This window comes from Equus asinus, chromosome 13 (genome assembly GCF_041296235.1).
Source record: "Equus asinus isolate D_3611 breed Donkey chromosome 13, EquAss-T2T_v2, whole genome shotgun sequence".
NCBI lineage: Eukaryota > Metazoa > Chordata > Mammalia > Perissodactyla > Equidae > Equus > Equus asinus.
The window spans coordinates 36,491,567-36,560,956 of record NC_091802.1 but is presented as its reverse complement, the minus strand read 5'-3'; the positions used below and the strand labels follow the sequence as shown (position 1 = coordinate 36,560,956).

Here is a 69,390-nt window from a genome sequence, read left to right as displayed (position 1 = left end):
CAAGCCAAAGGCGACTTCCTGTTTCCACCAACGGGCCCCAGGGGAGATCAAAGGCAAGGGCCGTGAGTTCAGGGAAGAGGAATTGAAGATGGCCAGTCTGCCACTGTGTAATGGAAGGGTTGAAATTTATGTGGACAGCTGGCGCACGGGGAGGACACAGGGGACAGAGGCCGAATTCCCAGGGCCCTCGGCCAGGGTCTGGCTGTGCTTATGCTGTCATGACCCCTCCTCCAGGAAGCCCAGGTCATCTCTCCATCTCTCCATCCCTGAATCCTGACCTCGTGGCGGAGGCTGGCCCGCTCCTCCTCTGGCCCCCCCACAGGGTTTTCCTGGTTCCTCTCCCAGCAAGCGGCTCCCTTCGGAGCATGGGCCGCAGCAAGACAAGAGACGAGGAGCCGCGGTGCCCTGGGCACTCCCCTCGCGGCGGGCCCGCCCCCACCTCTGCGCGGCGGGCTGGGCGGAGGGACCGGCGCCCCGCGCGGGGCTCAGGCGCGGCGGCGGCTGTCACTCACGCACTCACGCGGGAGGAATGCAGACGGCAGGGCTGCCCTGTGGTCACGTCTCCGCCCCACCGACGGAGGTAGGCGCCCAGGTACCCAGCCTGTGGGCCTTGGGAGCCCGCCAAGCTGCTGATGAAAGGCGCTGCAGATTAACCCTTTCTTGGCCGCACCCGCTCGCTGCCGGCGGCTGCCGGGTGGTCGCCGACCGCGGGGGGCGAGAGGCTCCAGCGGAGGCTGGGCGCGCCGGCTAATGAGTGGGCGGCCTCCGCCTCCGGGCGCTGGTGGGAGTCCCCCCGGTGGCCTCAGGCTCCTTTGGTTCCAGGGCTGACACAGCTAAGACACCGGACCCCCAGTAACAGATGATAACTCCTCCCCCACAGAGATTCTCCACTGGGTGCATGCCTGCCAACCTCCCATGCTCATGTGCCCTCTCTAGAAAGTCTTTGTAGCTCAAGAGCACAGGACAGTGAGTCCAGAAGTTCATGTATTCATCCCACACACACATCTGAAGAGCTGAGAGGGTCAGCTCAGCTGCTGGACTCAGGGAGAGTGGACTCTAAGTCTCAGTTTCTCCAATCTGTGGAGTTACAGGGTCGGGAATTCAAAATGTGGGGTTATTTATTTGCATCTGTTTTAGTAGCAACCTACATTTCTCCCCCAAGCGGACTCTCAGGCAGATGACTAGAATATAAATCAAAGTGGAGAGTTTCTGGTTGGAGAAGGGGGTGAGGTCCCCTTTTCCCTCCACCCCATCTCATGAGAACACCTAGGGAGGGTTCCTGAGAACAGTCTGGAAAACCCTGAGATCCAGGTATGGTAGGAGATGCTTTCCCTGACAGCTTTCTCTTCCTTTTGTCTGCTTCTACGGGGTGATGGAGATGTACCTCTGTTCTGTGGGCAACCAGGCACTGGCTCTGTGTCCAGGGCCCGCTGTGGGTCTGGGGGCTCTGTCCTGTGCTCTCCACGGAGGGCCCTGCGTCCCACCTTGTGATTATCATTCAGGGGCAGTGTCCTGGGGCCTGCGCTCCCTCTCTGTACCCAGCATGTTGCTGGACTCAGTGCCTACCCACCAACCCTGTGTGTCTCCTAGACTCTCTTTCTGTTTTGCTAAGAGTTCCAAGAATCCAGGGGCGCACAGATTATCTGGTAGGCAGGGTGAGGACCGCGAAGCTCTCACAGTTCCCATCTCTCCCTGCTCCCCTCTGCTCCACCCCTAACTGCAAGTGAATCTTCCGGAGGTCAAAGCACTCTGTTGACCCTCACTGAATTGGGCCATGGCCTGGGAGCTCCCAGATCTCTCCCCCATCTTATCCAGCCTCCCTGGGGAGCCTCCTCCCCACCTATGAGGGGCTGGGAGCTCGAAAGGGGCAGGAAGTCAGAGGGCCAGTAGGAGGCTGTGCCAGGTGGGGGCAGGAAGCCAGGAGGCCCGGTGCCCAGCTCTAACTTCCCCCCGCCCACCCACTCACTTCCCAGTGGTCTCCGTGAGCCTCACCACCCTGGGGAAGCCATGCCACCCTGAAGCTGGGTTTCTGGGAGGGGCAAGAGAACACAGGCTTTGGCTATAGTAGGAGAAGCAGAGAGTGGACATCAGGAAGGACTACACGGCCAACCCACATGTCCAAATATAACTCATCTCCCTCAAGGACTGGGCCTTGTGTGTGCCTTATCCAGCTCAAAGGCGTCACCAGCTCCAAGACAGCGTGACTAGAATTTGGAAGTCATCCTTCGTGTCAACTCCCTACACCGTCCAACTGGCCACCAAGCCCCATCCTTTCTGCAGCATGAGTGGTTTGAAAGTACCTGCTTTTCTTTATACTCGGATTGCTCCAGACTCAACTGAGGGCTTTTTAAGCCAGTCCCTGAGACTACTGCAACAAAGACTGGTTCCCCTGGCTCCAGGGGAGCACACCCCTGACACCCCCTCCCCCGTCCTTCCTCTGTGCTGCACTGAGAGGCAGTTCAGAACACAGGTTGGAACATGCCACTCTCATGCTCAAAAACCTTTGATGGCTCCCCATTGCCAGCAGGATAAAGCCCTAACGTTGCCTGGCATTTACAGCCTGCCCTGATCTCGTGCCAGCCTGGGCCCCCACTACACGCTTCACCCCCTTCCACTCCAGCCACATCCAGTGGCTTGTTTTGCCCGAGTCCTGCTGAGCGCTTTCATGACGACCACCTTGGCTCACAGACAGGCTTGTTCCCGGCCCTTACGGTGTTGTGAGGGAGAAAGATTAATCACATAATCCCATAAATAAATACATCCTTACAATCTGTGTTAAGTTCAGAGTGTCTTTAGGAACTCGAGGAGAAGTTATAATGGGGTGTGACAGGTTTGGACTGGGGACTCAGAAGGCGTCCGGGCAGAAGAGGCAATTCAGGGCACTGGATTCGAGTTACCTTTTGCTTTACCCTCTGATGCTTGGGGAGTTTATCTTCGATTTTTTGTCAGGACGAACTTCCCCATCTGCACACCCAGATCTCTTAGCATCCCTGCCTCGCTTGTATGTCATTCTGTCTTGAACTGGAATCTGTCTCATGTGGTGGCCCCTGGGCTGTGAGCAACCGAGGGAAGGGTGTGCCGCTCCTTCACGCTTAGATCACCATCATTCAGCACACAGTAGGTATGGAACGTAGTAGGCCTTTATGAAAGTGTTAATATTTTTGAAGTGAGCATGGGGAGACTTCTGCAATGAACACAGGTGGAAGTAGACCTTAAAATGGGAGATATTCAGTGAGGTTTGGCACAGAAGCGAGGGATAGGAGAGATGGTCTTAGTTGTCCCCTCTCTCTAAAACTCTGTCCTCTCTCTGTCTAAATGACTCCCAACAGATACTTCCCAACCTGCCTCAGAATCCTCCCAGTTCTGGCCTAGGAATCAGCATTCCATCTGGCCCAGCTCCCTTCCCCCGAGTCCCCGACCCCGGACTGATCCACATGTGGATAGAGAGGGACTGGGGAGATTGCTGGGGATGGGGCTCTCTCCCTGCTGGGGGACTGGGGACTGGCGTTAGAAGCCATGGGTGTTATCAGCTCCGAATCTGGGCTCCCTTCACCATCCCCCCATGGTCCCCACCACCCAGGAGCACCCCCTGCACCTCCCCTGCGGGCTGCTCTGCTGGCCTGACTGCAGGTCTAGGGAGGAAGGTGCCCTTCAATCCCTTGGTTGCATCCCCACCACTAAATGCTGAGCAGGCCCCCCCTCCCCCGCCGCCCAGCTCGTGGGGGGCAGAGCACAGAAGGAGAGAACGGGTCAGCCTGGCGGCTTTGAGGACGGGATGGAGGAGGAGGGCCATTGGTCTGGGAATGACCCTAATCTAGAGGCTGCATTTCCACACACACTGCCCTCCCCCTACTTCAGCCTTTTCCAGATCACAGGGCAGCAGGCAATTCCCCAGGTTTTCCAGTTCTCTCCAGCTTCCCTGGGGACTTTCCCATTAGTGGAGCATTTTGGATCTGAGCAAGGAGTAGGGTGGGACTGTTGAACCCATGAAGGTGCCAGGCTGCCCCATCAATTCCCAGCCCAGTCGCCTTGAGCCAGGTTCTTGGTGTATGTTCCCCCTTCATGAATCTTCCAGTCTGATGGAGAGGGCCTAACCTCTGCCTCAGGGAGCCCCCAATCTGAAGGTGGAGACCCAACCTCTCTTGTGAGGATAATCCCAGGGTGCTGAAGGTCACAGGATGAAACCAGGACATAGATGCGTAGCCCGTCCATGGGGGTCAGGAGCTAAGGCGCCCCAGCAGGCTGTCCGGATCGGGCCTGTGCCCTCACTTCACGCCTTTGCTTGGAGGAGCTGTGTCTGGTAGTCTCACTGCTCTCTCTAGCTGCAGACACCAGGTGAGTGGTGGTGTTGGCAGTACAGGTGGCAGCTGGCAGGTGGGGAGAGCGGGGGAGGAGGAATGTGCCCCAAGCCCGGGCAGGATGCCACCGGACAGTCTCAGGAACCCCACCCTCTCCTTGTGACCTGCTCACCCCATTGCTTGCCTGCCCCGCTCCGTCCTGGTCTCCATGCCAGGGTCACAGCCAGGTCCTGGGTTCCAGGTAGCCATTCCCTGGAGGAAACCTGGCCGCTAGACACAAAGGACATCTTGTGGGGCATTACTCATTGCCACAACTGTCATTTTAGGAACACTGACCCTGGGCTGGCTTATTTAGTCCTCACAGCTAAATACTGTGTTACTCCCATTTTGCAGGTAGGGAAACCAAGGCTCAGGGCGATAAGGTCACTGATATGATTTACTTTGTGCAGCCTGACCCGGAGAAGCCGTGGACGGGGGATCCTGAGGGGCAGAGGAGGAGGCCATCTGGTGGATCCACCACTCCCTGAGGTTGAGACAGGGGCAGGGCTTCAATCAAAGGGTCCTTCTCAGTCCAGGAAGGAATTGTGCCCTACAGAGAAGGATGAGACATGGGCTGGGAGTGGGGACAGAGGCACAGCCGGCCAGCAAGCACCCCAGAGCCAGCACCCCACAGGGTGCCAGGGACCCTGCACAGGAACAAGCTCTGCCCATCTCCTCGCTCACCCTTCCTGAAGCTGAGGGAGCATGTGGGGAAATGGGGGCTCCCCAGAGCCCCTGTTCTCAGCAGAGAGCTCCCCCTATGCCCCATGTGGCAGCCCAGGTGTCCCTCTTTTGAAGGCCCACAGCAAGCGTCCCTGAGACCCCCATAGGCTTTATGGTTCTCTCTTTGGTGATGCCTCAGAAGACGCACAAGAGCCCAGACCAGCGAGTCCGGGGAAGGCTACCCAGCTTTGCTCTCCCATCTGACTGCTCCCTTCCCGCTCTCTGCTCCCTCCCCACCGGCTTCCCTCCCAAACACTCAGTCATTCATTCCCCAGACCACCTACAAACCACCCATTTGCCTGGACCACACAGCTCCTCTGCCCAGCTCAGCTCTCAGGGATAATGGCCACCCCACCCCCACCCTTCCAGGACCCACCCCCAAGCCTAATTACCACCTTGGCACCTCCGGGGCAAGGGGGGGCACTGACCTCCGTTTATGCTTGGAAATCTCATGGGCACAGGAGGTCTGTTTTCTTCTGGACATCAAGGGGCAGGAGCAAATTAGAGACCCTCAACGGAGCCCCCCTCCAGTCCCTCCCACCCACCACCCAGTCTCTGGGCCCAGGCTACTGGGGCAGGGCAGGAAGGCAAGACGGTGAGACCCCTGTTTGCCCCTCCGTTCTCCTGGGCACAGTGAGGGGATGGAGGAAGGAGCGGACTCAGACTGCCCTTAGGTGCAGGGACAGGCAGGACTCCCCAGAAAGGGCCCCAGACCAGGAGTCAGAAGCCTAGAGTGTAGTTCCACTGCCCAACTCCTCACACTCTCCCCTGCCTGTTGGGGCCTCCGTCTCCTGCTGCGGAAAAGGGAAAGACAGAGCTGATCTCCAAGGTTCCTAAGCGCTCTCCTGGCTTGTGGCCTTGAACCCCGGGGAGGTGACAGAGAGGAGCTGACTGAGGGTCTCTGTCCTCCTGAGGGACCCCCTAGCAAAGAAGCAGGGAGAACCAGAGCAGATGGAGGAGGGCAGGCGGTCAGGATGGGGAGACAGTGGGGCAGGCCTGACACCTGTCAACACAGGGTGGGAGGCGGGATTGGGTGCCATTCCAGGTAAGGAGTGAAGTCAGGAAGTCCCTCACAGGCTCCTGGGGCTGGGGTTCTCTGCTCCCAGACCCTCGTAGCAAGGTGGTGGTGAGGAAGGGCCTTCCTGAAGTGGCTTGTGATCCTGGAGGGGGCCCTCTGCCTTTCTCTCTGACCCAAGTCCTAGAGGCTGCCCCATGAGAGCAGCCACCAGTTTACTTCCAATGGCCAGCATGGGCCCTGGTGCAGAGAAGGCGCCCAATAAATGGGATGAATGAAGAAGGACAAAACAGCAGAGAGGGGAAGGGGGGAGGAGATGGAGGCAAACCAGACGTGTGAGCTTACCTGTGGCTCCAGGGGTTGGAGTTGGCAGGGAGAGGGAAGAGCAGTGGGTGGGGGTGGTGTTGGTGGGTTCACCCTCACCAGGCAGAGCTGAGCCAGGCCTAGGCCCCGGGGCCAGGGCCACCAGGGCTGGGCCAGGGCGGATGAGGTGGTCTCTGTGGGGTCCCTCTCAGGATCCCTCCTTCCCCCATAATTATTTCTGATTAGCTTCACCACAACAGCCAGGCTGGAAAGAGAGGGGTGTTTGGGACATGGGGGAGGGGACAAGGTGGAGCAGAGCACTCAGGACAAGCCAGGGCCCCCAGCTGAGCTCCCTCACCGCAGCTCAACATACACACACACACACACACACACACTCTGATCTGGAAAATTCCAATGGAGCCCCATCTACACAGGCCTGAGAACTGCAGTGATCCAGGGAAATTAGGCCTTTTAGACAACTCAACCATATGTATTAACTCAAAATGCCCCCTCCGAAGTTCCCGGGAGGGGGGTTGGGCACAGCTTCTAGGCAGAGGGGAGCAGGGGGCAGAATAAGCACTTGAGGTCAGAGGGGAGCCTTAGCAGGCATGTCCACAGGCACAACTCAAGGCCCAGCCTGGAGAAGGCCCGGAGCCCACTAGCCAGTCCTCAGAAAATTCTTCCTGGCATCTGGCTGCCCTTTCTGCCTGGTCTGAGCTAAGCTGACGGAGCTGCAGACAGATTCACGTCGTCCATGGCCCTCACCCACCCCGTCTTCTTGCGACAATCCCTGCTGGGACCTTCTCTGGAGGCCACTGGCTGGGGTCCCCTCTTCTCTAACCTGGGGGCAGGACCCTCCCTGCCACTTCCCCAGCAGGAGCTACAGCCCAGGTCCCTGACTTGCCCCAGACCAGCTTTCCGACAGGGCCCCTGGTGGAAGGGGAGGCAGCATGGGGACCATCCCTGCTTCCCTGACTGTTCTGGGGTAGAGAGCTGGAGCTAGGCCCTTGTGGACTCAGGGAGAGAGGAAAGGAGGGACAGGCCTGCTCCCTCTGGAGCCCCATCTTCCCAGAAACTATTATGTAATCAATAGTAGTATTAGCTAATAATTAAAAAAACAAACAAAACATCTTACTCTAGCTCTGAGCATCAGCCTTCCCCACTTTCCATTCTTTCACTGGCCCCCTGCCTTTTAGGGAGACCCGACCCCCACCCTCAGAGAGCTCCCCCGTCTGGCGGGGACAGCACTGTCTCAGCACCTCCCCTCGGCAGCCCCTGGTCTGAAGAGCGCCCACCCCTGCCCTCAGGGAGCCTTTAGTCTGATGGGGAGACAGCAGACAAACAGAATGGGCACTCCTGGCCGGTCTCCTCCCTGAGTCCCCGCGTCCCCACAAGGGACACGGGCTTTTAGAGGTGCGAGGGAGCGCAGGCGGCGGCGGCGGCGTGAGGAGGGCGCGCAGGCCTCCCGGAGGAGCGGCTCCCTGGTGGCGAGGGGCTGCCTGGAGGAGGCGGCGGGCCGGGCCGGGCGCGCGGAGGAGGCCGCCCCGGCGGCGCTCCCACGACCCGGGCACGGCCGTCTGGGCGCCGTCTCCGGTCTCGGGGCCTGCGGTCGGGGCACCGCGGGGCCGTGTTTGAGCCGGTCAGCTCCCCGCGGAAATTACAGGGGCGCTCGGCGCTGCGGTCGCGCCCCCCGGGGCAGCGCCCGCTGGTTGGAGGCGTTTAAATTGAAAGCAGCTTTGGGGAGAGGGGGCGGGCGCGGGCCGCCGAGCACGGGGAGGGGGCGGCCGGGCACAGCGACCCCATTGTTTGCGCCCGCCGAGGGGCGGGACCCGGCGGTGAGCGCGGCGCCCCCTCCCCGCGCTCGGCCCGCGCCGCTCCCGCCTGTTCCCACGCTGCGGCCGACCCCTCGCCCCTTCTCCACCTGGCTCCCGCCTCCCCTCCTCTGGGAGCGCACGCGCACTCGCTTCCTCCAGGAGGCCCTCCCAGACTAACAAGCACTGATGCTCGGGGCGTCCCTGAGTCACGGGAGGTCAGGAGACCTGGGTTGAGTCCTCTAACAGGCTCCGGGACCTTGGGCAAATCTCTCTGGGCCCCAGTGTCCTCTATAAAGATGTAGATACTTAACCTTCTCTGCCTGCCTCTCTCAGTTATTTTAAAGATGATTTGAGCCAATGTATGGAGAAGCGTTATGAAAACTGTAAAGCACTGCAAACATCTGAGGAATAATAAATACCAAGAATAACTCTCCCACCCCTCCTACTCCTCCCTGGGCGGGTTCTTTTGTACACAGGTGTACTTGTGCTGGAAATCTAGCCTGCTGGGGATGGGGTGGGGGAGGAGTTAAGTGGCCAACAAAGTGGAGAGGGGAAACCACGGTGGACTTCTTGGAGGAGGGGAATGTGGAACAGGACTAGCAAGGAGTGAAGGGAGCAATATTGGAAAAAGGAGAGAGATGTCTCTGCTGCTTGGGGGAAGGGCAGGAGAAGGAGAAGCAGGAGCCAAGCAGGAGGAGGGGCTCCTGCCTGGGTGCTGCAGCTGGAGAAGTGGCTTGGGGAGAGGGTTGTCTGCCCAGTTGGTGGGTGGCATGTCTCCCAGAAAGGCAGATTGGTGGCAGATCCTGGTGCAGCACGGGTGGTGGGTGGGGGCCATGCCTGCTGTCCCTGGGGAGTGTGGGGCTCCCCTTTGCCCCTTCCTCGTTCCTTTCCTGCGGGCGTTGGGCACCTGGACGCTGGTCCCTGGGCTCGGGGCGCCAGGTGCAGGGAAGCTGGAGCTGTTGTCTCCTTTGCTTCCAGTGGCAGTGGAAACTTGTTTGCCAGACTTGGTGCCCAGGGACATGCGTTCTTGCTCCACACCTGGCAGAGCCACATGTTTCTGCTCTGCTTTCTGGAGGTCCCTAGTGGGCAGCCTGGTATGGGGGCAAAGCCCATGGTACCAGCTCCTTGTTATGGGCCCTGACACATACACACTTGTTGGCAGGACAGAGAGCTGAACCTGGCCAGAGAGAAGAGGAATCTGTAAGGGTTCCCGGAAGAGGAGGCTGAGGAGCACCCTGGAAAGCATGGAAAGAGAGGGTGAGGCCAAGGGGGTAGGGAGGGCAGAGGGGCCGGGCCAGGTGTTTCCACCCGAGGAGTGGGCTGTCAGATGAGACCCTCCCTGGGCCTGCCCCATCTCTGATACGCTCTGGGCCCCAACCCCTTCTCCAGGGCAGAGCATCTCAAAGGCTTACAACAGAGAGCGCTTTGATCTGCAAGTGGGATGAGATCTGCAAGTGGGCTGAGGGGCACAGACTCGGCGGGGGCGCGAAGGGGCTCGTGGGCTCTGCCTGTCGTCTCTTACCTCCTCCCCTGGCTAGAGCAGGTGCTGAACTGACCCACCCAGGGTAGCTCACTCACCCCCCTGGCATGTCCTGTGCCTGTGCCAGCTGGGCACAGGGCAGGGATGCCATGGGAAAAGAATGAGGGAGCCCAGCAAGGGGTGGGTGGCTGCCCAGAGTAACCTGACCAGGTGGGGCTGGGCCACCCCTGTCCTGAGAGCTGGCCAGGCTCAAGGAAGCTCCCTGACCTCCAGGCCTTGGGCCCCCTGGACACCACTTCTCCCAGGGGCAGGGCCCAGGTTTCCCTTGGGGGCGAGGATGACAGAGTCCTGGGGAGACAGTCCTCCCGTAGGTCACATCCTTTCCTTTGGAAGATCTCAAAGCGTTTAGCCTGACCGACTTCTTCCTCGGCCTTCTCCCTGGGAGCTGGAGGAGGAGGTAGCCCAGTCATCTTACTGGGGGAGGGTGACCCAAGACCGGAGAGCCCCAAGGCTTCCAGGACACCACATTCTGCATTAGTAGCCAAATGCTAAGAGGATTCCACTCCCCACCCAGGCCAAGGGCTCCGCCAGAAACCCAGGTGTCTCTTCTGTCCCCTTTCCTCATCCCCTCCAGCCCTCCCATCGCCTCACCCCCACCTCCTTAGAGCCCACACTGGCTTCTGCGCACACTGCACACCCCTCAGACCATGAGCAAGCCTTTCTCAAGCCCACCTCTTGCAGGAAGCCCACCAGGCTGAGCAGGGATGGAGAAGGGGGTAGCCAGACACCCGCAGGCCTTCGTCTCCAGCCCCTGCAGTGGGCCAGGCCTGAAAGAGGTAGTGTCCTGTTTTTTCCCTGCCCACGCCCCCCAGCCCCAGGATCCTGGAGGTCAGGCCTTTGAGCAGTGGGGAGAGGGTACTGAATCTGAGGCCTCTGTGGGCCCTGGGCCCCAGCTGCCAGGCTCAGCTTGGGGTTGGGGGTGACTCTCCTGGTTCAAACACTTCCATGGGGACTGGGATGGAACTTTTGGGAGAGGGAGTGGGACTCACCCACCGGGGTCATCCCTGTCATCAAAATGCCCACAGGTAGGCGCCATGGGCAGCAACTCTCACAGAGGAGTCCTTGCTCTCAGGAACTCAGCTTTGATGCTTCCAGAAAGGGCAGGCTGGAGGAGGGGACCAGAAGGCGAGTTGCCCCACGTGACCTCTGAGTCTCCTCCAGGATCCGTTCCTGGATCTGTGATCCTGTGATCCTAAGAATCTAAGAGCTTGAGATGTGGTGGTCCTGACAGATTAGGGGTGTAATAACCACCATCATCGTGATAGCGCCAGGCACTGCTAGCAAGCTGTTCAAGCTCCGTCCCACTTCCAGCTCTACGGTGCAGAACTGAGGCGCAGAGAGGGTCAGTTCGCTTGTCCCCTGAGAGCCTTGGGACAGGGAGCCCAGCCCAGCTCTCTGGGACCTCAGAGCCTGCTCCCTTGGCTGCTTCTCTGCCACTCTTGTGCCCCTGAAGCCCCTGTTCTCTTTAGGGTCTGAGATTTGGTGAATCCCCAGGTCCAACACCAAGTCCTGACACAGCATCTTCTGTGGGGAAGGAGCAGGTGGGAGGGGTGCATCCTGGCAGAGGAGCGATGAAGACAGCAGTTATTTGTTGTCTTCTGGGTCCCAGTAAGCTTCCTGGAAGAGGAGGATGGGCAAGAGAAGGCAGAAGAGCAGGAGAGGGGAAGAGGGTATTTCAAGGTGGTTAGGAGGATGGCCATTCCAGACAGCAGCATGGGCACCTGGAGGGAAATGACCTTGTCTGAGATGAGAGGATGGGAGGGACCCAGAGCGGGCAGGACGGAGGAAAGGAGTCTTGTCTGGCTGCATTCCCCTCCTCCCCCAGCTCGTGGGCTCGGGGTCTGAGGACTCAGACCCCAAGGGGCAATTGGACTGTGCCCCACGCCCTCTGAGAAAGCCTCCTGTTTCTCGCCCCCTCCTGCAGCTGCTCAGTCCTCTGCCCCAGGCCTGAGGCCACTTTCAGCCACTCTCAGGCCGAACCCCTAAGGGAAGGGCCCCGCTGATCTCCCCCAGGTCTGATTAACAGCAAACAGCTGGTGGCGAACATCTGCTGTCTCCTAGGGGAGGCCTGTCCTCGTTCCCCCAAAGGTGTGGATCCTGCAGGCATCTTCCATGCCCACTAAGGAGACAGGGCTACCTTCTCAGGCATCCAAGGAGGCTGGACAGAGGGAAGAGAGAAAATAAACATTTATCGAGCGCTAGCCTTTGGGCAGGTGGGAACATCCTCATTTTGCAGAAGGAGAAACTGAGGCACAGGCCAGTGCAGGCACTTGCCCAAAGAGGTAAAAGACTGTGTGCCAGTTGTTCTGGCCCCAAATCTGGCTCTTTTCTGGCTTCAAGGTGCTAGGGGTCTGTGCCCAGCAGGTGCATCTGCCCCCACCTCCAACCCCCACCCTTCCCGCGCCCTGCCCCTGGCCCGTGGGTTTGCCCATGAAGGAGCCCAAAACTCCAGAAAGGAGCTGTGGTGTTGACCGGGTCCCTCTCAAGAGGCAGGGCAGATGGCAAGGTTGCCAGGCACCCTGAGCAAACCCGGCGCAGGCCCTTCCACGCCTTGCAGGTACAGCAGCCTTGCTGCTGGCTGGCTAGGAGTCAGCGCTGACCTTCATGAGGGCCTACGATGTATCAGGTACTGGGCTAAGCACTTTAGCACATAACATGTTTAATCCTCATAACAGCCCTATGAGATAGGTCCTGTTACTCTCCCCATTTTACAGATGAGGAAAGTGAAGCTCAGAAAGGTGAAGTAACTTACCCAAGATCACACAGCTGTCAGCAGTAGAGGCGAGATTTGTATCCAGAATCCTCTCTCTTAGGCTCTATACGACTCCCTTGGTGATACAATTGCTGGGTGTGTGACACTCCATCTCCCCTAAGTGGGGTCCAGGTGGATTGGAAGAGCAAACCTTCTCTTGTCTACCCTCTGGCCTCCTCTCACCTCCCTGAGAAGGATTGGCTTGGGGCTCTGCCTCTAAGAGGTGAGGCCATCCCTCCCAGCCCGGGGCGTCGGGACGGCGCAGGGAAATTGGACAAGTCATGAATCCAGTTTCCTTTCTGCTCACTCCTGTCACAATTTGGAGTTCCAGCTCCCTCCAGGGTCAGAAGGAAATGACTTGTGGGGTGCCTGGTGTTCGGAAAGTGGATAAGGGTGCAGGCCCACATCCTGCTACTGGCTTGCTGTGGGACTCTGGGTAAATTACTTAACTTCTCTGTGCCTAAGTGATGGCATCTATAAAACGAGGAAACAAGAGTACCAGGCTCGTAGGGCTAAGGAGAGCATTGAGTTGGGAAGAGTCTGCAGCGTCTGGAAGAGTGCCTGGCACACAGTAAATGCTGTCATTCTTATTATTAGCTGGAGAATCAAGAAAGGGCTGTTTAAAAAGGGAGCTCAGGAAACATGGGAAGTCTATAAAAAGGACGTGGTTGATTTGGGGGGGTGTCTAGATTTCCTAATTTTTGAGGGCCCAGGGTTCCTGAGAGGGAAGGAAAGGGTGGATGGTTTCCAGGTGACATTCCTCTGCTCCCACCCCCATCCCCAGGAGGATAAAATTCCTCACAGGTTTCTGTGCTTTCATGTGGAGCCTGCCAAGCCCTGGCCAGCATTCCTCTGCCCCTCCTGTCTGTTGGGGGCTGGTGGAGGGGGTCATTAGCCCCTTTTACAGCTGTGTAAAGTGTGAGGGTAGACGCCTGTACCTGAGGTCCCAGCTGGGACCTGCTTGAAGCAGGTGGCCTGCCCCCCAGCAGAGGGGCTATGAGGCTTGAGACAGGGGGAGGAACCCCATGGGCGGGCGTTTGGGTCTGCCTTACCCCCCACACCTCATCTTCAATGCATGCTGATGCCTGTCGTGGGGATGCGTCAGGCACCAGGCAGGTGTGGGTCTGGTCATTTCCCCTGCCACCATCCCTGTCCTGAGAGCCCCTGAAGACAGCGTTCCACGTGGACACCATGGGACGTGCAGTGTTGCCCCAGGGGAATGAACCTCCGTTCTTCCCTGCCCCTGAAGCGCCCAGGCAAGTAGGGGGTGGGCAGGACCTCGAGAAGCATCCAACCCAACTGGTCAGAGCTGGGGAACCAGAGGAGATGGAGGAGAAGGGGAAGTAGGGCAGGCTTCCTGGAGGAGAGGGTAGGAAAGATCAGGGCCTGGAAAAGGAGGATCAGGGCTGGAACTATGCGGCTGCATGTGGGGGATATGGGGACCTGGTCTTTTAACCCTCTGCCCCAGTGCACACGTGTTCTTCTGCACCCATCCACCCATCCATCCACCCACCCATCCATCCATCCATCCATCCACTGACCCATTTTATGTTTACATGTCTGAACAGGACGAGCAGCGGCCTTTTCCCCATTAGCTGGAGCTGTCCCAGCACAGATGGGCTCAGTGACAGGTAGGGAGCGTCCCTTCACTCAAGTTTTGTCAGCAGCTCTTGCAGGAAGGAGCCCTGCACAGGGCGGGGGCTCCCGTAAGTGTCCTCCATGACATCCTTCCCACTCTGGAGGACTGCGAGGTCCTCCGCCTCCAGTTCTGCCCTCTGAGAGCCTGGAGCTCGTGGCCTTCTCCCTCAAATCAGCCAATTTACCCATTTCTCCTGTCTCCTTCCCTGCCATCTCCAACTCACACCCCCTCCCTGCGCAGGTGCGGTCCCACCATGGCCCACGTGGACTTTCTCATCCCTCTCCCCAGCGTCCCTACCTCCAGTCTGGCCTCTTTGCTGCAACCAGGGCTACTTCTGAAGGACCTTGCTGTAAGTGTGGACTTTCCGTTCCTCAGAAGCCTTCCATGGCTCCCCATTGCCTGCAGAAAAACAACCAAACTCCTCCATCTGCCTTTCGAGGCCCTCTCCGGGTGGGCCCCAGGCTCTCACTCACTTTTACAGATGACATTTGCTCCACCTGCAGCTCTTGCCAACCACCTTTCTTGGAAAACCCCAACTACTACTTCCAGTCTAGGCTGAGAAACTGCCTCCTTGAGGAAGGCTCTGGCTGGCGCCCGCACCAAAGCAACAACTGAGTTGCTGAGGCGCTTTCCTTAAGGGTGGGGCCACATCTTCTCGTTTGTATCCCCAGCACCTGGGGGAGTGAGTGAATGAATCCCCATCCTTCTGCTCTGAGAACTTCCCATCTTCCCATCACTGCTGTCAGAATCTCTCCCTTCCTCTGAGGGCATCTCAGTGCCTCCCCATCCTGAACGCCTTCCCTGGGAAGCCTCTCTCTTCTCTGAAGCCCCACAGTGGGTCCTTCTTCTCATCCGTGTGTCCAGGGCCCGCTCCCATCGACCGGCAGGCTTCTCAAGGGCGGGAACTGAGTCTTCCTTCATGATGCTGGATTGTTATTACTGTTGCTATAACCTCTGATGCTTTAAAAAAAAAACTTTCACCCACACCCCATTCAAGATTAATTCAGCAGACACTTAGGGACCGAGCTTCTGCGGCCAGCACGTGCCGGGCCCTGTTCTAGCCTGGGGGGTGGGGGTGGGGGCGGGGGGGCGCTGCAGGGCCCAGAGAGTCCTGTGAGGGAGGCAGACATAAGTAAACCCACTGAGGTCAGGCCGCCATGGCCTCTGTCCCCACTTTAGAGCTGTCACTGAGCCTAGGGAGGTTGAGTCTCCTGCTGGGCCACCCAGCCAGGGAGTAGGGGGCCGGGCTAGCCCCCTGGCTACCCTTTTTCCCTTGTGACCTAGAAGGAATCCTTTTACCCAGCCCAGGCCCGCCCAACTCAGATGGGTGCCCTGTAAAGCAATACATCTACAGTATAGAATTTCTTTTTAAAGTGATAGCAAATGTCGCTTCTTATTTTATGTGGAATCTTGTTGATTGGGAATCCAGGAGGTGTCCCAACTAGGTGTGAGCCATTTCTATTTCTGACGTGAAAAGATGTTTCAAGGGCAACTTATTACTTTCTGGATAAAACCAAAGTCGGGGCCACTCTTGGTCCCCCACCTGCTTCCTCTGTTGCATCTCTCCTAAGCGGGGAGGGTCAGGCTTCGTCTCTCAGGGCCTTTTTCCCACCCTGGCAGCTCCTGTGATTAGGGGTTGGGTCCTTGGTACTCCTGTGTTCCCTCTCAGAGCAGAGACGGGCTCCATCCCCATGAGCAGTGAACCCCACACCCTACCCAGGAGTCTGACCCCAATCCCTCTGGCTCTGGCCACTACCATCTCCCTGTGCTCTGGCCCCAGAGGGAGCACGTCTCCAATGGGGAAACCTCTGCCCCTAGACCCTCGCTCCATCCCCGAGATCCTGCCTTCCTTGCTGTAGAGCGGGCTCCCAGCCCCCACCAGGCTCACCTGCTTGGCTCCTGTCCCGGGGGAAACAGAGATAGTTATCCCTGGGGGTACGGGTCTCAATGGGGGCATTGTTCCCACGGGGTCCAGAGCAGGATCAGGGAGGGACAGGGCAGAGACTGGGAATGTCCCAGGTGTCACACAGGCCAGCTTTGTCCTCCTCCTCCTTCCTTGCCTGGCCCCCTCCCTCTCGCCCCCACCTAGACCACAGACCCTCCCTGGGCCCCCTCCACAGGCTCCTCCTCAGCCCCGGGGCATTGCAGCTGTTGCCCAGGTGGGGTTCAGGATGGCCGCGGGCAGTTCTGCGGGAGCAAGGTGGCCCCCTACATGACAGTGCTCTTGGCACTGGGCCTCTGCCCCAGCCCTGCCTGATCAACTTGTCTGGCCGTGGCACCCCTGTCCAGGAGCACCCTGTCTGGTCCCTGCCCTAGGCCCACCCCCTCCTCTCCACAGGCCCTGCCAACCCAGCCCAACCTCAGCTGCCCCACGGAGACTTCCCGGCAGAACCACACCAACGGGCCCAGGACACAGAATAGGAGGATGTAACAATCAGCTCCCAAGAGCTGACCCCGGAGCCAGGACTCCTGGACTCAGGGCCCAGCTCTGCCAGTAGCTGTGTGAGCTGTGTGAGTCATTGCAACCTGGAGGCTTCCTTCTCTACAGTCCCATCTAGAAAGTGACAGCATTGGACCACCTTCTCTAAGTTCCAGTTGGCCTTGTGGGGCTGCCTCTGAGACATAGAGCTGACCTGGGGAGAAAAGAGCCCACCCCCGACCCAGACGTCTGGTCTCCTTAACCTCCAGCCCGAGCTTTGTCCCCAAAGCATGAGTGACAGTCAAAGAAAGCTCATGGGAATCCACACTGCTGCAGGCGAAACTGATCTCCAGCCCCGGATCCAGTTTCTCCTCTCGGCTGGCCCCCAGGCCTCCCTCACACCTGCTCTGGTCTCCTTTGTACGTTAGGCCAGGAGGCTGGCCGTCTTTCATCCACCTCCTGCCCCATTCATGCCATAAGCCTGGGGCGCCGCCTCCCGCCTCCTGGCTGGGGCTCGAGTGCAGTAGGCTGGCCAGGCGGCACCCCGGAGCCCAGCTTTCCTCCCCCTTTCTCTCATCTGGAAAGATCACAGGGAAGGGAGATTAGGAAGGGCCAGAGGGCAGGAAAGAGGCACTGTGTCCTGTCGGAGGCAGTGAGGAGTTCTCAACACTGGGGTTTTTTTTTTCTGCTAAAAAAGGCATAAATTCAGGAGGGCTTCTTGGAGGAGGGGCAATTTCTCACATGGATGTAGCACAGGTTTAAGCCCAGCAGTGCCCGTGAGCAGGTCCTGCCCTTCCTGTCGGACTGGTCAGAGCCGTTCATTGATTTATTCGGCAAATACTTATTGCTGTTGACTCTGTACGAGGCACCGTTTTAGGTGTTGGGAATATAGCTGTAAACCAAACCAAGCCCCTGCGTTCTCGAGTTTCTGTTCCTGAGTGGGCTTGAGGGAGACAGACACAACAGGTAGATAAGATGTTATTTGGTTATAACTGCTTAGGAGAAAAATTAAAATGGATCATGGAACAGGGAGTGACACGGGGAGATTGAGATAAGGAGCTCAGCAGGCCTCTCTGAGGAGGTGACATTTGAGCAGAGGGCTGGGGGGACAGCTGGGGGAAGATGTCGCAGGCAGAGGGAACAGTCAGTGCAAAGGCCCTGAGATGGAGAGAGCTTGTCATGTTAGAGAATAGCAAGGAGCCTGCCATGGCTGGAGTGGAGTGAATGGAGGGGAGGGTGGTAGGAGATGAGTCTGGAATCAGATCACCTAGGGCCTTGTAGACTGTGGCAATGACTTTGGATTTTATTCAGAGTGAGGTGGGGTAAAGAAAACAGCCAGGGTGCCTCACCTTTGGGGCCCCTGGAAGGCTCTAGAAATCCCCTCTTCCTTACTGCCGTCCAGGTTTGGGGGAAGTTAAGAGCTAATCTGAGAGTCAGACAGACCTAGGCTGATTCATCCGTACCCCCATCTATCCATCTACTTGACAGATCTTTCTTGTGCACCTACTGTGCACTTGGTGCTGCCACTCACTAGCGGGCTGACCTTGAACAAATAGCTTATTTTGCTTATCTGTCAAGTGGACCAGCAATAATTCTTTCTTTCTTCAGAGGCTTGAGAGGACTAAGCAAGATAAAGGGCTTAAATCGCTTAGCACAGCGCCGGGCACGTGATGAGGGCTTCAGACACGAGCCCCAACCCTCTCTGACCTGCCCAAGGGGGTCACCCTACTCTGGGGAGCTCTCAGGGGAAGTTCTCAGAGCTTCCATGTTCCTCTCCCTTCCCAAACTGCCCAGCCCTGCTCCCTGCCCCCTGCCGTCTCCCCTCTGCCTCCTGCCCTATGTGTGGTGTCAAAGTTCAGCAGGACCTTCACTCTGGGCCTCATGGTCTACTTTTCCTCTTGTCAGCCTGCCTCTCTCTGCCCCGGCCCGTGGCCACCCACCCACTGGCCCCCTCTCTGGAAAGGAGTTGTGCTGTCTTGTGTTGGGCCCCCAGCTGGGGACTCAAAGTCCAGAAACAGAAACTTAATTTCCAGGGAGCAAAACCTGGAAAAGGCCTAGGCTTTGAAGCCCTTCGGAGTAAGACGGTGTTGAGTAAACCCTGGCCCAGCACATCCTCGCTGTCGCTCCCTGCAAGTCATTTCTTGGCTCTGGGCCTCAGTTTCTTTATCTGTAAAAGGGAACAATACCACCTGCAGGTGCAGGGCTGTTGGTGGATTGGCGATCACACACAGAACGCTCCTGCATGAAGAACACACTCGCGAGTTGCTGTTAGCAGTGGAGGAGTCGGGACGCACATCCCGGCACTGAAGCCTGGGGGTGTGAATCTCAGGAGTCTGTTCAAATGTGCGTGGACTTTTGCGGGGGGTGAGGATCTGCAGCTTTCATCAGATTCTCCAAGGGGTCCTGAGCCAAAAAGATGAGGATGGGAGGATGACATGGCCCCAAACTTAAAGAGTTGAAGAAGTCAAGACTAGAATTTGTTGGTTCCGTTTTAAAAAATTCAGTTATTCGGATGTGTTTTTGGTGCCAACTCTGTGCCAAGCCCTGTGGGGGAGTCAAAGATCCACAGGGACCCCCCTTCCCACCAAGGTGCTCCCTTTGGCAGTGGAGATAAGCCCCATGAGGGCAGTGCACTTTACAGTTTACAGAGCTGTGAGTAATCATCAATGATCCTTTCCACTCCCCTGTGGGAGAGGCAGTGCTGGGGGGCCATCTTACAGATGACAAAATCGAGACTCAGAGATGCTAAGTGACTGGCCCAAAGTCACACAGCTGATAAACCAGGACTGAGAGCCCTGCCTTCAAGCCTCCCTCCTGGCATGTCCCCCGGCTCCCAGGAGTGGCAAGCTGCTTCCCTGGCACAGGGGCGCAGGGGGCTCCCTCTCCTTTCATATTGGCTGGTTCCTCCTCCTTCCCTTCTCCCGGCCTCAGACGCTTGATGCAGCCTGCCCACTGCCCTCTGCCATGGGAATCGGCAGGGCCCTGGCCATGCCAAGGGTGCCCTTCGGTTGGGAGTTACCTGCCTGTATTTTCTCTTCCCACTGTTGAGGGATGCACTCTGGACCTGTTGGAAGAGGCAAGATGGCTTTAGATTCAAAGGTGCTGAGGAGGGGGTGGCTTGTGCTTGAGGTAGAAAGGGTGGGGTTGTGAGAGATGGGGGGACACCTGCTGACGGACCCTCCCTCCCCACACAGCTTCAACCACCCCCCCCCCCAACACAGGCTTTTTGATGCTGCTGAGGATAAGCCAGGCCTCAGCCCACGCGAAACTCTTCACACACACCTCCAGCTCCAGGCGGTCCCCAAGACCTCGTCAGGGGCTGGCCCCGTGCCTAGGTCCCAGCCCAGGGTGCCGGGCAGCAGCGAGGGGTGGGAGGTCCAGCGTGTTCCAGTATTTATTTGTTTATTTGAAGGCCCAGCATTTACACATACCGGCTCTGATTAACCCCCCCCCCCCCGCCCCCCGGGGCCGGGAGGAGGGGGACGCTGCTGCCTGGGCCTTTGATGTACAGGAGAAGAGATGGGGAGATGGGGAGATGGTGCTGGGAGTTGCTGCTTCTGCTGCTGCTGTGGGGTGTGTGCGCCTCGGGGAGCCCTGGTGATGTCACCTCAGGAGGCTGAGGATGGCAGCCACGGTGGCCCGGCCCAGGGGTAACTAGAAGGGGTTGGAAGTGGGAAAGAGTAGGGGGATCCTTCCTGGGCCGGACCCTTGGCCCACAGCTGGGCTGCCCTCACCAGGGCCATGGCCATTGCATTGGGTTTGGGAGCAGTATGCTCTCCTAGGGAGAAGGGGAGGAGGGTGGAGGTGGAGGGAGGCCAGGAGGCAGGAGCCGCCACGCCCTGTGGGAGAACAATCCCATTCAGTACCTCCCACCCTCAAGACCCACCAGGATGGGCTCTGTAAGTGGGTCCTCCTGTCTCTTCCATATGTCTAGGGTTCCCAAGAGGATGTGCGCTGAGTGATGAGGGGCGCTTTCTCTAAGAATGAATGAATGAATGAACATAATGACACAGATGCAAAGAAAGACAGGAGCATGCCTAGCGTCTCACCCATATTTACCCCTGAGTGTCTTCTATGGGCTAGGCTCTGTTCTAGGGGTGCACAAATGAGTAAGATACAGGAACCCCAGCTGTAAGGGAGGAGTGCAGGTGTCGGGGGTGGGGGGGAGTGAGAGCCGGAGAGATGGTCAGCCATTCTTTTTAGCTCTTTCACTGGAAATAATTTCAAACTTGGAAAAAGTTTACAAAATGAAAACAGTGCAAAGAGTGTATACATTTCACTCGGACTAACCTACTGTTAATATTTTATCCCATTTGCTTTAGCAGTCCCTCTCTTTCTCTCTCTATATACAAATGTATATATTTTTCCCTGAACAATTTGAGGGTAAGCTACATATATCATGGTCCTTTACCCCTAGATGATTCAGTGTGTATTTCCTAAGAATAGGGATATGCTGTTCCTTAACCAGAGTCTAGTCATCCACTTCATAAATTTGCATGGATACAATATTTTATCCGATCCAGCATCCATATATCCGTGTTCCATTTTTTTTGTTTTAAGACTTTGTTTTTTTCCTTTTTCTCCCCAAAGCTCCCCAGGACATAGTTGCGTATTTTTAGTCGTGAGTCCTTCCAGTTGTGGCATGTGGAATGCCACCTCCGCATGGCCTGATGAGCGGTGCCATGTTCGCACCCAGGATTCAACCGTATTCCAATTTTGATTGGACCTAATTCAGTTGCCCTAATAACGTCCTTTCTAGGACTTTTCCCCCTACCATTCACAGGAGCCCAGCAGGTCACGGCACTGCGGGGAGGGAGATGAGTAGTGACAGAGCCATCCGGAGACACAGGCCAGAAGAGTGAGCAGCGGAGTGGATGGAGATGAGCACGTGTGCGTGGGGGCTGGTCCCAGGAGTCCCCAGCAGATCCAGATGTCTTGGCTCCACACTCTGCAGCCCTGATGAGGGCAAGAGGGCGGCCCAGGCCTGCACCCCTCAGTCCTCGAGGGATGAGGTGCCTGCACTCTCTCAGGGACCCCATTTTGAAAACACTTTAAGGCCAGATCCCCAGGTCTCAGGAGCTTCTGAGCGGGCTCCTGAGCACCCGGGGAAGCTTCCTCTTGCCCTGGCCTCTGAGGGCCGGCAACACAGAAAACAGAAAACCCCTGAATTTCAAGGTTTACACAGCCAGCATCCCATAAATGTCACCTGCCACCCTCCCCAGCACACACTTGGAGGGCGGAGGTTACAGTGGAACACGACATCACTTCTTCCGGAGGCTCCAGTGGGTAAGTCCCAGGCTCTGGCAGGGTCAAGGGTGGCCGGTGGGAAAGTCTTGTCCCCTTCCCAGGGAGCCTCTGGGATTTTTGGGTGGAGTCTCTACCCAGAGCTTCCCTGGACAGCTAAAATACTCCTCCCTCTGAGGCCCCTTCTGGAAACAACCCCTCCATCTCTCTGAGGGGCCCTGGCCCCTTCCTCACACTCTTGATCTGGCTGGAGCGGGGCCTTCTAGGGCAGAGCTTCTGCCCGTCTCCTTCCCTGCATGTCCCCACACCTAGAGCAGTGCTCAGCACCTAGTAGGTAGCAATAAATATTTGTGGGACAAACAGACAGTTCTTCTTTCTATTCTGGAGACCAAATTAGCAGTTATATTTTATGGTTCTAAGGCTCCCCCAACAAACCACTGGGTTGCTAATCCTGGGGGTCTATGGGCTTTGCATAGTAGTGGGTGGGAGCACACTCTCTCCATCCATTGGCTAAATCCAGTTATCTCCATGCACCACCTATTGGAAGACACAAAAGGAGCTAGAGAGAGAAAGCACAGTGAGGCAGACAGGGGTCCCAGGAAGACAGAGATCACCTGGTCTTTACCCCTGCTGAAGGCCCAATGGGTGGGGCTTCATGGTTCAACATCAGGAAGGACTTCTCAATATATTTTGGTGTATATTTTCATTGTTGACCTGTCCAGAGGGAGGGGGATGCCAGAAATGACTTCTCGACCCTCCTACATGGCCCTTTGGGGCCTCCCAGGCCCATCCAGGGCTCTGCCCACCAGGCGTGGGTGGCTGGACTGTGGATGGTTGGCTCAAGCCTGAATCCTTGGACTGCACCAACCAGGCCAAAGGTGCCCCACACACTGCCTGGCCTGGGATAGTGTCCAGACTTGGTCCCCAGGGTCCTCCCACCCCTGCTGGACAGCGGCCTCTCCCAGTGACTCAGCCTTGACGTCATGGGGCGAGCGGAAAGGCCGAGGGCGTGGGAGGTGGTAGCTCCCTCCCTCCTGTCCTCACCTCCCTGGGCTCAGTCCCTACAGCCTCCTTCTCTTCCATCGTCCCTATCCTCTCTAACCTTCTTGTGAGTTTCCCATGAACCCATGCGCCCAGAGCTGTTGCCCTTGCCCATGGAGACACGCTCTGTGTGTGCCTAGGTGTGCCAGGCCACTATGGCTCACGGGATAGAAGCAGCACAGTATGAGAGAGCTCCTGGTCTGGATCCTATGACCCCTCTCCTCACCCTAGCAACTCTGCCCTATTAGAGGATGGTGGGGCACCAGCTCCTTTCTTAGGTGGCTGGGGCATTCTTGTTCACACTTGGGCCTCTCTGTGTCCCCAGGCCTTGGATCTGCTTGTCTACCCGCTGCCCTTCAGGTCCTCCCTTAGGTGTATGATATCAGCTTTCTGGTTTCCCCCAGATTGGAGACAGTGCCTGGGACTCACACCGTTCCCCCTGCAGCCAGTGCATTCGGGCCTCTCACTCTGTCCCGCCTGCACCCCACCCAGCTGGCCCCTTCTCCCCGCCACTTCAAAGCCCAGAGCCAGCAGGAGCTAATTACATGCCCCCCGCCCCCCTCGCTCGTTAAGTGTTATTAGTCCCAGTTTACAGATGAGGAAACTGAGACTGGAGAGGTAGAGGACGTCACCTCCTCCATCCCCACCCTGGCCTCTGAGCCAGGACTGGCACAAGGTCTTGGGACCTTGCCAAGACTCCCCTTCCTCAGAGAAGCCAGGGCCCAGTGCCCAGTCCAGCTCCCACTTCCCGCCTTCCCCAGCCCCTCTCTCCTTCCCTCGAAGCCAGCTGTGGGTTTGGGCAGACAGCTGTGGAGCCCCTGGGATGGGGTGGGCAGGGAGCCTGTCTGAAATCACACAAAAGCAAAATGCAAATGAGCCCCCCAATTATTATAGAGTCAGGGCGGTGGCGCTTTAGGTAATAGGACTCGGGGAGTGGGGGGACCCCCACCCTCCTGCTCATCAGTTGTTAGAGGCCCCCGCTAGGGAAGAGTTGGTGATGCTGTCACCCTGCGTGGAGCTGGGCTGGGTGGGGTTGGGTGGGATGAGGTGGGGTGGGGTCGGAGGAGGGTGCTGACACTGGGAGGACTTAGGAGCGCATGGAGCTGATGCTGTCAGCTCACGGCCTTGCCCTCAGGGACAAGAGCCATGCTCTGCATCTCAGCCCCTCTTGGGCAAGGCAGAGGCTTCCCTCTGTGGGCTGGGAGCACAGCCAGCTCCTTGACCCTGTTTGACTCAACTGGGGCCTACCCGGCCATCAGATCTTTGAGACACATCCCAAAGAAGGGGGACAAGGGCCTCTTCTTTACAGACAGGGAAACTGAGGCCCAGAGAAGGGAGTGATTTGTCTGACTGGAGTCACACAGCACAGAGGGCGAAGAGGAGAAAATGAAGAATATAGCCAATGAAATTAGGGCTCTTGAGGGAAAAGTGAAAGCTGGGAGTGAGGCGTGGATGAGACGTGTGGGGGCTGTAAGGGGAAAGGCATTGCTCACAAAACTATAACTTTCCCCAGGGCTGGGATCTTATGGTAAATTTCTTCCTTGGCTCCTATGGGTAGATGGCCTGCTGGGCCCAGGGCAGAAGAGAAATAGTTATTTACTCACTAGTTGAGTTTTTCAGTGCTAATGACTCAGTGAATGCTCAGGGGTTTAAATCGCAGCAAGAGAGACGGAGGGCAGACTTCAGGAAGAACTTTGCACTTTTGTGGATGAAGGCCTCTGAGTTGAGTGCCCAGTGAATACAGGAGCAGACATCCTGCCCTGGCTGGTAGCCTAGATCCTTGTCTGGGATGGAGGGGCATCTCTGGCATCCACTGCATAGGCTTCCCCCCTCCACACTGTCCTCAGCATGGAATGAATGGCCCATAGACTTTGTCATGATGAGAAGATCCCACATCCAGGAAACCTGGAGACAACGTCATGGAAGCTTGGACCAGGTTGGAGGCTGCCCCTTGCTGAGCCTTTGCCCCTGCGGCTGTGAGGGTCTCCACTGAGGTCTTGTGGGGGCGCTGTGGGGAGAGGCAGAGTCAGGAAGCAGAGGGAACCAGAATCGAAGATTCTTCCCTTCTGTCCCCACCCTGTCACTTTAACAGGCCTTTCAAGCACAACATCTGTCTCTTCAGGGTCCTTTTGGCCTGGCGACTCCTTGTTGGTGGCCAGGGCCCAATGAAATGACTTGGAGAGGGGAGAGGGAAGAAGGCAGGGAACCTGGCTCTGTGGGGCTCAGTGTGGTATCACTGCCCTTCTCTGAGCCTTAGTCTCCTCTGCTTTCGAATGAAGGGCTTGGGCACAAACAGTGGCTTTTAGAGCAGTAAAGGATTCCACGTTGTTGAAACCTCCACAGAAGGACAGTCTGGGAGACAGAGCTAAGCAGACTTCCCGCGGGTGAATCAAGGGTGGGTTCCACGGTGGGCCTGCTCTCTGCCGACACTCATGGTTCCAGACTCTGTGTCCCCTCCCCTGGGGACAGCCTCTCCTTCCTCAGCCCTCAGCAGCAGCAGAAGCTCAAGCTTTCCCTGGGATGTGGCTCCTGTGCCTTATACTACTGTCAGTGGGCTGCTGCCCACCTCCCCTTCAAGAATGGAAGACCCTCTAGGCAGGGATCAGCTTCTCCAAGACTGACTGGCCTGCTCAGGTGAAAATGTGGCAGAAGCTGAGTCTCATGAAGCCTGGGCTGCTACAAGTCTCTGGGCTGTCCCCATCCTGGAGTAATTTGGAGAATACCCCTGCCCCCACCCCCTCCCAGAAGGCTCAGCTTCTTCTATTTGGTCTGGTGGACAGAGCTCTGGCCTTGGTCCCCATGTCAACCTACGTGCTACAAGCCTTTGATGAGGGCTGTCCCCTCCCTGGGCCTCAGTTTCACCAGATCATCTCCAAAGTCTCTTCCAGTTTGAACATTACATCAAATCCATGCTCAGAAACTCATTTGGTCCCACCGACTAACTTATCCTTCCTTTGCTTATTTGCATCTATTTGCATAAATCTGCATGGAGCATCTAACAGTCTCTATGTTTTTCTGTTGAGCTCCCTTTGCTTTGATTTTATTTTTTTTTAAAGATTGGCACCTGAGCTAACAACTGTTGCCAATCTTTTTTTTTTTCTGCTTTATCTCCCCAAACCCCCCGTACATAGTTGTATATCTTAGTTGTGGGTCCTTCTAGTTGTGGCATTGCTTTGATTTTTTTGTCTCATCTCTCCCCTATGAACAAGGAGTGGGTGCAATGGCCAGAGACCACATCCTGTCTCTGAGACCCCGTCACCTGGCACCGGGCCTGTCACACAGTGTGTGCCCTGTAAATGCTTGTTGAAATGAAATGGGTGAGAAGAAGAGCTGGGTGGGTACTTGGTGGGAAGGGGAGGGCAGAAGGGGATGGGTGGGGAGGGGCTCACTGGGGGTGGGGGAATGGTAGGTAGTATCAGGGAGGGAGGTGAGTCAATGTCTTCATCTACAGATTCGTCAAGATGGTGAAATGGGGTCCCACAGTGATGTGACAGCTGCCCAAGCCAGTTCAGACTTGAACCCTTGACTTCTAGGCTGATGCTGGAGAGGTTTGGAGGTAGGATGGGAGGGAGGGGGCTGGGGGGGGGGCTCTCCCCTTCCTATGTCACCTTCCCTGAGACTGAAAGAGAAGCTGAGCTCAGTTCTCCAGTTACAAGGAGCCAGACAGCTGTGGGAAGGGGCAGACCCTCTGGATGGTGAGGGGGGTCCCAGGCTTTGCAGCGGCCTGTGAGACACTCAGAATCCAGTTGGAAAGGTCAAAGAGCAGCATGCTGTGGTCTTGACATTCCTTTGGGATCCGTGATGGGTTCTGAAGAGGGTGAAATCTTGTGCCCTAGGCGTCTCGGAGAATCAGGGGAAGCTGGTGAGATCAGCCTGGTGTGGTGGCAGGGACAGGGCCCTAGGACTGCTCAGAATGTCCCGGTCCTGTGACCCTGGAGGGGGTCCAGGAATCACACAGAGAGGGGCACCCAGAGCCAGCATGCCCCCCACAGCTGGCATTCCAGGCAGTCTGCCCTGCGCATGCCATTCTCACCAGTCACTCAGGGCAGCACCTGGTGGAGGGCGAGGGGATTCCTTTAGTCCCCTGCCCCCTTGGAGGGGATTAGAGTGTTTACGCCCAGTGGAGGCCAAAGAGGGAAAGCTAAGGGGCAGGCTTCAAAACTGGGGGTGTGGGTCTGGAAAGATGCTGGGACGCATTCTTCAAGGGGTGAGGCCAGGCCCCGCCAGCCTCTCCATCCTACCACTCCTCCCTGCCCCATTTCATGGGCCCTGCATATGCAGCTCTTCTCTGAGCCACTCAGAGGGGATGGTGGGGAGCCCTTTTGTCCAGGCCCCATGCTCTTACCCAGGACTCTTTTGCTTTGACCACCAGGGCCCTCTGGATGGAGCTGCTCCTCAGGGGAGACCAATCAATCCCTGAGCTCATCGAATTCACAGCATTTGAACTCAGCTTACAGGGAGCCCTCCAGAGTGATGGCTGACAGTAATCAGTCCAATGGGGGAGCCAAGGTACCAATATACTCAGGATATAGATACAGGTAAAGACAGCAGAGTATAGACGAAGTGAATATTGAAGGGCTATGTCACAGAGGAAGGGTAAATAGAATTTGGGTAGGGGAGTCTTGGCAGACTGCATGGAAGAGTCTAGAAGCTAAGGAGGGAGGAGAGAGGGATGTTGTCTTGGAAGGAGGAAGGGCTTAGGGAAGGGGAGAGTGCCAGCGGACGACAACCCTGAGCTGAGGAGCATGAAAGCTGAGGGAGGACATCACAAGACTCCAAGGAGCTGCTCAGAGGAGAGCCCAGAGCCTAGGAGAGAAGAAGAGGAGGGCGAGTGGGAAGCCAGGAAGATGGTGCCTCAGTCCCCTGAGAGGCTGAGGGGGCGGAGGGAGGACGCTGAGTCCTCACAGGGCAGAGGGAAGGATGGAAGCGATGCAGGGGCCCAGAGGCAGGCCTGGCCCGGAGCCCTGACCGCACTCCCCCTCCTCTGTGCCCATCCTGGCCCACCCTGGCTTTGCCCAAGGCCAGCCGTATCCTGGCCCCCAGCTCTCCCCAGGCAGAGCCAGCCCCGAGCTGGTGCCCGGAGAGCAGGGTGCCGCAGCAGCTGTGAGGGTTCAGCATGGAGCCTCAGTGGGGGTTGATGGGAGACTGCCAGGCGCCGCTTAATAGGATTTTAATTATACAGCTCCAGCAAGAATTTTTTCCCCCCTGGGCTTGGGCCCTCACAGATACCTCCATCTCCACCTCAGCATCTTCCCAGCCCTGGCAGCAGCTCTCTCAGGCCCTCGCTGCCCGCCCCCACCCACTGTGGGGGACTCTGGCCTATCTCCTGGGGGCCCGAGGAGGGCCTGGCATCTGCCCCCAGCAATCGTGGGGAGGACACTGGCTCCTGGGGAGGGACCTGCTGTGGGGAGCTCCTCTGAAGTCTGCATCCAGGGCTGTGCGTGGCCAGAACTGACTTTGGTGCTGGGCAGAGAGGGTGTGCCCACCCTTCCACGCACTGTGGACTCAGTGCTCGTTTTTCCGGGGTGACTGTGCCCCATGCCAGGCCCTTCCACGATAGGTGTCTCATGTGATGCTTACGACAACTCTAGGAGGCAGGCAGGGCAGATAGAATGATAATCTCCATTTTATGGATGAGGAAACTGAGGCCCCAAGAGTTTAAGTGACTTGCCCAGGGACAGGATGAGTAAGGAGTCTGGACTCCAAGCTGGACTCCACGTTCTGGCTGTGGCCCTGAGCTGACATTCCCTTCCACTCTACATCCCAGCCAGAAGGAGCTACATGCAGGTCCTCTGTTTAGAAAGCTCTCCTCGCTTCTCCCCCATCTATCTCCTACTTACCCTTCAGGCATGAGAGGTTCCCTCCCTCCAAGTCTGGGTCAGGGTCCCTGCTTTTGTGTTCTCACAGCTCCCACATTTTGCCACCATAACCCCATGGCACCATAGCGGACTGCCTGGTGGTCTGTCTGGCTTGCCATTAATCTAGAAGTCCCTTGATTCATCAAGACAAACCTTCCTAATGCCCGCTGGTCCAGCCCCGAGAGCCTCCCCATCCAGCTGTGCTCCTGAAATGACCTGGGACCTCTCCTGCCGCTGGCCGGCTCCCACCTCCCACCACCCCCAGCCTCTCCTCAGGCCAAAGGTGGCCACCAGCGTGGCAAGGTCACCAAATGGACTTTTCTAGTGACAGCACTTCGTCTGAGTGAGACTTTTTTGTTTTGGTCCTTATGATATTTTTAACACCTACTTTTTTGTTTGAGAATAACTTTAGATGTACAGAAAAGTTGCAAAGATAGAGCAGAGAGTTCTCGAGTGCCCCTCACTCAGTTTCCCCCATTGTCAACAACCTACATCACTGGGGGAGCTGTTCCAGCTCAGGACCAAACAGCAGTACATTACTCTTAACTAAACTCAATACTTTATTCAGATTTCATCATTTATTGCGTTTTTTAATTCCACCAGTAGTAGATGAATACATTCTTGTGTGAGTTTCAACAGCATAAGAAATTAAGCAGTAAAATGAGGGTCTCCCTCACGCCCTTCCTCCGGGACCCCCCGCCCCTCGTTGCACGTACACCTTCCTCCTGCCCCCTTTCCCCAGACAGCGGGTCTTGAGCGCCGCTGGTCGGCAAGTCCGCTCACCCTCATGCTCTGAGTGGAGTGGGGACAGTTGTTCTTGCCTCCCCCTCTCCCCTGCGGAGAATGCTCTGCTCCTCAATTCCTGCCCATCCCTCTAAGCTCTGCTCCAGCCATGCTCTTTCTGGGCAGCTTCGAGGATCTCTCAGCCCCCTCTCTCTCACTGTCCACCCCACATCTTTGTTTCCCTCCCCTTGAGCCGCAAACGGTTGGGGGTGATGACAGTGCTGCCCTGTGGCTCCCTGTGCAGCTCCTGGAACGCAGGAGGGACCTGGTAACGAGGCTGTGGATGATGAAGTGAACCAGGGCTTCAGGGAAGTCACCTGGATGTCACCGGCAGTGGGCAGTGGCCCCAATACTGTGGTGGAGCAGGTAGGAAGGTACAGAAGAGCCAGTGTCTGCCCTTAGGGGACCCCCAGCCTGTGCAGGAGACACCCACATATCCTGGTCTGGCTCTTGGATGACTGTGGCCCACAGGGCTCAGGCCAGGCCCACCTGTCTGTGCCAAGAGAGTGCTCAAGGCTGGCGGGGCGGGGGGCCAGTTTCTGGACAAAGCCTCTGCACCCCCACACATCCCCATGCCGGGTGCAGCTTCTGTTCTTTTCTGCTGGAGGCAAGGGGATGGCCAAGATACGCCTTGGCCTCAACTCACTCCAGCCAGAGGAGGAGGCTGTATTGTAGCCTTTTCTGTCTCATCCATACCTCGGTCCACAGCAAGCCCTAGAGGGCAACTTGAAGTTATTTCTTCAGCCTACCTGCCCCCATCAAAGTGTCTTCTGCCTCCCTCCCAGCCTCCCGGCAGGCTGCTGCCACCCACCAGTATCACAGAGAATTTATCCTGTCCCCCTTCCCTGCCTATGCCAGGCGGCCTCACCCCACACTGTCCCCCAAGGCCCTGGGCGTGGAGCTGGGCCTAGAAGGCGGTCAATGCCTGTGCTGGCAGCCTGTGCGCCTGTGGAGCTGCTGCCTGCCTCCACCAATCCCAGGAAAGGAAGAAAATTCTGGTGAAGAAAATGGTAGCTCTCATTCCCAGTGTCTGTCCCTTCGAGGGTTGATGGTTGATGGTTGATGGTCAAGCCTTCCCCTGCAGCCTCGTGGCCTCCCCCTGGCTGCCTGGGCCTTCAAGTCAGAGAAGACAGGGCAGGAAACAGGAGGGGTCCTGGGGGTGAGGAGTGATGGAGGGGAAGTTGCCAAGGAGGAAAGGACAGTGGGGGTGTGCCTCAGGGTGTGTGCTCATGTTTACAGGGTGAGGAGGGGCGTACCCCCTAGGCCACCCTGGACAGGGTCTGCAGCAGGACGCCAAGGCCCTGGGGGACCCGGGTCTCCCGCCCTGAGGGGCCCAAGCCCCAGAGAAGCTGTGGAGCTGGCCAGCCTGGGGGGCAGGGGATTGCAGCATCGGCGGCCGGCTGCTGTGGCATGAGATGAAAGGCCAGGAGTGGGCTGTTGGCAGACGGACAGGCGGGGCCGGTGGAAGGGTGGGGTGGGGGAGGGAAGATAACCATCTGCGAGGGCTGCCAGGTGTAGACACGGTGGAGTGTGGAGGACGCGGGCGGAGTATTAGCCCTTGGGATCAGGCAAAGAGCATGGAGTTGGAAGGGTTCCCTGTGAGGTCATCTTGTGCAGCCTGATGTCTCCAGGCGCTCGGCCCCAGCCTGCCTGGGGAGGGCTTCTAGGGTTGGGTGCTCTTCCCTGGCCCCAGCCTGTCCTCCACCTTGTGCCCGTCCTGAGCAGTGCTCCCAAAAATTTAGCTCAGATCCTTCTCTTTGCACTTACGGGCTCTGCCCGCCATGGGCAGGGTCGGCCAGCCCTGGCATCTGGTTAGCCACTTGCTAACTGCCGGAGCACATCAAACAGCCCAGGACTGGGTGGATCTTGGTCATCTCTTGTCCTTGATTCTGAATTTCTCTTACTTTGGCTGTACGAGTTTTTGTCCGTGTCCTCCCACCCACCCTTGGAGAGAAGGTTCTAGAGACCGTGGAGAGAAGGAGGAACTTTCTTTCTTCCTAAATACCTCTCCTCAGCATTCTATGCCCATACCCACTTCTCTGTCCAGGCTTCCACATTTTCTCACCCAGAAATTACTCCAACAGTCCCCCCTAAAATTCCCCCTGACTCCTCACTCCCATCTAATCCATTCCCCAGAGCTTCCAGGAGATCTTGCTAATGTGGGAATCTAACCCTGTCCCTTCTCTGTTCACCCCCGTCCATCAGTGCTGCCCTCATAGCCAGCCAGAGGGCCCCCTGCTCCAGGCCCCTCAAAACAGAAACACAGCCCTGACACTGCATTTGTCAAAGAACCTGGGGATGCCTAGGTCGTGGGGGATCTTGCGCTGAGCGCTGCGTGGCCCGTCCCACAACTTTAAACATCTGCTCTTGTGATTAACGCTGATCAGGCCCCGGGGAAACTTCTCGCTCTAAGTTCTTGAAACAAAAAGCAACTGCGTCTGTGTGCTGTCAGAGTGTGCCTTTGCCAGTGACAGAGATGGACATGGGACAAGTGCTTGGGTGAAATAAAAATAAATGGATATGTTTGTTAAATCCTTCCTTCCAGATAACATACATGCAAAAGGTTGTTTTTTTAAAATATTCAAGAATAATGCAATGGATTCTCACATAATGAAATTTCCTGGTAATGTCAAGCATCTGTGTTCTTGCTTCTCTCTGAGTTCCAGAAGTACATGCAAATTAGTGTAGCATTCAAAATAGATGTACATTGCAGGTGAGAAACATTTTACTCTACTAAATTTAGAATTGAGAGCATATAGCTCTTAATTCGTATAAATGTAGGTCTGGATGTAACATAATGAAATTCGATAATGAATCTTTATTTTGGCAATTTGATGGGCACTGAATGTTGGGATTACAAAGCATTATATTTTATAAAAATATCTCATGTTTAATTCTATTGACAAAATTTTAAGTTAGAAATTTAGATTTACTTCAATAATTTTATTTACTATTTTTATATTCATTAGCTATAATTTATGTTTTGCCTTTTGATTTTAGTAGTTACATTAGAATATTTTAGTCACCTAAATATTCAGCCTTTTAAAAATCAAGACTTTATGCAAAAAATAATTTTTTTTTGGCGAGGAAGATTGGCTCTAAGCTAACATCTGTGCCGATCTTCCTCTATTTTGTATGCAGGATGCCACCAGAGCATGGCTTGACTAGCGGTGTGTAGGTCCATGCCCAGAATCCAGGCCTGCAAACCCTGGGCCACCCTGGGGGCCACCGAACTTAACCACTAGGCCATCAGGCTGGCCCCTATGCAAATTCTTTGATTTTGTTGTTATGAAGGCTTATTGTCAAGGAAGGCAAGAAGAACATTATTTTACTTAGCAATTTGTTATCTCCACATGTGGGCCTCTGTCGATACTCTTGTCCTGGGGCCCACACATTTTAGGGGTGGCCAGCTTCATTGCTCCCCATTTCCTGCTGGACTCCTAGGCATGGCCCACAGATGCCTGCACGGCCCAGCCCCTGCCTGCTTCTCCAGTCCCGTCTGCTGCGTGTCTTCACGCAGCCCTGGGCCCTGGGGGTTCCCAGAGCATGCTGTGCCTGCCCCGTGCCTGAGACGACCTCTCCTTCCCTCGCCATCGTTTGAGGGCCAAAGACCAGCTCATACTTCTAGTGTCCGCCTGCACGTGCCCTCCCCTGGCCCCAGCAGGCAGATGGGCGCCCTCTGGATGCCCCACTCTGTTCGAAAGGCGCCTCTTAGAGCAGTTCTTCCACACAGGGTGAGGCTTGCAGGCTACCCTCCGTGGATCAGGACCTTCTTATGAGCAGGGATGGGCGGGGGCTCTGGGTGTAGCCGGGGCCTCAGTGGAAAGGGGCAGAGGCTCTGTGTGGTGAGCAGGGCTCATTCTGACCCTCAGTGCTGGGACCATGGAGGCTTTGATGCCTCTGAAGTCTGTAGAACTTGCGCCCTAAAGAAACTAAAAATTCTGGGGAAAACTAGGTGAGACCCTAGTCTTCCCTCAGGTCTAAACACCTGCATAGGCCCCGGAGAGCCAAGGCCCGTCTGTGAGGCAGTCGGCAGCAACTCCATTGCCCTCCCTTCCAGCCACCCTGGAGGAGCCAGGATGCTGGGAGGCAGCCAGAGTGGGGAGTAGGTCGAGATGGCCGGGAAGAGGCAGGGACCAGCAGAGGAGGCCGGCTGATACCTTCATCATCGTCTCTGGCTCCCTGGAGGAGGATTCTCTTATTAGCAGGAGTGGGCAGGTGCAGTATGAGGGGAGCCCTGCCCCCTCTCTCCTCAGAGGACCGCTTCACACACATTGGAACCCCAGTATTCACTGAGCCCCCACCACATGTCAGGCACTGTGCTGATGTGCTGCCCCTCACTTTCCCTAGAGAACCAAACAGCCTGTCCATCGGGGTGGCATTAGAGACCATCTAGTCCAATCCTCCCACTTGACAGAGGAGGAAACTGAGCTCAGAGAAGGCATGAGTGAGAGGCAGAGCCCGGGCTGGAGTTTGGGTCTCCTAACTCCTTGTCCGGAGGGTTCTCTCACTATCCCGGGGACCTCCAGGACAAGGACGTTCTCTGCCCAGAGCTGGTGGAGCCCACAGCAGTGAGGGCACATCTCAAGTCCCCGGCATGGTAGCAGGCCTTACAGGAGAACTTCCTGATGCTGCCGTCCTCTGCGCGTGCCCCCACTACCGCTGGCATCGTCCAAAAGGCAGAGCAGCAAAGGAACTGGAAGTGGCTCAGTTCGGCCTCAGTTTCCCCTTTCTCCAATGGACTGGAGAGCCTGGGCTCCCTGGGCCTTACCTCCCACTGGCCCGGCCATCTCCTTTCTGGGTCCCTGGGTCCCTATCCAGCCTTCAGTTCCCCTAAGGCCCAGCCCCCTGGGATCCTGCTTCCTTTAACCCAAAGGCCAGGAGACTGAGACAATCCCCAGGACTAGGAAGTGACAGGCCGGTCTCTTGTCTCACCCTGTTTATTTTTTTCATCATCATCATTGCCATCGACATCCCCATAATGACAGATAACATTTGAGTGCTTGCTCTGTGCTAGTGGCTCTGCTCACAAGAAAGTACTATTATCTGCTCCATTTTGCAGCTGGAAAAACTGAGGTCAGAGAGGCTAAGTGAGGCCCAAAGCCGCCCTATTAGAAAGTGTCAGAAGGGGGCTGACTCTGCGGTCTGTGAGAAGGGCACAGAGTGGAGCAGTTCCCCCCTATCTCCAGTGCCCCTGAGCCACGGCCACCCCTCCTTCTGCTTCTCCTGGAACATCCAAGAAGCCTACCCTGACTCCTACCCCCATGTCCTGCTCGCACCCCAAGCCTGCAGCTTGGTCAACCAGAGAGCTGTCGGGAGCTGGGTGTGTGTGCAGACCTGCCAGGGAGGGAGCTGGGTCTCCTCCTCTCTGCCTCTGCCCTCTCGCCCATCCTGCCTGTGGCTGGGCCCGCAGGGGGCTCCAGGTGTGCCATGGATGGACAGAAGCTCTGCTGACAGTCCCTGTCCATTCAGCCAACAGACATGGACTTGAGCTCCTCTTATGCGTCCCACACCACACTGGGCACTGGGCAGACAGGTCCAGGCATGGACTCCACCCTCCTGGAGCTCACTGTCCAGTAGGGGTGATGGAGAAGAAATCAGTTACCTCCATTTGTTCCACAGATGATGACCCCTGGGTGCCAGGTGCTAGTCTAGGCACTGTGGAGACAGCAATGGACAGAACAGCCCCAAATCCCTGCCCTCAAGGAGCTCACATTCTGGAAGAGGGAGACAGAAAGCAAGTGACATAGCCTGAGAAGGGGATGTGTGCTGTGGAGAAAAATAATGCAGGGAGGGACCAGGGAATGTGGCTGCAATTACATCTCAAACCCAACTGGTGCTGTGATAGTTAGGGGCTCCAGGAGAGTCGAGAAGGGACCTCAGATCCCTCCTTCAGCCGTGCCTGCTCCCTTGGAGGGAGATGAGAGCAGAACTGGGGAATTTGGAGCACCTGAGTCTCAGGCCAGTGGTCCCTAAACATCGTGGCAGATGTTTGTTTCAAGCACTCCATCCCCAAGAGGCTCAGAGTCTCGTGGCAAAGCAGAGAAGACATGAAACAACAGGTGGCATGATGGCAGGGAATGCTAAAGGCGGGACCACCGAGCAAGGGATCACAGGAAAGCCCCAGGAGGCAGCAGGAGTTGAACCAGGCGGGGTTGTGTTTGCTAGATTAAGCTGCAATGACGACAGCTCATCTGTGATGAAATGAAATGGGTCAGCTTAGAAGGCAGTGAGTTCTCATCACTGGAACCTCAAAGGGAGGCTGGACAACCACTTGTGAAGGGGACTCACGGACTGGATTGGGGGATAGTACTGATGTCTTCTAAGGTTACTGGGGTCCTGTGAAGTTGGGGAAGCCACTAAAGAACTGGAGGGAGGAATGGCAGGGTGAAGCACTTGGGTTTTAGCTTAGAGGGCAATGGGGAGCCATGTAGGGTGTCAGAACAGCAGAGAAACACAGGGAAGGCTGAGTCTCGGGAAGACAAATCAGACAGCATTATGCTGGACTGGATTGGAACAAGGAGGGAGGTGGAGGAGAGGAGACCAGCTACTGTACTAACCAAATGCATCAACGGGTGTGCGCATGTGAACACACGTATAACGCATGTGCAAGCAGAAATCTCCAATGACTAGACAACCATCAGTTGAGAGAGCACAGAATGGTCTTGAAGCAGAGGCTGACCTGGACGCTCTCTTGGCCTCATTTCCAAAGTTGCAGGCACATGCATGAGTGTATACGGCTGTGTACGCACACTTGGGTACACAAAAGTCCACATGTAGTTCAGCACTCTTTATTCATTGATGGGGCTCTGTCCGGTTAGCGGGAATGCACACTGCATTGGTGCTGGGATTGGGGTGGCTTTGTGGGTCTCTGTTTGGGGGTGTAGCTGGGGAACAAACAGTAAAGATGAGCATGCCCCTGGGAGAGTCTGTGAGGAGTTCAGGGGTTCTGCTGTCACGTGTGTGTATGTGGGTACGCGTGTGTAGGGGGAAGGACTAGGGAGGGCCGCATGCTGTATGAATCTTTGAGAGTGAAATTTGCTCATGCAGCCTCGGGTAGAGGACTGACTTGTGTGGCTCCAGGTGAGAGTCAGATTTCCATCCAGTCTGGGGAGATCTGTCTTGAGGTTTGCTAGGAGCCAGGCGCTTTCCTGCACACCAGCCCACTGAGCCATCCTACCACCCTGCATGGTATGTATTATTGTTTCCATTTCAGCAGGTAAGGAAGCCCAGGAGCCGAGAGCCTTGCCCAGCGTCCCAGTACTATCCAAAGCAGAACCAGACCCCAGGTTTTCTGACTCTGAGCTGGGCGCTCTGACCTCAAGGGCCACCTCCAGCATCTGGAGAGGTGTCACCAGAACACGCTTGCAGGGGACAGTGATTCCTTCAAGCATCCCTCCCGGGCACCCTTACACCATTGGGAGCCCAGGTGAACATCCACCTGCCTAAATTCTCTGCCCCCATCCCTGCCCTCACCCTGACCCCCTCCTGCCACCAGCAGGCTCATCTGTTCCCCACCCCGGCCCCCTCTCCCCTGCAGCAACCTGGGTGCAGCGTGCCTGGGTTCCAGCTTGCCTGTGTGTTATCCATATATTTTCACCCCCAGCTGGGTGCTCAGTTATTGTTCTGGCGCAGGAGGGCGAGGGGGCGGCTTGTGGGCGTAGTGACGCCGGGCTGTCTGCTCAGTTCTCCGCTTGTTATTACCTCTCCTCCAGGCTCCCATTAGCCCGCCTGCCCCAGAGGGCTGCGCAAGCTCCCTGCTCCTCGGCACCTTTGTTCCTTAATTATCACTGGGGAGCTCTGCTCACCTGCCTGCCACTTTCTAAGAAGCTGTCTGGCCCCCTTCCCCGCCCTGCACCCCCAGGACATAAGCCCCTACACCCCCTGGGGTGGGGGCTGGTGTCTAGGCAGCTTGCCCCAGGCTTGGTAAGCTCCAATCCCTGGCCCCTTGTAGAAACCCTTTCTTTTTGTCCCTGCCACCTCCTCTGAGAACCCTGCCCTGATTGATGCTGTCTTGGATCTCAGCATTGGAAGGGACTTTAAACTATCACGTGGTTCAACACTGCCTCCCCACTCACTGCCTGGACTGGGCCACCTCCAGAAGGGACTCAATGAATAGTCAGTGAGAAGATGATTAACTTCTGCGGCCTCTACTTGAATGTCTCTGCATTGGGCAGCTCCCTCCCTCTCAAGGCAGCCCGTGGCACCTGGAGATGGCTGGGACTGTTAGAAAACCACTCAGCCACATCTCTCTCAGGAGCTCTCTGATTTTCATGGCCTGAAATGGAGTGTTTCTGAGCCCCAGGCTCAGCCCTGTCTTTCCTGCTGGGGGCTCACTGATGCCCCCCTCAGGCAGGGCGCCTCCCAGCACAAGGTTCTGTCGGGGGAGGGGAGGGCGGGGGGGGGGGGGGCAGCCTTTAGTACTCCCCTTGGACTTAGGGACTCAGCCGTGCCCCGGCCCACCACCAGCCCCTGGCTTTCCTCCGTCTCAGGCCTCTGGCTGCTGTTCTTGAGCAGGAAGGCGAGGGGGAGGAGGCAGGGTGAGAACCCTTAGGCCAAACAAGCTCCGACAGCTTGCTGCGCACCGAGGCCAAGGCTGCGGGAGGGAAGGCCTCAGGGAGCTGGGGCAGGAGACAGGAATCTCCCCTCCCCAGCCAGCCCGCCACCCTGCCTGCTGACCCTTGCACAACTCCCTGCCTCAGTGCACTGTGGGTACAAGGGGGTCAGAGGCCGGGCTTCTGGACGAAGGAGCCACGAGCGAGCTGACCCACACGGGCACCCATGGCCGCTTCGTGTCAGGACAGTGCCTGTCCTAGGCTCCTGGGCACAGTGTGTCTCTCCCTGACCTGGTCCACTGGGGGGTTTCCTTTTGATCTTCATGTTTATGGGGCGTTTGAGGGTTTTTTTGGTGAGGAAGAATGGCCCTGAGCTAACATCTGTGCCAGTCTTCCTCTGTTTCACGAGGGATGCCTCTACAGTGTGGCCTGACCAGCAGTGCTAGGTCCATGCCCGGGATCCGAACCCACGAACCCTGGGCCGCCAAAGCAGAGTACGTGAACTTTACTGCTACGCCACTGGGCAGACCCCTTCATCTTTGTGTTCTTTAAGTGCGTCTCCATCTTCTCATCTTCTCTCAGACTGGGGGCTCCGTGAGGGCAGGGTCACGCCTCCATCAATTTGGGCACACCGGAAGGGTGGAGATTGGAGCCCAGTCACGGCCTGGTCTTGGCTCTGAGCATCTTGCGTCCCAGGAGTGCTACACTGACGCCGGGAAGGCGCCTGGTGCGTGTCGGAGGGCCCTCTGGACGGACACCAGCTGGGGGTGGAGGACTCAGGCTGGGAGGCCACCTCCAGCCACCAGGCCGTGATCTCAGCTGGGCCGCCCTGTGCCGCTCTCCGGATCTGACTCAGTCTGTTCCCAACGCTGCTGGGCGTCCATCCCCAGGGCAGCCCCCAGGAGGTCCGCCAGATTCCACCCGCCCCACCCAGATGGAGTCCCCCCACCCCCGCCCCTCGCTGGAGCAGCCAGGGGCTCCTGCAGGGTTTGAGGGGAGGGCAGAGGGCAAAGGTCACCTGCTGGTCCACTTGCTCCACCACCTCAATCCCTTCCTTCTTCCCTTAATTTCTCCAGACCTGAGATTTCTGTCTAGGTGTCGATGTGACCCTGGTCAGGGGTTACCCTCCTCACAGAGCCCCTGACACAGAGACACCCCTACACCAGGCTGGGGACAAAGGGACCCCCAAAGGGAAAACAAGGCAGTTCTTCCACAATAGTCATTTCCTTGGGGGTCTCCCAAAGTCTCCCCAGAATCCTTCTCAACGTGAGACAGTAAATGAAGGCAGGTCTTCTGGAATGTTCCCTGGAGCCTGTGTCCAGATGTGCAGAGGAGTCTGGGGACCAGGGGGCATCAAGATCCTAGAAGAGAAGGATGAGAAAGGACCCTGGCTGATCTCAGTACTCACTCCCTCAGCCGAAGGGACCTTTATGAATATAAATCAGAGCGTGTCCTTCCTCTGTTCCAAACCCTCCAAAGCCTCTCATCTCACTCAAAATAACATGGAAACTCTACAAGGCCCTACACCATCTGGACCCTGCCCACCTCTCTAGCCTCATCTTCTCCTTCTCTTGCTGTTTCTCACACACTCTTGCCTCCTTGCTGTTTCTCACACACACACCAGGCCTGCCTCTGCCTCAGGGCCTTTGCACGGGCCATTCCATCTAACTAGAATGCTCTTCCCTACACTTTCCATTATTTTGGTCATTCAGAGCTCAAGAGACCTCTTCCTAGAGGCTGTCCTAGATGACCCAATCTAAAAGAGTGACCCTAGGTCTCCTGGCATCCCTGCCCACCCACCCACCCACCGTCTTCACAGCTCTGCTTTATTCTTCCTCGCAGCACTAACCTCCTGAAACGAGTTTCTCTTTAATTACTTGGTTATTATCGGCCTCCCCTATTAGAATGCAAGCTCTCTGAGGACATGGCTGTATCCTTAGGGCCCAGCACAAGGCCTGGTGCTCAAGAGATATCTGTTGAATAAACGGATGACCTGGGGAGGGGGAGAGACATGCGCAGGTAACCCAAGGGCTGGCGGGGCTGGGACAAGCAAGGACAGGGGAGCAGCCCTGGTAGGGATGTAGAGGAAGGAGCTGGTCCTTGGGTTCCCGGGCCTCAAAGGGCACGCCAAGGGCTGATGGAGGAGGGGGAGGGATGCCTTCCTAGGATGCTCCCCGCCCAGGCCCCACTCTGAGGGCCAGCGCGGAGGCCAAGGAAGGAGGTACCACAGGCCCCATTCTCTGGGTGCCCTCAGTCTCAAAGGGACAGGAAAGAGTGCCTGGAAAGTCCTGGAGGTCAGGTCTCTACGCTGAGCTCAGAGCCGGGGCTGTTTCTCCTTGGCCACTGCGCCAGGCTCAGCCTGTTCCAAAGCCAGTCCACATCCTTCCTGCGACTTCAGGTTCTGTCAACATCCTCCTGCTCCTGGGCAGGGAGGCTCAAAAGCCCAGCGTCACCGCTGGCTGCTCCCTCTCACTTACCCTGGCCCTCCAGACTTCTCCCTATGCTGACCGGTGACGAGTGTCCCGTCTGGTCCCTGTCCCCTCCATCCCATGAGCAGCTGGAAAATCAACCTGCTGAGGCAGCTTCACCTCCACTGGCCCCAAACGCTCCCAGCCCCTAAAGCAAACTCCACCAAGGGGTGGGTGGGGGTGGGGAGGGAAAGAGGGTCCTGCCTAACTCTGACCCCTGTCGTCTTTGGGGGACACTGGGTTGTGCTGGCAGGTGCATGGACTCTGGAGTTAGGCAGACTTCGGTTTTCTCACTTTCTCCTCAATTCTGTGATCTTGGAGAATTTACTTAACTTCTCCAAGTCTCAGTTTCCCCATCTATCAAATGGAGATAACAATGCACGTCTCACCGGGATGCTTGGGGATTAAGTGGGAAAACCTAATAAGCACCTAGCTAGAATCTGGAATACAGTCAATGCTAAATAAATGGGAGGCCCATCCCTTCCCTTTCAACCTTCACTCCCCTGCTCGAGAACCTGCTCTGGCTCCCTGTTTCCTATCGTGTCTGATCTACATTCCTGTCTTTGGCTCTCAAGGGTCTCCAGCATCTGGCCTGACCTTCTCAACCCAGTCTTCACTCCCAAGATTTCCCACACACAATCTCTCTCTACTTTGGTGCCCCCAGTGAGCACACCACGGTCACTCCTCTGCTGTGCCCTCTGTCCACACTGCCTTTCTTGTCCCTTCTGCCCATCCTACTTGTCCTTCAAGGCCCCTTCCTCCAAGAAGACTGCCTGAACCACTCCTGCCCTGATCGTTCTCTCTCCTCCAAAACCCTGCTATTCACTTAGGCTGGATGAGAGCTGCGGGGTCGGAGTGGCTGGATGTCCGTGTCTGTGGATGACACCGGTCCACCCATGCTGGCAACCTTCTAGGTTAGCAACCCTTCCTGGACCTCTCCGGAGCTTGCTACAGAGCTAAATATACAGCAAGTGCTCTATCAATATCTGTCTTTTGATTCGTCACGAAGCAATAAATAAAGGAAGTGAGTATAAGGCAAACCGAGGCCCTGGGGGGATTCTGGAAAGGGTGGAGGTGCTGAGTCTCCCACCTGGGGCGGGAACCAAGCTCGGTGCTTTATGCGTTCTCTCTTCTTTCTCACCACCCTGGGAGGTAGTATTAGGCCCATTTTACAGATGGGAAGACTGAGGTTCAAAGAGATTTAGTGACTTGACCAGGGTCACTTGGCCAGAAATTGGCAGGGGCAGAACTTGATGTGAGGCTGAGGGGCTGTTTCCTGGGGGGAGGGGCATTCCAGAGGGGGAGCAGCCTGTTCACAGGCTCGGGGGGCCGGGGGTGGGGGGGGGGGAGGCCAAAGGTGGAGTATGTAGAGGGAGACGGTGGGCAGACAGACTGGAGGGGACGAGGGGTACATGGGGGAAGGAGCTGGATGGCCCATTTGAAGAGGACGGGGAAGGGTCTGGAACCATCTTTGTGACAGGCTAGAGAAAGATACAGCAAAACCCCCCTGGGGAACTGGTTGCGGCTTCAGAATTTTCCTTACCAGAAAGTGCCACAGTTAATCCCCTGAGTCCAGATCAGCTAGTGCTCAGCCTCCTGTCCCCAGGGCTTAGGGACAGAGGGACAGAGAAGCTGGTGTCTCTGCCCCCTCCCTGCAGAGACAGGGATGTCAGAGAGGCTGAGTGGCGTCATCTGTGACCTCTGGTTTCTCAACCATCTTCCCAAAAGCAGATTCTTCAGAGTCACTTGTCCAAGTGACTTGCCCAAAGCCCTCATATCACAGACCTGTGGCTGTCACCCCAGCACTTGTCCCTGGTGTGGCCTCTGCAGAGCCTTACCTGCCCCCAGCTCTCATTGGGGTGCCAGTCTCGACTTGGCACAGAGACCCTCACAATTCCCCAGCCCCTCAGTGGCCAAGCCCTCCCCGCGGGCAGCCAGGCCCAGCTGGAATAACAGCTCCCTCCCTCCCTCCCACTAGCACTGGGCTATTTACAGCTCACCAGGGCCTTCACACCCATGAGCTCACTGGAGCCTCCCCCACCCACCCTGGGAACCCAGCAGGGCAGGCACCATTAGCCCCACTTTGCAGATGGAGAAACTGAGGCTAAATGATTTCTCTGTGAGCTCCCCAAAGCAAAGCCTGGCCTCTTGACTCCTTAGCCTGAGGCTCTTCCCAATTCCTCCAGGGGCGTGGCTCAAACACCCAGAAATTTGAAGTGGAGGAGTTTTGGCCCAGGGAGGGCTCTGGCGCGGTAGACAGTCCCAGGAGCTGCAAGGAGCCCCCAAGGCAGGGGGCCAGGAGGGCAGGAGGGGAGGGAAGTCTTCACGGCCTCAGCCACTGGCTGCTAAAAGCCTGGCAGAGGCATCTGCAGGGTGGACTCAGGGGGCTGCAGGCTGGGCAAGCTGGCTGGGCGTGTGGTTGGGGCGTTGGCCCCCAGGCCAGGGCAGGGGAAGGGGATGGTCCCCAGCCTCAGAACTCCCTCCTGGACAACCAGACATGGGGGTGCTGTATGCTGGCTGTAGCCGGAGGGATACCAGGTAGACACCAGAGGGGACTTCCTATGCAGAGGGGAGTTCCTCTGCCAGGAGAACAGAGTCCAGCTCAAGCCCTCCCTGGTCACCTCACACAAGGATTATGCCACCTTGGCCTTCCCACCTCTTCTCGCCTCCTGGACTCGTTCCATCCCTGGGTCCTGCCAGCTGTTCACCCTCCAGGACACACTCTCCCTCCCAGCCTGTCCCAAGTCCCCACAGTCCCTGCCAGAAGCCTCTGATTCTTCCTCTGACTTGGAACGTGACTCTTCTCCCGGCCCAGGGAGCCACAGTTTGAATTCTCCTGGTCTTTGTCTCAGTGCCTGTGTATTGGAGGGTCCTGACTCTCCCTGAGACTGGAGGGCTCCCGGGGACAGCAAGTGAGTCTCCCCATCCAGCTGTGCAGCCTCCTTCCTCTGGCTCCGCCTCCTTCAGCCTGGGCAGCCTCTGCCCATAGGGGGCGCCCAAACAGTGCTGCTGAGGCGGGGCATCCTTGCTACTGCTTGCGCTGGACCAGGGATGAACCTGGAGCCGTGGATCTGGGTGAGATGTCAGATGCACGTCCAAAGCCCCAGCTTACCTTTCAATTGACCTTGTGACTGGAGGCAGGGGAGAACTCTTAGATGAGGAGAGAGCCTCTCATTTGGGGTAGGAGATGGGGCCTGGACGGTCACCTCTAAAGACTCGCTGACCTTCCAGGCTCAGGGAGGGTGAATGGCTCGAGGTGCTCACACAGCCCACAGTGGACCTAGATGTCTTCCTTGGCCCTGCTCTGGAATCCTGGGCTAGTGGGCAGAGGCCCCAAGCAAGCAACCCCGATTTCCTTCCCCAAGTCTCTCGGAAAGAGTGGTGAGTCAGTTGTGGCCATGAACTCATCCAAGGCAGTAAAAATAGGAAAACAAACAGGCTTCTCCTCCAGGCGGGAGGAGAGGGGCAGGGTGAGGGGAAATGGGTTTTTCCCTCGCTGGGCAGAAAGGGCCGCCATCTTTTGAAGTCCTCAAGAGTGAGGCAGGCGTCCTGCGGCCCCTAGAAACTCAGCCACATCAAAGCCACCCAAAGAAGGTTGTTTGAGGGGCATGCTGTCTCACACACAGTCACAGTCACACAAGGTGACACAACCGAGTCCCTGAGGGACACACAGTGACACACACTGCTGAGGGCACAACACCTAGCTACACACACAACATGCAATGCCAGTAACCCACCAGGAAGTTGCATAGATGCCCACAATAACAGTCAGACCCGCCGGCACACTCAGAGACAACATCGCAGAGTCCCACAGAGTCACACGCATCCATGACAGCTGTCTCCACCCAGAGGTGCACACAGATCACGCAGAGCCACACACAGCCACAAAGATGGCCACATGCTCTCTCAAAACCAGTGCACTCTCCACACCCAGCCACTCTCAAAACCAGCCTCCGTGAGCCACGCACGACATCGCACAGGCAACTCCCATTTCTACGCACACAGTGGCACAAACACACAGCCACACGGACAGTCACATGCAGCCCACACCACGCACAGAGCCACACCCAAGCCACAAAGAGTCACACATACAGAGTTTCAGTTACACACTCGTCACATGCTCACAAAAGCAACATCTCCACTTTACGCGCGCCGTCACGGAGACCCATTCTGTTCATGGAACCTCTGGGGCTGAGACCTGATGGGAGTTGGCCCCTTGGGTGGGAATGGGGAGCTGTCTGATTCACGGCTGCCTTCTTCACCCCCTCCCTCCTCTCGGCTGCACCTCCCTGGCCATCCTCTGTTCTGAGCGCCCACTGTTTGGCGTTCTCCAGGCTTCGCTGAGTCCCCACACCTCTTGCCACTGAGGGGAGGGGCATGTAGCCTTGGAGATGACTGAGTCCAACCAACATTAAGGATCATCCATTTATTCAACACGCCATCATTCGGTCCCATGTGCCCAGTGCTGGTGCCAATGCTGGTGCTGGTGCTGGTGAATAGAGAGGTAATTCCAAATCAGACCAAAATTTTCCGCCAGTGTAATGGCTATTTTGGAATGTGTGCCTGCATGACCCTCCATGGCTCCAGCCCCAAACACCAACTCGCTCCCCTGCCTTGGCCTTGAGGAGACCCCGGCAGGCCCGAGACTCCTCATCTCGCTGTTTTGAGCGGCCGTTTCCAGGAGGGTGACTGGTTCTTGTGTAACTGAAACGACCTCTGAAGGAGGCCTGGGGACCAGACTCAGGAAGACCTCCAAGTGAACTGCCCTCCCCTTCTCCGGGGGAGTGAGCCCTGACAGGCAGCCGTGCTGGAAAACACCCTGTACCAGGGTCCAGAGAGCTGGGCTTTCGTCCAGTTCCAGTATGTCATCCTGGGCCGTCTTGTCCCCTCTCAGGCTCAGCTTCTCCCCGAGGGCAAGGGAGCTGGGCCAAATCAGTGTCTCATGGCAGTAGAAGGGGCCAGCTTATTAATATGCAGATTTCCAGGCCCACTCCAGACCTTCTTGAGCCCAGAATTTGAGACCCAGGGGCTCTGGGGACCCCTGAGGTGCCTTCCATTTCTAAAAAGGACTATGAAACTTTGAGGAGCAGCAGTGCTAGAGGCTGAGGGCTGCTCCCGAGGTGGCCGAGGGCCTTTCCTAGCCCGGGGTGTCTGGCATGCAGGAGCCACCGCCACCTTCCAGGAGGTGCCACGTCATCTGGCTGGTTTAAAGGCTTGGGCCAGCAAAGGGCTTGTGGTTAGGGCAGGTGACAGCCAAATCAGAACGTTTGGGCCCTGTTCTTGGCTGAGGCGAGGCTTTCAGGGCAGGCCACGCTGATGGGGACTCTTGCACCTTTTCTGGGGTTAATGATGCCCAGGTTCGAACCTTAGGTGTTGGGGGCTTGCCTAAGAGGAGGACAGGCAGAGCAAGGTAGGAAAAGTCCACGGGACAGTCTCAAGAACCTAGGGACTCTGAATGGGAGTCCTGTCTATTTTGAACCCAGTTTTCCTCCGTTGAGTCTATCTGCTTCCTGGTTTCTACTCAGCTCCTTTCCTGATGCTCACGGAAAAGACTCACGTGCTGTCAGAATTGGGACATTAGTGGGCACCTACCCCATTTCTCTAGCCCATGACACAGCCCCTCAACCACATATGTCATCAAAAAAGCTGCATTATTAGCTTTCCGTGTGCTGGGCACTCTGCTAGTCACACAAGGTGCGTCATTTGGTCCTCACAACAATTTTATGTGGTAAGGACTATTAACTCCATTTTACAGATGAGAAAAATGAGGCTCAGAAATTCTAAGCCACCTCGCCTAGCAGCAGAACTGGGATTCAAACTTACTGGCATCCGCTCCAGAGCTCAGGCTCCCAACCACATCTTAGAACATCCCTTGCCTCGGCTGGAGCGCCTCAGTGACCGGGACTCCCAAACACTTATTGAGGACAGATTGTGTACACACACACACGGTGAGGAAGTGAAGCTCAAAGAGAGGTGAACCTGCCCCCCCAGAATGCTTATTCCAGCAGAGGAAACAAGAGTGAAAAACCCCTCTGTACGAGGCAGAAGGAGTTGGTGCCTGAGATGGGTGGAGAATGTGCTGCTTTGGAAAACTCTATTAAAAATGTCTTCCTTCTATTGAACCTAAATCTATATTCCTCTGACTTCCATTTGGTTCTCGGCATTCTGGCCTCAAAAGTCGCACAGAATTAGTCTGAAGCCCTTCACGCTTTTGCAGACAATTCCCACAGCCTACTTCCCATGGGGCCGGTTACCTTAGTTCTCTCCATGTCTCCATGTCCTGACTCCTGTCTCTGTATTACCCCCTACAGAGATCCAGGCTTCACCCCCACACATGGCCAGAGACCCCCCAGGCCGGTGCGACAGCCAGTGTTGACAGTCCCTCTCTCCTTCTTCACCCATTCAAAGACAGATGTGCTGCTCGGGAAAAACTCAGAGAATCTCCGAGTCCAGAGGCTGGGGTTCCAATGCCAGCTTTGCCACTTAACTGGTTGTGCAATGTTGGGCAAGGCCCTGAGCTGCTCCGAGCATCGGTTTCATCTGTGAAATGGGGACAGCAATACTTGCCCCACCTGACCGGGAGGTGAGGATCAGCTGAGGTCCTCCGTGAGAAGGTATTCCACGTGTTGCTGCGGGGCAGACCCTCACAAGTGGCCCTGTACCAAGGAGGAGCTGAGAGTGACTTCAGGATGCTGGAGAATGAAAGCCGCCCTGAGCACCTCGGTATGCAGGGTGCAGTGCCAGATGCTGTGAGGATGAGGAGCTGAGGAAGGCAGGGTCTCTGCCCTGCAGGAGCTTTCTGTCCTGGGAGTGACACCTCCAGCCACTACTGGGTCCTCTGGAAACAAAAGCTTTTTAATCAAGTGGGCTCTGGTACCCTCCAGGTAGATTAAGTGATGGGGATAGGCATATCCTTGTGATGAGCCAAAGGAACCAACAGAAAGAGGGAGGGAAGCTAACATATGTGAAACATCTACTAGGCACCAGTTACTTGGAGTAATTTACTGAATCTTAACCCCCTGTGATGTTGGGGTTATTATGCCCATTTCACAGATGAGGAAACTGAGGCACAGCGAAGTTTTATTCACCCAAGTCAGTAAGGTGTGGAGGCAGGATTAGAATGCAGATCTGCCTGGCTCCCAAGCTGATGTGCTTTCCATTGTACCTGGCTGCGCCACAGAAAGGGCCAGGATCTAGGGAGATGCTACCATTTAGGCCTTTCATTCCAGAGGAGCAGCAGGAGGGGAGGGAGGGAGAAGGGGCCCTTTGGCAGGAGCCTACCTCTGGAATGTCACCCTATGGCCTCCAGTATCAGTCCTGTCCTGAGATTTCTCATAAATGTACGCAGAGGTCACCATTTCACTCATTCTCTTTCATTCATTCAGTGCCTGCATACTGAGCACTTATGGTGTGCCTGGCCTGTGCTGGACACCACCTTCACCGAGGCATAAAGGCCCCATCCCTGCCCTCGTGCAGCCAACCCATCTGAGCATCTGAGAGGGGCAATGCAGCTGAGCACGTGGTCCAGGTGGTTGCAGTCCCGGACAAGGAAGTCAGGGGAGGATGTCTTAGAATCCACGAACTGTCAAGTGAGAGAAGCAAGAATCCTGTGTACAGTACGATTCCATTCATGTTAAGGTGATAAACAGGTGAAAGTAAGCAGATACAGGTGATGAAACTGGAAGGAAAAGCAGGGAGGTGATTAACACAAAAACTGGGATGCTTAGGTGGAGGAGAGGATCATGATCAAGGAGGGTCACTCAGCGGGGTTCCTGGGGGACTGGCAGAGTCCTATTTCTTGACCTAGGTATCTAGTTTATAAATATTCCTTAACTGTGTGTATCTTAATTCACTGTACTTTATATGTTTTTGTTCACAATTTTAATACACAGAAATTGCCAAAGTCACTATTGGGTGGGACCGAGGCTGATTTCTCACAGTGCCCCACACAGAACTGTACTAGCAGGTGCTTAAAAAGAGAGTAGTGATAGCACAACTAGAATATACAACTATGTACCCGGGGGCTTTGGGGAGAAGAAAAAAAAAAAGATTGGCAACAGACGTTAGCTCAGGTGCCAATCTTTAAAAAAAAAAGAGAGAGGGGCCGTCCCCATGGCCGAGTGGTTAAGTTCCTGCGCTCCACTGCAGGCGGCCCAGTGTTTCATCGGTTCGAATCCTGGGTGCAGACATGGCACTGCTCATCGAGCCACGCTGAGGTGGCGTCCCACATGCCACAGCTGGAAGGACCCACAACTAAGAATATACAACTATGTACTGGGGGGCTTTGGGGAGAAAAAGGAAAAAAAATAAAATCTTTAAAAAAAAAAAGAGAGAGAGAGTACTGAATTGCAGAGAGTTTTGAAGGAGCCGGAAGTGAGATGCACAGTCCAGCCAGACAGGAGGTCTAGAGACAAGAGCTCACTTACTTGCTGAAGTTCTTGAGGACCGAGAGGATGAAAGGTATCTTTCCCACAACTATCTGGATGCCTGAGGATCAGCAGTTCCCCAAATGGAGCCCCAGACTCTGGAATCAACATCCCCTTCTCTCAGCCCAGCACCAAGCCGTAGAGTAGTGTAATGAGCACTGAGTCAGACGGCCTGGATTGGAAATCCAGCTCTGTACACACTTAGCCAGGCTTTCCCTGGCAAGGCACTTCATGACATGGGCCTCAGTGTCTTCATCTGTAAAATGGGGCTAATAAAGCACCTACTTCACAAGTTACTTTGAGGCCCCAGTGAAGCAGTAGATGTGAAAATGCTTTAGGGAATGCCATATGTGTTGTCTAATTATAAATATCTTATCACCCAGGTATTCTTCCTGCCTTCTCCCCTCCTGCCACCATTTTGCAAGGAGGCCCCAGAATAAAGCTGTACTCTGATTTAGAAAGTCCCCAATCCCAGCCCCCTCCAGGTCCTTGGGTTGGTGATTTTCTGAGGCTGAGCTTCAGGGTGATTCCAAAAGCAAGTTCCCCAAGTTGGAGGAAGCCCAGCTGGGGAGGTGGCATTCCAGGCGGCAAGTCAGAGGGTGAGTCAGGGCTAGGGCGGCCCTCCCCCTCCCCTGGCTCTTGGCTCAGGGCCCGGACCTGGTTACTCTCATTTGCATACATCTGCATATATGCAAGTTTCACCTGTGCATCCTGGCAGGGTGTAAGAGAAAGACACCTGTGCAGGAGCGCGAGGGAAACCAGAGTGGCTGACTGCATGCTGGAGCATCCAAACCTCAAATCTTGGGCCATGGTCCATCTGCCCATCAAATGCCTGAATCTCTGAACCAAACACATGGCTTCTTCCCCAGGGCTCCTCCAGTTGCCCAGGCCAGGAACTTCAGAGTCATTCTTGTCTCTACCCTCTTCCAGTACAGTCACCAAGCCCTGCAGAGTTGTCTTTGAGCCACTCTTCTCATGCTTCCCCTCCTTTCCATTGCCTCTGCCACCAACCCGCTGGGCCCTCCCTCCTCTCTTCACACACGACCTATTTGCAACAGCCTCCTAACTGGGCTCTCTGCCACCTGACTCTTCCCTTCCCAGACCACTTTGGTACCCAAGATGCTCCTAGGAAGCCTCTCAGCAACCCCTCTGCCCCTCACCCATGGGCCCCATTCTGAGCTCTTGGTGGGCGTTCCAGGCCCTCCACAGTGTGGAACTCCTGACTCTCAGTCTCAGCTCTTTCCTCACTTTCTTACCTTCCAACCAAGTGGGTGTAGATGATACACACACTTTTTCTGTGCCTCAGTCTCCTCATCTGTAAACTGGGGCATAGTAATAGGACTCCCTTGCAGGGTTGTTTGAAGATTTCAATGAGGAAATGCATGTGAAGCATAGTATACAAGCCCACAATAAATATCGGCCATTATTGATATTATTACTTACACACATCTTACCACCATTCCATAGAGGGCATTCCTCTCCTGGGGTCCTCTCTGCCTGCTCAGCACTTCCTCTTGCCCTTGCAGAGTGGTACTTCGCCAGGTAACACAACTCCATGGAGTTAAGAGGACAAACTGGCCTGAGTTCCAATTCTAGCTTTTAGCAAGTTACTCACTCTTGCTGTGCCTCAATTTCCTCATCTGTAAAGTGGGGATAATATGATACTTCATAGAATTCGTGTGATAAACGAAATAACGCAAGTAAGAGCTCAGCATAGTGCCTGCAACACAGAAAACAATAATTGTAGCTATTATTACCATTATTATTGTGTTACCCAAGACACAGGGCCTCAGATCACGGCTGCTCCTCTTGCCCTCCGAAAGCTCTAGAAGGTTCATTAAGGTGTTTCCAGGAACAGTGCCTCCATCTGGATCCTCCTGTGCCTCAGACAGCCAAAGAACCACTATCCGCGCCCCTCCTTTCCTGTGGACAGCAACTGAGGCAGCCAGCGTTCCTTTGGGTTGGCTGGCGCTTGGGAGTGGGGCTGAGCTTGCCCCTCCTACTAGTTCTGAGGCACGTTCCACCCAGAATTTGGGCTGGGGAGGACTTGTCTCCCCCCAGAGTTTGGGAGCCGTGCCTCAGCCAAGGTCCAGCCTGGATAGGTGTGGGTCAGCTCACAAGTGGAGAGGGGTCGTTAGGGGAGGGGAGGGGCACACTGGTCTGAGAAGATGGAAATGGGCAAGAGCGCAGCTCAGGTGGCCATGACTAGCGCCCAGCACCCACCCCACCCCGAAAGTCCCAACCCTTCTCCCTTACTGTCCACTTCCGTGTCCTCCAGACTTTTCCAAGGCATCCGTTGACGAACTTCCAGTGTGTGATCCTTTCCCAGCGCGAATTAATAAGGGTGATTGGCGGCGGAGGGTATATGTGGGCGGGAGGAGGTGCGCGAGCCGCCGCCCCCTCCTCAAACAGAAGGAGTGGGCCTGGGCCGCTCCTCTCGGCCTAGCGTCCCCGCCCCTCCTTGCTGAGCCGGGTGGGGGAGGGTTTGGAAGAAAGGGGAAGAGTGGGGGTGGGACTGAGCTGTCTCTCATCCCCCACTCCAATCTCCCCTTCCCCCACACCAGGCCTGACGCTCTGAAGCCCAGAGCCCAACGCGGTGGTACGCAGAGGGAAAGACTACGGGTTTTATTTTTGTGTTTTGTGGGGGAGGGGGGGTTTGTAATTGTGATTATTTTTCTCACTTTGGGGGTCAGGAGGTGCGGGTGCGTCTGCGGCGCCCACGTGGTGGTCCCGCTCTCCTCCCCAAGACAATATTCCCTCATTCTCTCAGGCCCGGCCCAGCAGAGGTAAGGGGCAATCTCCGCAGCCCAGACTGGGATGCGGGGACCAAACCTACCTTTTTGTTACGAAAGAAAAACAGGCCGGACCTCCAACGGGTCTAGTTGGGGAGTCAGAAAGTGAAAACTGTAACCCCACCCGTGTAGACCTTCCGCGGAATCGAGGGGGTCCAGAGGGTCGGGCGCGAGTAACGTGTCTGTATGTGTACCCGTGTGGTGGGTGGGTGCTGTGTGGTGTGTATGTGTGATGTGGTTGTGTATTTGCCGCAAGTGTGTGCTTGCCTGTGTAGTGTGTGCTCCGGCTGCTGGGTTATGGGAGTACGAGTGTGACTGTGGTGTGCGTGTGTGTTCGGTGCTATGTTGTGTGCGCCCGTGCACACACTCGCTTCGTTGGCGCCCGCTAGATGCATGTCCCCACTCCGCCACGTCCTACCTCCGGCTTCCCCCGGGACCGGATGATGGAGACCTCGGCGGAACGCCCTAGTTTCCGTGCTGCGGTCTGGGAAGGTCTGAAGAACCTGGCCGAGCTGTCTTCGTTCGGGGCGCGGCGAATTCGTTGCAGCCGGGTTGGCCGCGGGGCCTCCCGCCAGCTCTCCACGTTCCCCCGGGCGTCCGGCGTGCCGTCCCGCGGTCTGTCCGCCGGCTCTGGGCGCGGGCTCCTCCCTCAGGCCCGCTTGGTCCGAGGCTGGGACACCCGACCGAGAACTCCCGCGTCCCCGCCGCCGAGCCCCGCGCCTCCGCGCCCCCTGCCCGGCCATTTCCCGCGCCCGCGCTCCGCCAGCTCCAGCCGCGCAGAGCGGGGCCTCCAGCGCACCTTCAAAGCCGCTCCAGTTTTTGCTAAATGTTTTCTTTTTGGGGCGTGGGGTGGGGGTACTTGGTCTAAGAGTGGTTCATAGTTTGTTTTGTTTTTAACCTGTTTGGTGACTTCGCATATACGTGTATTTTAAACGTCCCAGTCAGTCCCAAACAGAAGGCTTTCGCTGGGGCGGAGGCTGAAATTTGGAAATAAAGCAAAGACGACGTGGGAAGAATGTCGCTGAGGAGAGAGCCGGAGACCCTGGAAGGGAGCCCGCCTGCCCAGCGGTGCCCAGATCTCTAGGTGGCGCTGACCCCAAGGCCTCTCCCCTCCCCCTCCCCTGGCAGTGTCTCCAAGGTTATCTGGAAAATGAGGCGGGAACGCCAGTCACAGAGAAAGCTCTCGTGGGAGCGTGGAGGTGAGCGCCAACCGAAGTGCACGGCCAGGCTGGCGGTGACCTCGGTAACCAGCCCGCCGCCCCGCTTGCGCCAGCGCTTATTAACTGCTCGATCAGAGAGAAGAAAAGAGACACAATAATTCAAAATTTCAGGAAAAGTCAAATTGGAGTGGGTGGGGATGCAGGGGTCTCTAGACTGCCCCTTCCCCGCCTTGCCTACAGTGGGGCTTTAACCACCGCGCAACAGGCTGAGCAGAACGAGGAATCCTCACCCCCTACCCCCGCCAAATAAATTATTCACAGTTTCCCCAAACCGAGTTACTAGGGAAGCGCCGCCAAATCGGACTTAAATTCCACTGAGAACGGACAAAACTAAACTAAAATTTCGTTTGGGGACGGTGGGTGGGATGGAGGAGAAAGGGCTCGGATGATCCCGCTCTGGCCCCCGAGGGCCGAGAACTGGGGTCGCAGTGGAACCTATTCCCCTGGGCAGATCCACACAGGTGCTGCGTGGAGAATCTGTACCGGGTTACAGACCCCGGAGCGGACTCCAGTCACAGACGCCCACCTTTTGCTCAGGAGCGTGCAGCCCGCTGGATACGAAGCCCGAGGGCTGTGCGGAAAGCCCTGCGCACCCATCACGTGTTTCTGGTGTCGGAAGGGGCACTGGTTTGGACGGAGTTCCCGGCTTCAGGGGAGAGTCCGAACTCACTCCGAGTAAACTGAAGCGAGGTATACATCTCAGGGTCGCGGGCGCTTATTCTGCATAAAGAATCGTTACTGGATCCGGTGGGTTGCGTTTGTCTGGCGACTTGCGAAGAGCCTACAAACATCGCGCTCCGCGCAGATCTGTCAGGTCCAGTCGCCGCACCTCGGCTGATTCCCGAGCCTGCGGTGGCGCGGTGTCCCCCACTCGGGACCCCGCGGTCGGCTCCCAAGGCCTTATTTCGGTACCGGGGATCTTCAAGCGGACCCCTTTGGCTAAGGGAGAGGCCCTGCGTGAGAAAGCTGCGAGAGCCACTTTTAGCTTTCCTGACCATCCAGAGGCTATGTTATTGGTAGAGACAGGAGAGAGTTCGTTTTGTTTTGCCTTCCTTCCTCCTCCTCCTCCAACTCTTCTTCCTCCTTCTTGGTTTTACTATGTTTTGGGATTTTGGTTTTTGCAATTCATTCTAAAGCCAATGACAAAGGCTTGGAGGTTGTAAGTGCAGCTCCCTCATTTTATCCCTTCTGGCTAAAATGAGACTCAGAGATGGGAAATGGCCAACCCAGGCTTCACACAGTCAGCCAAGCTGGGATGGGAACCCAGGCCTCAGGCCTCTCAGGCCAGCCCTCCCTCCCCTCTGAGCAAACACACATTTACTGCCCTTCCTAGCCCCTGTCCCCATCCCTGCCTCCTTTCCCGACTCTCGCTCAGAGGCCCTGTGGTTGGTGAAATAGAGTCTGCATCTGAGGACACTGCTTTGGGGGGCGGGGAGGGGGGGTTCCCACCAGGTGCCCCAGCCTCACACCCTCCAGCACAGGGAAGTAGGGAGCCCTGAAGATGGAGGTGGTGATGGAGGGAGAGATTTTTTCATTGGTAGACTGGAGATAATAATAGTATCTGCTTTCCAGGGGTTTTGTGAAGATGCACAGGGCTTGGATGTTGTGAGTGTTTCATAAATTCTAAAGGGCTGCAGGGTGTTTTCTACTGCTGCATGGGGTTGAGGATCCTGCATGAGTTCAGTGAAGCCCCTTCAGAGTTTAGGAGGGCCTCTCACTATGGGTCTTCCAGCTTTGGAGGATGTCAAAAGTCAACTGCTACAGAGGCCTGCCAGAAAACCCACCTTTGCCCTTTCTTGTTAGGTCCAGCACAGAAAGGTCTCTGGGTTCATTGTCCTGGGAGGAAGTGTCCTTCCACCCATCCTTTCAGTTCCACCTCAAAATCACCTCCTTTGTAAACCTTCCCTGACAGCCAGCCCCACCCCAAAGAGCATTCTTTTCCCTTGGTGCCCTCTGAGATGCTGTCCTTGGAACCCACCAGGGCACTGTTGTGTGGCTGCCTCCCTGCAGAAGGTGATGTTGGTAGAAAGGACGGTTACCCTGTAAGTTCATAGCCCCAGCTCTAAGGAGGTGGTGGCATGGCTGGAGTTGGGGAAAAAAGCAGGAAAGGTGGTCCCCATATGGAAATAGCATTTCTCAACTGAGCTAAACCTGCATACCCTGTTGGATGAGAAGGAAGTGGTTTCTCCAGGTGCCCAGAGAGTAGGCGATCCCCTAAAGAGTCTGCTCCTGAAGCTGCAAGTCTTCAGTGGGAAGAGCTCAGAGCCAGGTGCCAGGGGTGTGTTTTCCTGGAAAGACTCATTTCTATCCCTTCCAAAGGGGAGTCCAGTATGCTCCTCCTCCCCCAGGGACACCTGACTGGGGGGGTTTAACCACCTCTGTACACCCCTTCGACCTTTCTGTCTCTCCAAGGAGGTCTGAGCCTGGCCACCCCCTAGGGCCTTCTCTTACTCTTCTAAGCTTCCTTCTTTCTCAGATCGTCATCCTCTCTCACCCCCCCCCCCCATTCTAAGACTGCTATCTTGACTATGAACTCTGATGAGAGCACACGTGTGTGTACAGGCATGAATATGCCCATCCGAGGCACGTACTCAGGTGGGAGAAGATACGTGGGTATGCTGGGGAATCTGTGAGGACTGGTGGGCTTGGGGGTGTAATTGTCTTTGTCCTAACGTGCAGCAGCCTAATGTGTGTGGACAGGTATCTTTCATAGGGTGGGTACACATGCATCAATGTTTATGTACTTGGGTTTTCTGTATTTTCGAGTGTGTACACCGGCAATTTGACTTGTATAGTCGCGGGTCTGTGTAAGAGACAAGAATAGTGCTTTTATTCAGGGGTATTACTGTTCATCTTTGGGAATGTAGATAGGTAGACATCACAGCCTATACTCTGTATTTGCAGATCCATAAACGAACCTCTCTGTTCGTGGAGAGATGCTAGTGCGAACATTGGTGTAGACACCTATGTGTTGGTATATGCAAGTGTATATGTTGTATTTGAATGGAGTCTCTGTGTAGTTGCGGACCTGTGGCCATAGACGCTTGTATACGTAGACACCTGCCCTTCGAGGCCTTGGATACTAACGTTCAGAGGCAGGTCCTGCACACACACTGCAAAACGCGGCCACCGAGACTGGCCTCCTCTATTTCCCGCGCCCTCCGCAGAGCCATCAAACCGGACTCGCCTCTCACTCCCGGATTTTTTCCCGGTTCGTGCAAGGCTTCAGCCTCACGCGGCGCCAGGAAAGGCGGGGCGCCACTCGGGAAAAAGCCGAGACGGCGGATCCCTCCCGCGGCCTCGGGGGCCTGCAGGAGCTGTGACGTCGCAACCAAACCCGGGCCCCCGCCGGAAGTGGAAGCCAGGGCGGGGGAGGAGGGGGGCCGGTGAGGCGCAGTCGCGGCGGTCGCGGCGTGCCCGGCCGAGGGCAACCCGAGGAGGCGTGCGCGCCGCGCGCCTGCGGGGCAGGCTGGGCGCCGGGCGGCACCTCCCCAGACCTGGCGTCTGTTTACCAACAAACTGCCCGCGCTCGGCAGGGACGCATTCCGACGCGCTGAATAAGCTGCGGGCACTGTCTGTCTGGTCTCAACTCCCCTGCAGGTCCGTGGCGGCAGGATCAGAATCGCCCTGCAGATCCCCAGAGCTGGAGAATGCGACCGCAGGTTCCCTGCGTCCCCGAAGCCACAGGGCCTCCGCCGCTGTGCTGCTCCCCTCGCCCCTTGGCCAGCCCAGCCTCGCCAAATCCCTCGTGTTTCTGTTATGACCGAGGTTCTCAGACTGCCCCAACCGCGCTGCAACCTCGGCACCTCTCTCGGAGAGGACCCCGAGATAGCTGGGCCTGGAGCGTGCGCACCGTCCTCCTCCCATCTCCCAGTTGTGAATTTCCCTGCCGCGGGCTGCCCCCGGGGGCGGGCCCGGCACTAGGCCTCCGTGAGGTCACCGCGTGCGGGAGCCAATCCACGGCGTCTAAATGGGCGGGGCCCCCGTCGGGTCCCGGGAACCGAACCCAAGAGCTGGAAGAGGGGGGCCCCATGGATTTAGGGGGGAGGGGAAAAGCCATGGGGGGCACCCCCCCGGAACCCCTTTCCCAGGCGCGCGCTCTCCGCTGGAAGAGGCGCAGAGAGACATTTTCCTCAGGATCTTAAGTGTGGGGGAGGCTGGCTGGGGGGCTCATCTGGCCCCAACGCCCGAGGCTCGAAAAAGAGAGTTGGCGGAGGGAGAGGACTACGTGCCGGGCCATGGCCTAGGCCCTTTGGCCCCGGCCCCGGCCACAATGACCTCTTTGCCTTGCCCCGTCCCTGGCCCGGACCCCTCCAAAGCCATCTTCCCGAACATCGCCCCCGTCCCATCAGTAGTGGCTGCCTACCAGCTTGGCTTGTCTCCCGCAACCGCAGCAGCCTCCGACTTGCCCTATTCTGGGCCGTATGGCCACCTCTTGCCCTACCCTTACGCCGGGCCGGCGACCCCCAGAGACTCCTACCTGCCCTGCCAGCAACCCGCGGCGCCCTCCCAGCCGGCTCAGCAGGAGCGGGAGGCAGGTAAGTCCGGGCAGCGGCTCTTCCCACCTCTGCGGTCCTGCTCCTGTGCGCCCCTAAACTTCGTCCTCGCCTGGTTGGGCGCGGCTAGCGGGATTCAGACCTTACTCGGATTCCACTCGGATCTGGGGGTGGGGGGAGGGCGAAGGGATGGGGCGGGAGACAAGGGGGAGGGGCGGGGGCGAGTTGATCTAGGTCTCCTTTCAAGACCGACCTGGTTTCGATTTGCACTTGTGTGAAGCCCGTCGGCAGGGCTCCCTACCCCACCCCCTGGAGCAGCGGGGTTGTGTGTACCTACGTGTAACGGAAAACTGAAACAATCCAGATGTGGGTGTGGGTGCCTAGCCCCTTCTCCGGGATTCTCTCCATCGTGCACTCCTTCTCTTCCCCATGTCGCCTTTCTCTGCCTTCGTCTTGTCTCAGAAAGCAGTGCTCAAGTCAAAGCCTGATAAATAGAAATCAGGTCCCAGCTGGAGGGCGGTAGAATTGAGGTATTCGGGGGTCCTTTCCCCTCTCCCCCAGACCGAGCCCGAAAGTGCCTGACAGAGAGGGAAAGCTGGCCTGGCAGAGTCTGGGGTTAGGACCCCACCACCCATTGTTCTAAAAATGTAGCCATAGGTGGGTCAGGCAGTCTCTCATTGTAGACCCCAGCCTTCCAGCCAAAGGAGCGAGCCACACCTATCATCTCCACCCTTTGCCTTTGGGATGGGTTAAGCCCCAGTTCCCATCGCCTGGAACAACTTTGAGCTCCTGAGAAAGTGCTCACTGGAAGGTCTCAAAGAAGCCAAGGAGCTGGCCTGTCTTCCTGGTCCTGGGCCTTGCATAGGCAGAACCCATTCAAGGCTATACATACACCCATCTGTACAGGCTCAGGCTTAGACCTCAGGCCCCCTGCACTCCCTGCCCCCACCTAATGGCCCCCACAATTGTCTTTGGCACAGTTTCCTCCAAGGATGCACATCCACTGACTGACTTCGCTGGAGTCAGCCCAGGACTAAGACACGTCCCTGCCTTCCCCTGTTGCTCCGCTGGGACACTTGACCTTGTAAACATCAGAGCTACAATTGATCTTAGAGATTTGGGAGCTCAACCTCCTTGATGTACAGATGGGCAAACTGAGGCCCAAAGAAAGAGTGTGCCTGGGTCAAAGACAAAGCCTGCCTTCCAGGCTCTTGGCCCTTGCCTATTGACTCTCACTGCATGGGACCAAAAAAGAGGATTTTAGGAAACTTTCTCAGAGTCCCCAGAAGTTAACTGCCTTCTGTGCCAGAACAGGGGCTGCCTCTCCCGGGTGCTGGGTCTGTCTTTGGAGGAGGAGCAGGGGATGGGGGGTGGGTAGTGTTTCTACAAATGATCTAATTTCCACAGACGAGTCCCTTGGATGCTTGCCTTCAGTGTCTGCCAGTATGGGACATTTTCGTGTGTCTGTAGTAGGGTGGGAATAAGATAACCTTGTCTTTAAGAGAACTGTCGTTAAATGAGCTTGGTATTTGCTGCCCTGTTTTCCACACTCCTTGCCTTCCCTTTGCTTGGTCTAAACACAAGAGAATGGAGAGTTCCTTTTCTTTACGGAATTTCCCCGGATCCAACGAAAACCACACATCGCCTTACATTAGATTGTAGCATTTTTCTACGGAAAGTGGTGGGTTTGGCCCACTCTAGACTGAATGATTGGGGTGTGAGTGAGGGCTTGGGGTCTTCCTTTTGCCCCCACTCTGTGTCCACCCCCGCCTCAGGGAGAGGTTTGGCTCCAAGTGAGCTGGCTACCACCACGCACTGAGCAGGTGAGCACGGAGGTGCCTCGAGGGAGGCCCTTGGGCTCCATACTGGCGACCAGGGCAGATCCAGTCAGACTTGCTGCAACTGGTGTGGAGAAAGGCAGCTGTCGGGCAAGGAACTTAGAAGGGGGTCTGGTGGGAGAGTTAGGGCGCAGAGGGCGGAGAGAGTTCAGTAGCTGGGGCTGCCTCCCTGCCTGTCTCTGCGTCACCGCCCAGAGCGCGCCGTCCACGCAGCCAGAGAGGCGCGGGTGGTCGCTCCGCTGCTGCCAGCCTGGGGCCGTGAGCAGTAGGGTCGAAGCAGGGGAGGCCGGACAGGCGCGGGCGGGAGCGGAAACCCAATGGTTTTTCTGGGAAGTGGCTGAGGCGGGGGTCGAAGGGGGTGGATCTAAGAAGCCCGCAGCGCCCGAGGCCACGGGTGAGAGATGCGGGGGAGGTGAAGGCAACTGGTCACCGCGGCCGGCCAAGGGCGGGGAACCTGACGTATGTGGAGTGAGTCCGGTGAGCGGAAGAAGGCAGAGGGCGGGTCAGGGACCCGGACGGACACCTGGGCACCAGGGCCAAGCGCTCTTTCGGCTGGGGCTGGGGCGGCTCTGCAGACCCGTGTGGGGTGCGGCGAACATTGCCCTAAACCCGGGGGCATTGCAGCCGCTTGCTCCCCCTCCGCCCTACCATCTGCATGGAATGGCCTCGGGTGTCCCGGTAGAGTGGCATAGGTTAGCCATCGGAAGAGGGGAACCTCTCGCACCTCCACCCCCCTTGCAATCTAAGGCCAGGCTGTCCCACGGCCGAGATTCCTTGAGAGGCTGGGCCCTGGGGGCAGGAGGTGACCAGATCTCCGGCGGCGGCACCCGCAGCGGGATCCAGGAGCGGCCCCAGGGCCTGCGCTGAGGGCGCTGCGCGCTCTCCGAACCAGTCACCTTCCCTGCCCGCCTAGAACCCCTCTGTGACTGCAGCCGGGCGGAGGGGGCTGCCCCACACTGACCTGGCTTCTAGGGCCCCTGAAAGCCATCTCCCCAGGCAGCCAGCCATGGGGCGGTGAGAGATGGTCGCTTTCTTGCAGGGTGTGCGTTTGGAGAGGGGCGGGCCCTTACAATAGGCGAGGCAATGACAAACCCTGGGGGCACTTTCCACACTCTCTTGCTGGGAAGGGTGCTCATCTTGGCGTTCAAGGTTCGCTCGGTCCCCCCCACCCCCCATCCACCCTTCTTCCGGCAGCGGGGAAGCTGCCACGCAAACACTGCCTGGGGCCTCTGAGCATCGCGTTTGCGTTCCCTCCGCCTGGAATGCCCTTCCCCCGTCATCTCCAGGCCTCAGTCCAGCCCTCGACCGAGCCTTTCTGCCCCGCCCCACCCCAAGCTGGCGCCACTGTACCCTGCTGTACTCTGACCTCCCGCCGCAGGCGCCGCCCGTACCCTCGCTCTGGCCCTTGGTGCTTCCTTCCTAGGGTCACAGGACCCATCAGAGTGGGAGCTCCCTGAGGGCAAGAACTGCGTCTCGCACCACCTGGCGCACGGTGGAAGTGGGGTTCGAAAGGAGCGTGGAGCAAGGTAGAGAGAGGCCGGCCAGGTGCCTGCGCTTTTTGCTAATCCGAGGCCGGCATGCAAACGAGATGCAAATGAGCCTATGAAACTGCGCGTGCGACCCTCTGGAAAACCGTCTTGTGCCGCCCCTAGGCTCCGAGAAGCCGCCGCTGTCCCCGGAGCCCTCGGAGCGGCGCCCGCAGGCCCCGACCAAAAAGCTGCGCAAGCCGAGGACCATCTACTCGAGCCTGCAGCTGCAGCAGCTGAACCAGCGTTTCCAGCACACGCAGTACCTGGCGCTGCCCGAGAGGGCTCAGCTGGCCGCGCAGCTCGGCCTCACCCAGACCCAGGTGGGGCGGTCCCACCTTCCTGCCCACTCACCGTCCCCACGTGTGTGCTCTGGGAACTCACCTACCCCCGACCCCGTATGAATGACTGATGAGTCCCCTAGCCCTGCTGTCACAGCTCTCTGGGGTGTGTTGATAGGTGGTCCTCAGTAAGTTGGGGGAATGTGTTAAAAGGTGGGGGGCCGGGGTCTGTCCAGGTAGAGAAGGGTACCCAGACTGGAGGGCTAGGTACTAGCTCAGAGGCAGGAACTAGGGGCTTCAGGGGCTATGGAGGATGGCAGCAAATGTTCCTGACCTCTGCACTTCTCCCAGGGCTGCTCCCTATCCCTGGGTCCCTTTCCCTCCACCTGACCGGTCCACACATAGCCTTCTCCTGATCTTCCATTCCTCCCCCTTTTCTCCCTGAAGGTAAAGATCTGGTTTCAGAACAAACGCTCCAAATACAAGAAGCTCCTGAAGCAGAACTCGGGGGGACAGGAAGGGGACTTCCCTGGGAGGCCCCCCTCCCTGTCTCCCTGCTCCCCACCCCTTCCATCCCTCTGGGATCTACCCAAGGCAGGGGCCCTGCCCACCGGTGGCTATGGCAACAGCTTTGGAGCCTGGTATCAGCATCACTGCCCAGATGTCCTGGCTCCACCTCAGATGATGTGAGTCTGGGGAAGGGCAGCTCGGCCCCCAGCCCTCCTACAAAGCCCAGGACCCAGCCCACCTGCACCCCTTCTGGACTGGGAGGAAACCAGCTCCAGATGGGTTTTCTCTGGAGGATGAGGAGCTAGAGAAAAAGGATGGGGTGGAGTCCTGTCCCCTTTGCCCCATAACCCAAACAGCCTAATCAAGGCCTTTGCTCTTAACCACTGCCCCCCACTGCTACCATGGACTGGACACCTTCCCTCCAGCTGGTCAAGGCTCTGGTGAGAGAGTCACTGGCTGGCGTTCGGATGGCTCCCAGAATCCCTAGCCTTGCCACTTCTTCCGTGAGGGGGTTGCAGTCCCACCACAGCCTGGGGTCAAGCCAGCAAGAAACACTGAGTGTTTTTTCTCTTTGTGTGCCTTGGGCCTTGCCCAGGCTCTTGGCGAGCAAAAGCAGAAGTGCAGTGGACATCCAGAGTCTTCGAGTTGACCACCGTTGGGTCCCGCCCACCGACTTTTCCTGGAGGTCAGCCCATTGCCCCATAACTGGTAGACCTGCTCACCATCCTGTGAGGTAGAAGGGATGCTGAAAATGTGGAGTTTTGTCGACCTATGGGTAATTTATGCTCTCTTCCTAAAAAAGCCCTCCTTCCCCCATGTCTATCCACTTTGAGTAAATAATGGATCCAATTATCATAGAATTCCACCAGTATTTATTAAGAGCCTGTTCCCCATCCCTAATACCTAACCAATGCACACGCACACACTCTCGGGAACCCAGAAGGGAACACTTTGGGGAGAATGGGGACAAATGAGCTTTCTGGATGAGTGTAGGTGGAGATACCCCCAAATAGGTGGGGTGGACCCTGCAATCAGCTCCTCACAGCTAATCTGTCTAGCATCCCCCCAAGCTCTTACCATCCCCCATCCCATGAGCTCTCAGAGATTAAAGTTCGTACAAAAACCTGGGCCTTGGCTGTGAGGTGTGTTTCCTGACTTCCGGGGCTGTTGCTCATCTCTCTCTCCCATCTGACTCTTCTAGCCTTAAGCTAGAGGCAATGGATCCCAGTTTTGCCTCTACCACTAACTAGCTATCTGGCTCTAGCTCTGGAATGTTCTAACAACATCCATATTTTCATATGCTCCATTGTGAAACTGGAAGATGCTAATGCTGGGAATGACCAAAGTCTGAGCGATCCTCACCAGCGAAGTCTCTCCTGACCCAGTTCTGGAGGGAGCCGGGAACCTCACAGCCTCCCTTGCCCCTGCTCACCTTGGGAGAGGGCACCCCCACTGGGCCAGGCCAGTCCTGCCCTGGAAGAAGTGTGCTCCTTGGGGTAGAATGGCCTCAGCTCGCCTAGGGGAAGGAGGAAGGGGAGGAGAAGAAAACCCCAGAAGGAACTGGACTTCTCCTCCATCCAACAAACATTTGTTGCACCTCTGCTCTCTGTTACATCCTGGGGATATCAAGGTGACCTAGGCAGACAAATGGCCAGATGCTTGTATGTGCCTGGCTGAGGGAAGTACAGAAGGCAGTATGGGCACAGTCAGAGGCTCCATCTCAGATTCATGGCCACTGCTCCCCACCACACACACAGCACCCAACACAGGAGGGCTGAGGACAAGGGCTTCGAATAATTCAGGAATCCAGCCCAGCATGGCCCAAGGGGCTGGGGGAGGGGCCTCCAATTCCAGGCCAAAAGCTCCCAAATGGAGCTTCCTTCTTAGTGCCTGAACCCGTCCCCAGGCACTGCCATCTTGGGGCCTGCCCCAGTCTGAAAAGCCGACTCAGGCACCCGGAACCAACCCTGCTGGCCAGAGAGAGGCCTCAGTGGAGTGAAACGTAGGGCTGGTGGGGGTTGGGGGGGTGGGGATTGTGAAATTCAGTGGAAGCCCCCCACCTGGAAGGAGGCCTGCTCTCAGTCCTTCCCAGGCCCCATTCTGGGTCAGTGGCCACACCCACTGCTCAAAACACACATGGAGATCCACATCCTGGGGATGGCAAATGGCACACAGTGGGCCAAAGCCAAGACCCAGGAGCAGTGAAGAAGGAGGGTGCCAAAGGAGAAACATCCGCCTCTTCCCCTGCCTCCCCACCAACGCCTTCCCCTGCCCCTGGCTCCGGCCTCCACCTGCTCTCTTCGGCCCAGACCCCCCTGAGCTCTCCTCTGGGTCTTCTCTGGGGCCACAGGCCCTCAGGGCCCTGTTCCCTGCGGCTGCAGGTTGCACACTCCTCTTTCCACAGACCTGAGATAAGATCTACCGCCCCATCTCGGAAAGCCTCCAAAGCAAGATTAATTGGACAGCCCAACACGAGTCGCATCGTTAAAACAACAGCCCAGGTTGTAAAGTTAAGTAGCAGAGGGAGTGTAATTACTCTCCCAGCCAGAGGCCAGCTGAGCTGACAGCACCCCTCCTTCCCTACCCCCATCTCTCGGCCCTTTCCGGGGGAGACGGGAATCCTTTTCCACTTGGGAGCTGGCCCAGTTTCCCTGGGCTCCTGGGTGAGGATGGGGCTGGAACCCCAGTGGAGGAGGTGCCCCATTACCCTCCCTCAAGCCATCGGAGCTGTGGAAGGGGAACGTGTGGTTTCTTCCCGTGAAGAGGACGCCACTTTGGGAAAACTGGGTTAATAAGGGAGTGGTTAAGAATGGGGGCTTTGGCCTCCACAGAGTCCCAGCTCTGCTGTGTGACTTTGGGCAAGTTACTTAACCTCTCTCTGAGCCTCGTTTTTCTCCCCTTGAGATGGGAATACTAATGGGACCTGCTTCCCAGTGTGGTTGTGATGATGAAATGAGATAGTGCTTGTAACATGTTTGACAGGGTGCCTAGAACATAGTAAGCCCTTAATAAACGGCATTTATGGCTGCTGTAGGATTATCGGGGAGGAGAGGTCACGGCGAGGGTGAGTTCATACTGCCATTGCCATCTATTCATCTCTGCCTCCTGAGGGTAGGAGGAGGAACCGGGCTGGAGACTGGAGAACTCCACACACCTCTGGGCACCACCCTCTGAGAGCAGGACAGAGGCAAGCTCCTAAAGGCAAAGGGCCACAGCCCTGGGCATCTGACGTCAGCTGAGACTGGAAAATGGAGAAGGGAGTCCAGGGCACGTGTTCTCCCCGACAAGGGTCTCAGCCACAGGAAAGCTGACTTGGGGCTTCCTTTCCCTCTCCCCATATGCTATTTTAAGACGTGCCCCCCATTTTCTCCCCCAACAAAATGAGATTCAATTAATTCAATTAAAGCAATTTTGGGAGCAGCTCCTGAAGGCTTTCAATGTGAAATAATTACAAGTAATTTGCTGCTGTGAAGAGGAAAAGGGCACACGGGGTCTGGGGGGGAAGGAGGTAGCCCCCTCTCCACCCAACCCACTCAGACCTAGAAGGATTCCACACTGTAATCTTAACTGCCCTCCCATTGGCCAAATTACTTGCAGGTGGGAAGAGGGAGAGTGTGGTGGTGGGAGGGGGCTGGGAAGACCCTGAGTGACAGACCGCCCCTCCCCCACCCCAAAATCCACTGTGTGAGGTGGGGGTGGGGAGCTGGTCGTTCCCGACAAAATGTCTGCACAGCCCTAGCAGTCGATTACTCAGCCCCAAACCTCATTTGGAGTTTAGATGCCTGAACTTGCCTCTGGGATTGGATCCAGAGTCAATGGAATGTTATCCGGGTGGCTGAGGCCTGCATAGACGGGGTCTTGGAGATCAAGGACTTCCCCGAACTTATAAGGGATGTACATAGAGAGGGGAAAGGCCAGAGAAGGCAGACACTGACTTCCTGCTTCCAAGGTGGTGAGGATACACCCACGCTCTCTCCTCTCCTGATCTGTTGCTTTCTTGTTCTGCCCGATGTCTAATCTCAATTCTTTCCACTGTAGTGGTGGCAAATCTTGTCTCAGCTTTCTGTCCTCAGGGCCACTGAACCCTCTTCCCTCAGAAAAGCATCCTGCGGGCGTTTCCCACCCCCAGCTCACCTGGGATAACTCTTTCCTTGCTTGGGCTCATTTGGCCAGGGCGGAGGTAGGGGGAGTGATGGTGCTAGAAGGGAAGTAGAGGCAGAAGCTAGCAGCAGGCAGTGGCTGAGATAAAGGTGTGGGGATGGGCTCAGGCCTCTGCAAAGACCCCTCTAAACCCTGCCCACAGGGGAGCTGGCTTTCAAGGGACTAGGAGCCCCCTTTATGTGGGAGCTCCTGTTCTAGGAGGTGAGTAATGTTTTAACAATTATGGTGGAAAAGAAAAATTCACAGACCCCAGAGTATTTCTTTCATAGCTTCCCTTCTTTCCCATCTTTCCTTGCTTCTCCCATTCCAAGGAGGGGTGAAGAGGAGGGGCGCCTTCAGCTCTGGTTCTCCGGACTCCAGCCCTTGCCCCACCCCTTCTCTGAGTAGCATGGCTGTTGGACCTGGGAGCCAGTGAGTCCTTGGGCCACTTCCGTCTCTCTTCTTCCAAGACAGAACTCTTAGAGAGGGAAAATTGGCTGCCTCTCCAGGCCTCGCCTGCACCCTTTCCTGGCCAGCTTAGATTGGTTCCAAAGAGGGAAATTAAAGACCCTTCCACCCCACATCTCAAAATACAAAGGCTCCAGACAAATGCACAGAGACGGGCAGAGGCAGGGACCCGAGCACAGGGAGCCTGTAAGCGCACACACACTTCCACGGAAGAAGGTGCACGCACAGCCAGGCAGACACACAACAGCATACGTGGAGCGGGCAGAGCCGAACAGAGAGACACACATGAGCACATGTGCATGAAGCCTTCCCATGACGGTACATGGACAGACATAGAGAAATATACTCACAGAGAGAAGCTCAACACCCTGGAATGAACCAAGAAGATGCACAGGGACTTAAACACATGCAGAAACAGACTGAAACATACCCCGAAATAAGCAGACCAGCTTCCCTTATGTGAGTGTTTGTGGGGGCGGGGGTGGTCTCTTTGTCTCTCTCTTTCTTCTCCTGCCCCTTCTTGGTCCCACCCTTTTTCCTGGCTCTTCATCTCCTATTTTCTGGGAATGTTTCCCTGGTGAGTGGTTGGGGAGGGAGACCGAATGGACACAGAAACCCGATAATTTCATTATGACTTTTTCTTTGTTCCTTGAAGCCTTGCCTCCTTCTTTCCCTAAGCTCTAGCAAGAGCTCCTGTCCCAGCTTCTCTTGGCATGTCCCACAGCTCCCAGAAGTGGCCATCAATTCCGGCCCAGGCACAGGAACCCCAAGACTGTCCTCTCAGATGTCTCCACTGATTGCTCTCCTCCCCTTCCCTGACAGCAACTCTGGCCCCAGGGAGGGAGGAGGGGGGCCTGGGATCACAGGGTAATGAGGAGAGCACTGCTCTGCTACTACTTCCTGTGTGACCGTGGCAAGGTTACCTACCCTCTCGGAGGCTCAGATAATTTCTCTTGCCAAATCCTATGTGTGTGTAGGAGTTGATATGTGTCCACCACCACTTTCTACTCCAGTCTAGGTCTCTATAAGGTAGAGCCTGTCCCCCATCAGATTGGGGGCCCCCTGAGTATAGGGCTCTGCTTCCCCCGTCAGAGTAGATACAGTTTGCGGCTCTTTCCAACCCCATAGCTTGATGACTCCGAGGTGCTTAGCCCCATTGGCATCCTGGGGGACATGTCTGGCCAGCCTAAAAAAGGAAAGGAGTTGGCCCCAAGCTTCCTCCAAACATCAAGGTTTCTGATTCAGCTCTTCACAGTGCCAGGCCTTCAGCCTCTCTGGCCCAAAAATGGAGAGATGACTTCATTTCCAGGGGAGGATGCCACTCTCTGTGGAATATATGTGGAATATATTCCTCCCGGCTTCCTCTGAACTATCCCCTTTCAGAGTTCAGTTGAATTGGGGGTCAGATGGAAGGAAAACCCTTTGGCCAGCCTGAGGTATGCCCCTGGCCTGGGGCCCCCGCTCTCTTACCCACACCCCCGCCGCCAACTTCAAGCTGATGAGTAACATACAGGTCAAATCGTGAGGCCTGGAGCATGGCATCTGGTTTATCCCCCTCAGATCATGAGGGTCCCTCTGGGACATGATTCTTCCCCCACTCTGCTCAGGAAACCCCTGGGCCTAGAAGCCACCTGTGATCACCTTCTCTGTGCTGTTTTGCCCAACCCCTCAGGACTTGTACTCTTCCCTCAGACTAGTGATTGTCAGAGAGCAGAGCACTGGCCTCCCCTCTCAGACTGGGGCTCCCCCATTCAGTGGTTCCTTCCTCTGCCTGATCACCCCTCCCCCAGCCCTGCTCCCACTCTCTATGGGGTCGAGGGCCCTAGAGTGTGGAGTTGGGCAGAGTACTAAGAGTAGATGGGGGCATGTGACCCTTGCCCAGGTCCCACCCCTCCTACTGCCCCCTGTGCCTGCCACAGAACCACTAGACCACTCCTTTCAGGTTGGACCCAGGGGAGGCTTTCTCTGTCTCTGCAAGCTGGAGCCTGCCGCACGCTCTCCTCCCAGCCCTGGAGCCACCGGGAATTCTTTGCTCCAACAGATCCTGGGGGAAGCCAGACTGCGGGAGGTTCCTGACATGCCTCTGCTGCGCTCCTGTCACATTCCCCAAGCCCAGGGGGATCAGCTGGATCCACCAAGGCAGGCTTCTTCCACCCCTGTGACCTCCTCAAGTCCTCCTCCCTCCCTCTCCGAAGCCTGAATCTGCCCTGGGACCCATCCCTGGCTTTGGGTCCCTCCCACTCCCAGCCCTTTGGCAGCCCCATTTGAACAGGAAGCATTATTTCCCCTGGTCCCTTGAAAAATAGAATTTGTCTCCTCTAGAGAGACTTTGTGGAGTGTTTGGAATGCAGACACACAGCTGAGAGGCCTTAGGCAAGTCACTTTACCTTTTTGGGTCTTTATTTCCTCACCTACGCAGTGGGCATAATGATTACAGCATCTCAGAAGGTCGTGGAGACAGGTAGACAGGGAGAGTGCACCCTTAGTAAATTGTGAAATATACCAGGCATGCCAGAGGGCGTGGAGACTTAGCCCTTCTCCCTGGCCAAGTCAAGTTGGTGCTGAAATTGTCCCTCTTCCCCCATCCACCTAAATTCTCCTCTGACGCACCAGCTTGTCACAAACTGGTGAAGAGTATAGTGCCATCGTCAGGGATACAAAATACTAAAGAGCCAGATGCCTGAGTTCAAGTCCAACTCTGTGACCTGGGGCAAGTTTCCTACCCTCTCTGTCCCTCCCCTTCCTCATCTGGGACATGAAGATGATGATAGCATGGGCTTCACAGAGTTGTTGTGAGGACTCGTTGAGTTAAAACCCAAAAGGCACTATAATACGGGAAGGATTCAGCAAGGATCAGTCGTTATCTCTGACCGCCAAGGAAGAAAAACCTTCCCTGACCATGAGGGGTCTTGTCCAAGTGCCCCTGCTCCTCCGTTGGTGTCCACCTGTGAGCAGAAGCCTGGTCTGGCTGCGTCCCCAGGCGCCCAGCAGCATGAGTGGTGGGCTGGATGGAAGCTGCCTTGTGAAGAGGGGAGGAAGTTGTGCAGAAGGCTGGCTAAAAAGCCAAGAAGTCTGGTCATGCTCCCAGGATAGCCCTCTGGGTACCCCCCAGGTGAGAAGGTGCCAGAAGAGGTGAGACCACCCAGCACCCGCCTAGGTCAGAGCTAATACAGAGGCAGACGAGGCCCCTGACTCTTCGTTC

The 69,390-nt window shown here is 56.6% G+C and overlaps 1 protein-coding gene and 1 long non-coding RNA gene across 4 annotated transcripts in view; both read left to right on the top strand.

The window, feature by feature from the left end:
- The window catches only part of LOC123276371 (uncharacterized), an 8,524-nt gene extending 5,747 nt beyond the window's left edge, over positions 1-2,777 (top strand). For 2 of the 3 annotated variants that reach the window (XR_011493797.1, XR_006512776.2), the window contains one exon: positions 2,144-2,777. This is a non-coding gene — a long non-coding RNA (uncharacterized lncRNA). The remainder of the gene's footprint in view (positions 1-2,143) is intronic. The other variant, XR_006512777.2, reaches the window with a different exon arrangement.
- Positions 2,778-56,439: 53,662 nt separating this feature from the next.
- Positions 56,440-62,708, top strand: DLX4 (distal-less homeobox 4). Its single transcript, XM_014833939.3, has 3 exons — positions 56,440-57,467; positions 60,916-61,112; positions 61,518-62,708. Exons 1-3 carry the CDS (start codon positions 56,900-56,902, stop codon positions 61,758-61,760), a joined length of 1,008 nt encoding a protein of 335 aa, XP_014689425.3. The 5' UTR covers positions 56,440-56,899; the 3' UTR covers positions 61,761-62,708.
- The last annotated feature ends 6,682 nt before the right edge of the window (positions 62,709-69,390 follow it).

Excerpts from the sequence above, each read along its gene's own strand:
- DLX4 (XM_014833939.3), top strand. The coding sequence starts at position 56,900 with ATGGGCGGGGCCCCCGTCGGGTCCCGGGAACCGAACCCAAGAGCTGGA. Across the intron at positions 57,468-60,915 it reads TCAGCAGGAGCGGGAGGCAG|GCTCCGAGAAGCCGCCGCTG; the intron begins GTAAGTCCGGGC and ends TGCCGCCCCTAG. Across the intron at positions 61,113-61,517 it reads TCGGCCTCACCCAGACCCAG|GTAAAGATCTGGTTTCAGAA; the intron begins GTGGGGCGGTCC and ends TTCTCCCTGAAG.